This window comes from Mobula birostris, chromosome 6, assembly GCF_030028105.1.
Source record: "Mobula birostris isolate sMobBir1 chromosome 6, sMobBir1.hap1, whole genome shotgun sequence".
Taxonomy (NCBI): Eukaryota; Metazoa; Chordata; class Chondrichthyes; order Myliobatiformes; family Myliobatidae; genus Mobula; species Mobula birostris.
Window position 1 is genome coordinate 41,528,350 of NC_092375.1, and position 72,089 is coordinate 41,600,438.

General features: G+C 41.0%; 1 protein-coding gene across 1 annotated transcript; it reads right to left on the reverse strand.

The window, feature by feature from the left end:
• Nucleotides 1-1,424: 1,424 nt before the first annotated feature.
• On the reverse strand, nt 1,425-58,183 carry LOC140198986 (importin subunit alpha-5). The gene is made up of 14 exons (XM_072260321.1): nt 58,030-58,183; nt 37,090-37,231; nt 34,809-34,916; nt 30,167-30,266; nt 29,738-29,832; nt 28,717-28,848; nt 25,616-25,704; nt 24,943-25,042; nt 14,025-14,188; nt 12,385-12,463; nt 11,631-11,756; nt 11,309-11,436; nt 10,576-10,754; nt 1,425-4,824 (listed from the first exon to the last, which is right to left on the reverse strand). The coding sequence occupies exons 2-14, from the start codon at nt 37,216-37,218 to the stop codon at nt 4,634-4,636; spliced, it is 1,620 nt and encodes a 539-aa protein (XP_072116422.1). The 5' UTR covers nt 37,219-37,231; nt 58,030-58,183; the 3' UTR covers nt 1,425-4,633.
• Between the last annotated feature and the right edge of the window lie 13,906 nt (nt 58,184-72,089).

The following is a 72,089-nucleotide window of genomic DNA, read 5'->3' on the forward strand; positions in this document are numbered from 1 at the left end:
AAACCTTTGCTGACGTTCTTGAAACTGTAAAGATTCTGCTCTTTGGACTGAACAGGAAAAATTTGCAATGACTGATGGCCTCTGATTCTGTAGGTTTGATACTCCTTGTATGTATTATATAAAATATAAATGTAAATTTCATAATAAAGATCAGCACATAATCAAATTTAGATGAGCTAACTCTAAGCTTATTAAAAAGTGTACAGCTGGTTGTGTTTACTGGTTTCATAATTCTCAAGTTCAGTTAATTGGACTGTATCCTCTGGTCTGTATAATCACTAAATCTAATCATGTAATCGTAAACCATTTGGTGGGACTGAATTGTTCTACCACCTTAACTTCAGCACAAAAAAATGCACATTCTCCAGCTATTTTCCCCCATGCATCAGTCACAAAGCACTTAAACTACTTCATTCAAAAGACCCCAGCTAATGTTCATAAATAGGTTTGGAAGTTCCCAACCTGTAATTGGAAATCCTTTACAAGCAGTAAAAGGGTTTATTGAACTTTCTGATCTTGATATTTTTGACACTCATGCTACATATCATGCTAATGTCTTGTTAACCAAATCAATTGGTTATTGTTTTTTTCCTCCTAGCTCCCTACCCACACTTCGGTTATGCACCCTTGGTACAACTAGACAAACATAAATTCCAAATAATATGCACACCATATTGATAAAGAATTAGGAAAAGGGAATACAACAGACAAAAAACATAATAGGAAAATAAGTTTTCAATGCTGTATAGTGCTCTCAAGCAAGAGTTAAGAAAAAATAACATTTCAAAACTTTCAAAGTGGTGGTAAAACAACCTTAAAACACTTCTTGAAATGGCACTGCTAGCACTAAAATTTATACATCAGCCACAGCTACAAGAAGAATGGCATCTTTGAAAATCTTTTAAGGTTATTTCCGACACAGAACCTTTCAAAATGGAACAAAGATGCAAAAAAGTTGCATCTCAAAATGTGTCTCCTATTATTTGTGAAAGGAAAGTTATGAAACAATTTGCTATTGTATAAAAACTGTACAGCAGTTTTGACCAGATATTAAATTTTAAAAAAACTATGTGCTCAAAGGGGAAGATGGGAGGTAGGAATTCACTATATTCTTACTTTACAACCTAGCTATATGGAGTAATTATCAGAAGCTTAGCAACTCACTATGTTAACCTCTACCACAATACCAATGTGAGCACTTAGTAGTACTGCAAGATTTAATGTTAATTTGAAGAAACAAGCTATTTGCTTTGGGTTAGTTAGATGAACTTTTCAGGTGAGAAATGTGTGGATCAAACCTAAATTCATAGATCAAATAAATGTACTGAAATAATAATGATCTGTACTTGTGCCGAAAAAATACAAAAATTCTAAACTTATGCTTTAAAAAGTAACTGATTCAATAACCCACACTTTGCATTTCAAACATCCACCTAGAAATAATATTTATTATTTTGTCCATTGTGCACCACATGGCAGACCTGTGCTATTTTCATGTAATCAGACATTGAAAAGCAAAAGGGCTAAACTCATTTTGATTTAAGCTCACATTTTAACAAGCTATCAGATTCAACAAGTAGACAGCTCAGATGCCCGAGGAATATTAAATTCATAATGCTGAAAACATAACGTGAGAATTCATAACAAGAAAATCATGTCCTCATAGGTACTGCTGAATGCTTGCTTCCGGTTATTAACTTCTTTTTAAACATGATAACCAATCAATCCCTTATTAAAACAATGCACAAAATGTAAACAACTGAATCTTTACCTTAATGTCAAACATATTTTCTGGACCATGGATAAATGAAGAAAGTTGTGTAAAGAACAATGTGAAATTCCATTTATGATATATCTATAGATCAGTTCTTAAAGATAAAACATGCATTATTGTAATCTTAATAAGGGACACACAGCTTGTCAGAATAAAATTATTTACTTGGGTATACCGTTGAACTTCTTGGCATAAAGCTTTTTTGTCAAATATTTCACATTATAAAAATAAAAAAAATAATTACATGGCAAAAAAAAGTTTCTCCCTCAAATTGTCTTCAATTTCCTGTCAATCACAGAAATAGAATAAGACTGGTCCAATAGAGTGCAACATGAATTAAAAAGGATGCGATAGATTTTCAAAACAACATTTACAAAAGAAATACTTTAAGATAAATATATTCTTAGGATACAAATTTAGAGTGTAAAGTTGTTCTTTAAACTAGTGCAGAAATTCCATTTACTCATAATAAACCTTTCTAATGATAGTTTAATCTGTTGAAAATTTTCCCGTACATTCCTCATGCTAACACTTCTGTTAAGGATGCTTTTAAACTGGACAACACTGCAAAAAGCATGTCCAAATATAATAAATAGATATTACAACTGGGAATTTTGCATGGATCTGAATCTGATGTGACATCTTTGTTCAAGGCTGTAATGCACATCCCTAATGTCAAGATGACATTATCAATCCAACAATATCACAAATTGGATTCATTGTAATAACAGCAAAATATTGGTTACATAGTAAATTGTCACCAAATATTTAAAAAAAATAACAACAGCCTAGTGAAATCATTAATACTGAAATTGTGCTGTTAATGGGAAGAAATAAACTACAGCTGCCATTTCATAAGAGGGAAGTTAAACAAGATTAGTCAACTAATGCTTAAAATGGAGTAAAACAGAATGAAGATCCAATCTTTCAATTATTTATTTTGTTCAAATGTTGATTTCAGATCAAATCTTGGCCCAAACAAAACAAGGGGCACAGAAAATACCCTATTCCTTAAGAGTAGTTAATTCGTCCAAGACTAAATTGTCCGTGTGTTTTGTCACACCACTTATGCAGCACAGCACCATCTCTCAGGAGATGCAAATAATTGGTTTCAATCACTGATTGCAGAAATCTTCAAAAAGTAAATGTCTTATTTAAGTTTTCAACCTCTACTCCAGTTGTATCTTGGACCAGTGCAAATTTATATCCTTGGAAGAAATAGTAACAAGTACCGATGGGCAGAAAATTGTACTAACCAACTACATTTCCACAACTATGAAAAAAAAACAGCAAACCAAATACAAAGATCGCGAGTTATCTGCGCTGCAAATACCATTCCTTGACAATTATTTACATGTGCAAGCAATAACATGATGTCTATCTTCAAACTTTGTTCTTAAACCTAAACCTGCAGTGTACATCGTTTGAAATTTAATACTAGCTAAGTGATCAGTGCTGCAGCAAGAAAAATGAATGACAGGGCAAGCTAAATGGGATATCATTTTGTTGCACCAACTAAAGACATCGCCTTCAAAAAAAATATATATAGATCACACTGCCTCCTGCAAGTAATTTTGGTGACAACCAATTCTGGTTCTCATAGCTTTACAGATCTTTGTTGCATGCAAACTGTTTCTTCCCTTCACATTTCAAGTTTGAACTTGCTATATTAGATGAACTCTGCTGCAAGCTAATACCAGAATATAAAAACCTGATGAATGTTTTTTTAAGGGAAAAAGGACTGGTTAGTGGAACCTAGGTAATAATCTTGTTCTGAAAGAATTGCAGTTGTTGCCCAGAACATCGCTCCTAAGTGGTGAATGAATTCTACGTAAACCGAACAAGCAAATAATTTTGGTCCCAATGTATGCAGCACACTATAAACACATTTCTCTAAAATATCTTAAAAGTACAAAGACAATAGAATAGGTTCTATAATAAACCTCTACTCCATGACTCCCCAATGCACTTATTGTAATACCAACTATATAAAGTTCAACTGCTAGAACATTTCCTATTATTGACTTGCTGATTTTTCTTATGGATACAGTATAATTCTATATCAATCACAGCTTTCTCAACATTATAACCCCAGCAGAATATTCAATTTTAAAATACGAAGCCTGAAACCTCTTGTACTTTATGTTAAGGATTATCACAAAATTAACTAGTGGTTCAGAGATCTTAGTCTCTGGTCTCTTTTGTTGTAATGTAAAAGTGAGCAGCAGAAAATTGTGTCCATAATATCAAGGCCAATTATATCTCAACTGAACCACAACAAGGATAGATCACAACAGTGTATAACTGTATCATTAACTAGATTATGTGGAAATGAACATATTATTTGATGGCAATTCTGGGTAGGCAGTCCATCAGTTTACTTCTATTAATGTTCCACTAGTTTGAATTTTAAAAAAAATCAGCAGTATTAAACATCACAATAGAAAGGAGCGTCACAGCAAAGGATGCATTTAAGATGGAAGAGTCCGGTGGTGCAAATTTGCTCAGATTTCCCTAACCCCTATTTGAATGTTTATATACATATCATTATTATACACGCAAGAATATAATCTTCATATTTAACATTTTGTATGGTTCACAACTGCTTTGTAGAAAGTGTACTGTCTGCGAGTACATGCTTCCCTATTCACCAACATACAACCTTTTGCTAATAAGAACTAATCAGCCATCTGAACATGTTCTTACCAGCATACTGTAGGTATGTATTTATTATGTTTAGATGTGGTCCTTTCTCATCCCACCACAAATCCCCCCCTCCCTCCCAATAAGCTCATCAGTCCCAGCAGCCCTGGGAGAAGTGTGTGTGCGTGGGGTTAGTAGTCCTCTCTGTGAACGTGCTTACAGTTGAAAGCCCTCCATTTGAGCTTCATGTGGTTGAAAGATGTATTGCTGTTGATTAAGATCAACTTGTGGGACAATGGTGGTATCTTCCTCCTCTTCTGTACCAAAATAATGCTCTATTAGATCAAATGCTTTTTGATAAACATCCTGGTTTTCATGGCTTTGCAGAAATTCTATCTTGTCCAAACCTGCAAGAATAAAATTAAAGATTTTGTTTAAAAAATAATGGAAGTTGGGTACAATTGGGAAACTGTTCTTTTCAGTAATGGTTTCATTGCAATTTTTTTGCCTTGTCTCCAAATACAGAATCATTAAAAAATTACTGACTGATGTAGAAATAGATGCATGTTCCTTAGTGTGATACAAATGGGTACAGAAATTGAAACCACAAACTAAAAGTAGTTTTATAGTTATTATAACTTTGCTCTCAGTGAGAAGTTCAGTATTAGCCAAATTCATGTGCCCTGACTTCAGGGATGCCTGGTTCACATGGAATTGATTTTAGTAACAAAAGTTGTATTCAGGAAAATGCTAACCTTTCTCTGCAAAATTTAGTAACAAAATATATTTGCATGTTAATCATGAAATTATCTTCTGCAAAGGGAATGAATTAGTATTAAACCATGCAAACACACAAAGTTGTGGACATGTTATGCTGGCGTCAGAAATATGGCAACACTTGTGGGCTAATCCAGCTCATCCTCTCACCATGCGCACTATTGATGCAAACGACGCATTTCACTATGTCTTGATGTACATGTGACAAATAAATCTAATCTTTAATAATTTTATGAGTACCATTTTACCAGTGCTGATAAGATCAGTGAAAATTTGATGAGAGCAACAAAATCAATAAGGGAATGGGGAACTTTAAATGCATTTTATGTTCAGCATAAATAAGCTCGATGTACTTTAATGTTAATGCTATCCCTACCCACATAACTGGCCTTTTTTCCCCAGACCAAAATATTGAGAACAGCAGGTTCACATTCATTGCCCCAATGGCAACCATTTGTGGTCCTGTAGATATATATCATCACTGCAAGTTGCAGTATAGAAGGAGTCCACATCAGTTCTATGCAAGAGCAATGTAGCTACTCCCACTCAATTCCCTTTCCTTAGCCTTGCAAATTCAGAGATGCAAGTCCTATACAGTATACCTAAACATGTTATTAATAGACATCAAGAAAACAGCCTTAAAATCTAATACTTGAGGATTCCCACCATATGCTTCCTTATAATCCAGAAATATATGGTTCAACATTACTACATTTTTGTCTCTAAGCAATTTTTTTCATACTGTTACTAATACAATTATTCCAAAAAGTTCAATCCAATGTCAAGTTAATTGTCACACTTCATCAAGCACCTTTTTAAAGCTCATGCACACCAAATTAAAAGCATTTTCATCTTCAGCCCTTTCAACATCTCAAAAACTCATGTTAACTGACTACTTGCTTTTAACAAGTCTGTCTACACTTGTCTAAAAGGGTGCTAATTTTATATCAGAGTACCTTTTCGGTCAGCTCCTCTATTATCAAGGCTAACCCAGTTGGCTTGTGGTTGCTAGGCCTATGCTTAGACCCATCCTTGAGAAAGCATGTGAAATTAACAATTCTCCAATTCTCAAGCCCCACCTTCATACGTCGACAGACGTTTGAAAGATTACATCCAATGTCTGTGCAATTTCTACCCTATTGTAGATTCTACCTTGACTGGGTGATTTATCCACTTTCAGGTTTTAATACCTCTGTTTATCAATCTTTAATTTACTGAGTATCCAACTTAGATTTTTCTTTACAGAAACACCAGCATCAGTTCTCTTGATAAAAGGAGAACATCTCTGATAAGCATTACCTCTCCTCTTATCACCTGTTTAATATTCACAAAAATATTTCTTGATTCCCTTCCATGCTTACTGTAAGTCTTTTCTCATTCTTTCTTTCCCCTCTTATATGCCCTCAACTTTCCACAATCACATATCAATTACATTTTTCAGACATCTTTTTCTCCTGCTTTACGTTATTCTCTCTTGGTCATCCACAGATGTCAGAGTTAAACTGTCTTACCTTTCTCTCTCATTGGACTGTATCTGGATTCACCTGCACCACCTTCTTCTGAAAGGGTTGTTATTGTTCCATTATAGTCTTATCTTCCAGTTCTTGATTCAAATTCACCTCAGCCAATTTTTTCTCATCCCACTACACCTAGCCCCTTGCCTTAATGTCAACTTTGACCTGAAGAATGGCCCATTTACTTCCCTCCCCAGATATTACAACTAAATCTTACAATATCATAATTGTTTCTTCTTAAAGCACCATTTCTCCAGCCACCCTTCTAAACTCACTATAAGGTGCCATCACATGTTATTTGGAGGCCGTCATCTTTAAGTTCCTATTTCTTGAACTCTTTCCTATTTCCTTAAAATTTGCCTATAAGACTCCTTCATATTTTCCCACCTGTTATTGTACTAAAATGTACCACAATTTCTGACTCACTCCCTTCTCTCAACAAAATAATCCACACCATCAATGCAAAGCTAACAAACTACTGGGAATTATACACTGAAAATTGCAAAAATGCCTTTCTGTTGAACCAATCATGAAACTTAACTATAAAAACTCTGACCATTGTATTTCAAAGTTCAAAGTAAATTTATTACCAAAGTACATACATATTACCTTATACAACCCCGAGATTCTTTTTTTCCAGGCATACTCAATAAATCCATTAGAATAAATTAAATACTGCACCAAACATGAAGATACAAAAAAAAATAATAATGAACAATAAGCAATAAATAGAGAACATGAGAAGAAGAGTCCTTGAAAGTGAGTCCATAGGTTGTGGGAACAGTCAGTGATGGGGCAAGTGAAGTTATCCCCTTTGGTTCAGGAGCCTGAGGGTTAATAACTGTTCCTCAACTGGAGGTGCGAGCCCTGAGGCTCCTGTACCTTCTTCCTAATGGCAGCAGCAAGGGAGCAGCTCCTAATGATAGGATGCTGCTTTCCTCTAACAACATTTCATATAGTTGTTCTCAATGGTGGGGAGGGGTTTTACCCGTGATGGACTAGGCCATATTCAATACTTTTTGTAGGATTTTCCATTCAAGGGAATTGGTGTTCTCACACCAAGCTGTGGTGGAGCCAGTCAATATACTCTCCACTACACATATACAGAAGTTAGTCAATGTATTAGATGTCATGCCGAATCTTCACAAACCCCTAAGTAGAAAATTTCTTCATAATTGCACTTACATGCTAGGTTTAGGACAGGTCCATCGAAATGATAACACCAAGGAATTTAAAGTTGCTGACCCTCTCCATCTCTGATCTTCTGATGAGCACTGGCTCATGGACCTCTGATATCCTCCTCCTGAAGGCAATAATCATCTCCTTGGTCTTGCTGACATTAAGTGGTTGTTGTTGTGCCAACACTCAGCCAGATTGTCAATTTCCCTCCTGTATGCTGATTCGTCACCACCTTTGATTTGGCTTACAACTGTGGTGTTGTCAGCAAACTTGAATATGGCATTGGAGCTATAGTCACACAGTTATAAGTGTAAAGTGAACAGGGGGCAAAGCACACAACCTTGTGGTGCAGTAGTGTTAATGGAGATCATGGAGATGTTGTTGCCAATCTGAACCAATTGTGGCCAACAAATGAGGAAATCGAGGAGCCATTTGCACAAGAACGTATTGAGGCCAAAGTCTTGAAGATTACAGATTAGTCTTGAGAGGGTAATGGTATTGAATGCTGAGCTGTAATTGATAAAGAACATCCTTTTGCATGTACCTTTGCTGCCTAGATGTTCCAGGGTTGAGTGAAAAGCCAATGAAATGGCATCTGCTGTGGACCTGTTGCTCCAGTAGGTAAATTGGCGAGGATCCAAGTGGCTTGTTTCATCAAGTTGACATGTTTCATCACTAATCTCTCAAAACACCTCATCACTGTGGATGCAAGTGCTACCAGACAATAAACATTAAGGCAGGTTACTACCTTCTTCTTAGGCACCAGTATAAGTGAAGTTGGCTTGAAGCAAGTGGGTACCTCAGACTGCCAAAGCTAGAAGGTACAGATCTCAGTGAACACTCCAGTGAGTTGATCAGCACAGGTCTTTAGTCCTTGGCCAGATACCCTGTCTGGGGCAGATGTTTTCTGGTTCACACACCTGAAAGCTGCTCACATGTCAGCCTCAGGGACTGAAATCACAGGATCATCAAGGGGCTGCAAGAGTACATGATGGTATCTCCAAGTTTTGATGGTCAAAGTGAGCATAGAAGGCATTGAACTCATCTGGAAGCGAAGTCCTGTTGTCACTTATGTCACTTGACTTAACTTATAAGAGGTGATAGCATTCTGCTGCAACTGTTTATCATCCTTTGTTTATTCAAGTTTAGTCCAAAATTGCCACTTCACCTGTGAAATTGCTTTCTGGAGATCATACTTGGACCTCTTGTAATTTTCTTGGTCACTAGACTTGACTGCCTCTGACCCAGCCCTCAGCAGATTGCGGATCTCATGGCTCATCCAGCACTTCTGGTTGAGGAAGACTGAATGATTTTGTGGGGATACACTTGTCTACAACTGTTTTAATACAGAACGTGGCAACCATGATGCATTAATTTCAGATCCACAGATGAGTCCTTGAACACAGCCCAGTCCATCGACCTGAAGCAATCCCGTAGCCTCTCCTCTGCCTCCTGCGACCACTTCTTTGTTGCCCTGATCTATGGAGTTTTGCACTTTAGCCTCAGCCTGTATGCAGGTAGGACAGCCAAGTGATCAGTTTACTGAAATGTGGTCTGGGCATGAAACGGTAGGCATTCCTTATCTTAGTGTAACAGCAGATTCTCTTCAATGCCAATGCCTTATAAAGTTTCAGTATTACATCCTTAATCTCACATTCTAGTCTTTTTAAAATTAATGCGAACATTGAATTTGTCTTTCTTACCACTAACTCAGCCTGCAAGTTAACCTTTAAGGAATCCTGCACAAGAAATCCCAAGTTCCTTTGCACCTCGGATTTTAGAATATTTTTCCCCATTTAGAAAATAGTCTACGCCTTCATTCCATCTACTGAAGTGCATGATCACACACTTCCCTATACTATATTCCATCTACTACTTCTTTGCCCATTCTCCAATCTAAGTTCTTCTGTAGAATTTGTGCTTCCTCCTCGCTACCTGCCCCTCCACTCACAACTTCGGAAACTTGGCCACAAAGCCATTAATCTGTCATCCAAATCATTGACATATAACATGAAAGGAAGTGGCCCCAGCACCAACCCCTACGTAATATCACTAGTCACTGGTAGCCAACCAGAAAAGGCCCCCTTTATTCCTACTCATTGTCTCCTGCCAGTCAGCCAATCTTCTATCCATGCTAGTATCTTTCCTGTAATACCATGGGCTCTTAGCTTGTTTATAAATGAAAAGAATAAGACTTTAGTGGTTTACCTTCTGGTCAAGGAAAGATGACTTTGTCATTAAGGGTACTTATACTGTTAAGAACTATCACAACAAGAAATAAAATAACAGGTCAGTTAAAAGCTTGCAAAGTTAACAGTCAAACATCAGAAATCAGCCAGCATCTTGTGGTCTTGTGGTGCTTCCCCAGTTCACATGGTATCTGGTTAAGCTACCACAGGACTGGCTGATTTTATCTTCCATGGCAAGGTCCAGGCCATCAGAAGCATGCTTTAAGCAATGGCTACCAGGCCATCATAAATTTCTTTTGAGAAATATTCACTATATTTCCAGGGAATAATTTCTTACTATCCACTTACAATTAAATTTCAAAGCGTCGATAGGCAGAGAATAAAGATAACGTATGTATTAAAGTAACTCATTTTGTAAAAAAAAAAGTAACCTAGACAATGTTCAAACTATCAATTAAACGTCCAAAAAATATTCTGGATAATTCTGCCACCAACTCACCATAGGCTTCCTCTATTAGCGCACAATAAGGATTTATTCCTGTACCATTCTGTTTGGCTTCCTGTTCCCCAAGTCGAAGGATATTTTCCAAACCATTCAAAGACACTTGAACGATTTTTGCATCCATAACAGTTAGCAGATCACATAATGGTTTAATGCACCCCAACTCCACTATATATCTGAACAAGGTTGAAGAAGAAATACAAATCAAACCCTGTCACCAGTCCAAGGAACTCCAAAAAGAAAACAAAGAACAGGATAATTATTTACAGGTCCAAGTTAAAACATTTAATTCTATCAAAAGAAATATGCTGATTTTGGAACGTCAATTTCTATGAAGTGCAGTTCCCTGACAGCTATTTACAGTGATTGTATAAGGACCTCCAGGAAATGCACTCTTCTCATTGCTCCCATCAAGGTGGAGGAACCTGAAGACAACCTGGAACCGCTTCTTCCCCTCCACCATCAGATTTCTGAATGGACAATGAACCCATGAACACTAACTCATTATTTTTTCCTTCTCTTTTTGCATTACTTATTTAATTCAATTTTATATGTACATATTTATTGTAATTCATTATTCTATTATACAGAATATTGCAATGTACTACTGCTACAAAACAACAAATTTCATGACATTTTCTCCAAATTAAATCTTACTTTGGTTCTGATTTTAAATATCAGACTGCATTTCTGTAGAAAACCAAAAAGTTGGTGCGGAGGAAAATCTTACTTGATCTGTTCAGGAGTTCCACCAGATGTTGCATTAGTAATAGCCCATGCAGCTTCTTTCCTTGTACGAAATTCTGCTGTCTGTAGAATGTTTATTAGGACTGGAAAGATGTTGGCGTCTATTACCGCCTATAAATGTTGGAGATAATACACAAAACGTTTACAAGATACCATACAACTAGGAATTAGTAAAATTATACATATAATCTTCGGGAATTTTCAACTTTCTAAAATCCAGAGACACCACTGTAAATATTGTAACGAAATTCAGCTAAACTCCTATCAAAGCATTCAGTTGTTACAGACACAAAGCTGAAGCATACCTGTATCTGTGCTCTGTTGCCGGCTGTAATATTTGAGATAGTCCAGCATGCTTCCTTTTTGATTGATTCTTTTGGACTGCTCAGTAAGTGCAATAAACTCTGCAAAGCTGAACAATTTAAAATTACCTGGAGAAAATATAAATAAATCAAATAAACCATGTCAAGGCAAGTTTAAAATGTGTTAATATTAAAAGCAATAATGAATTTAGGACACCAATCCTAATCCAAAATGTACCAGGCACATGTGATGGAAGAACTCACTTGAGGAAGTCATATTTTGCAAAAAAATAAAATAAAATAAATAAATTGAGATACAACTTCAGCCTGGTACTGTAAAACTGGGCTTGACTGTTCATGTGGTCCATAGAAGCTTCTGGATGTTTGATTTTCTTGGGAATTTACCAGCTGCTCCTCCTTTCCCATTCTCTTACCATTTTCAGTTGTTGCTCTTTAAACCATTATCCCCTTCAGCTTCTATAACGTCCTTTAACCCCCAAAATATAAATGTCTTCAATCCTAACGTGCTTTGGTCCATTTCCAAAATAGTCTACCTCTATACACATACTAGTTACATCTGTCTGCACAAGGAATGGTATTGAGAAAAGTTTCCTGCTAGATTAACAATATTTTATTGATATGTTCATACACTCTTGCTTCATATTCCACCATTCCACTTTGGTCCCCTTCCATATTTCCCAGTAATCCATGACACCATTTCCTTTAAATCTTCTGCTTTTCACCTTCCACCACTTACCTGAGTCTGTACATCATCACCTGTAACAATGTTTCCTACGGCACGCAAAGCTGGTGATATCACCTTATAGTCGCAATGCCTGTCAGAAAAGCATTAGAGAAAATGCATTTAAAAATCACAGATGAAGGTCAAGAGCTAAGGTACTGATTATTTTAAAATATTTCCTAAAGCACTACAAATGCGTTTCTACATATATCTGTAGCTTTCCTAAGACAATATTTTAGTATTAAAATACTAAATACTGGTTATAGAAGTTAGAAAGGATATAAGCCCGCAAGTAACTGCTGGATTTACTCAGCTGAAATATTGGAAAGCACTGGGATTCTCAGTGCTCCAACAGATCTACCTGAGATTCACCTGCATTTACATATTGGTGCATGATTCTTAAGTCTACTCAGGATTGTATGGCTGCAGGAAACAATGCAACAAACTCTTTAAAACAGAACTTTAAAATGATAGGGAAAAAAAACTCAAGTATAATAAATGTATAGTTTCTTTCTGAATGTCAGAGACATGAACTAAAAGCATGCTAGTTTAATTCGCTACATGTTGCATCTTTTATACGTGGATGGTAGAAGAATCAGGGTGGAATTGATAGGCATTGAGTGATTCAGTTACACGGAAACATAATAGGAAATGGATTGTTCTGAGAGCTGGCGTGGATTCACTGGGCCAAATAGGCCCCTTCAATGCCATAAGAAAATATGAAATCATTATAAAAGGATTTACGAAGGTGAAAAGCAGCTAATTCATTTACTCTTCATAAAAGTGGCTGCTATTCGAAAAACGAATTAATTGAATGTAAAGCACCTCTAGGAAGAGGTACAGTTGACGTATCAGGCCGAGACATCGACTGTATCTCTTCCTAGAGATGCTGCCTGGCCTGCTGCGTTCACCAGTAACTTTGATGTGTGTTGCTTGAATTTCCAGCATCTGCAGAATTCCTCGTAATTGAATGTAAAGTTTGCTTGGGACAACTTGCAAGGAGCACCAAGACACTTTGTTAATGGAAGTCTTTTCCCCACCCTTAATTACAAAGTTCATCTACCTCCATCAGCAAGTATACAATTAAAATGGCCCTGGAACTGCCATTTTGATATGCATCTATAAGTAATATATTTATTTTCAAGCATAAAACAAACTGCTAGAGGAATTCAGCAGGTCAAGCAGTATCAGTGGAGGTAGAGGGATGGTAAAAATTTCAAGTCAGCACAATGCAGCCTGCATTAGAAACTCCACCTCTAGATCTGCAGCCTAAACCACTAGGTATTTGAGCACTTTTTTTTTTGCTCTGATCTACTGCATCCACAGCTGCAAGTACTGGTTTGAGAATTTAAACAACCTCAACACAATTTTGTTTGATTCTTTTCCACTCTGCAATTGAACACTTGCCAAACTTTACCGTATTCAGATTCTGGCATGAAAAGCAGCGATCTATGAGTATGTCTGCTGTAATTCAACACACAACCACTATAAATGTAAAATGGAGAATCAGAAGGAAGCAGGTTTCTACAATGTCTATTTAGTTCTCAAATAGAGTTCAAAATATTCACAACATATGAAAGCTATACACATACACAATATAAGTTTATAGTCTTACACCAAATAATCCAAATTAAGATACTTGTGAAGATACTCACATTAGTAGTTCGACTAATCTTCTGCAAACCCCCGAGTCTATTACTGCTTGAATTTTATCATTGGGCCCATCAGATAAATACGACAAAGCCCAGCAGGCATCAGCCAATACATCTATATCATTGAGAAACAGCAGCCAGGATACAACACTGAGACATGGGGACACCTGGATTTAAAAAAATGAAAAACAATTTATGACCTAGGAATGTATGAATGAACCAAATGGACAGGTGATGGTTAGGGACCCGAGTCCCCCCAATCACAAACTGTTCCAGCTGCTATCATCTGGGAAACGGTACCGCAGCATAAAAGCCAGGGACAACAGGCTCTGGGACAGCTTCTTCCACCAGGCTGTCTGACTGATTAATTCATGCTGATACAATTGTCCTTCTTTTTGTACATACTATTTATTATAAATTACTATAAACTGCACATTTAGACGGAGACATAATGTAATGATTTTTACCCCTCATGTATGTGAAAGATGTAAGTAATAGTCAATTCAATGGCTGACAATTCATTTCAGCGACTTCAGCAAAGCATACTTAAGTGGTTACTTTTGCATTGAACATTTAGGTACTACTCCAGTGCCAACAATCTATGCACATAAATCTCTCAGATACTTAGCTGGTTTCAAAAATAATGTATCTATTCTAATATAGTACACATACTCTGTTAATAGGTATCCGTTAGTCTTGTGAGACCATGGATTTGCGTCTTGGAAGGTTTCCAGGGCGTAGGCCTGGGCAAGGTTGTATGGAAACCAGCAGTTGCCCATGCTGTAAGTCTCCCCTCTCCACGCCACTGATGTTGTCCAAGGGAAGGGCATTAGGACCCATACAGCTTGGCAACAGTGTCGTCGCAGAGGAATGTGTGGTTAAATGCCTTGCTCAAGGACACATACTCTGTTAAAGCGCAAACAATTTTGGTGATTTGTCAAGGGTATTCAGTGGTCACTTCATTAGGTACACCTGTTTGTTAATGCAGAGATCTGATCAGCCAATCACGTGGCAACCTCAAAAATTCATAAAAGCATGCAGTCATAATCAAGAGCTTCAGATCAAGCAAGAAAATGGGGAAGAAATGCACCAAGCAGCAAGGCTGCTCAACATCTCTACCCACTAACTCTATAATTATTTCCCATCAGTCACCTTATGAACAGCCTAGCGTCATATTATAGACATACAATCAATCAAAAGTTATCTTGTGTACACAGTGCCTATAAAAAGTATTCACCCCACCTCCCTTGGAAGTTTTCATGTTTTTTTAATATTACAACATTGAATCACAGTGGATTTTATTTGGCTTTTTTTGACACTGATCAACAGAAAAAGACTTTTGTGTCTTAGTGAAAACTACAAAGTGATCTAAATTAATTACAAATATAAAACAAAATAATTGATTGTATTAAGTATTCACCCCCTTTAATATGACACACCAAATTATCACCAGTGCAGCCAACTGGCTTTAGGAGACACATAATTAAGTTAAATTAGTTGAATGTGTGCATTCAAGATTGTAGTAAAAATACACCTGTACCTGGAAGGTCCAACTTGTCAGTCAGTATCCTGACAAAAACTACACCATGAAGACAAAATAACACTCCAAGCAACCCAGCAAAAAGGTTATTGAAAAGCACGTGAGGAGATGGATACAGAAAATTTCCAAGTCACTGAATATACACTGGAGTACAGTTAAGTCAATCATCAAGAAATGGAAAGAATATGGCACAGCTGTAAATCTGCCTAGAGCAGGCTGTCCTCAAAAATTGAATGATCATGCACGAAGGTGACTAATGAGGGAGGCCGCCAAGAGACAACATAACTCTGGAGGAGTTACAAGTTCAGTGGCTAAGATGGGAGATTGCACATGCAACAACTGCTGCCCAGGTGCTTTTCAAATTGCAGTTTTATGAGAGAGTGGCAAAGAGAAAGCCACTGTGGAAAAAAAATCTCACATGAAATCTTGGCTGAAGTTTGCCAAAAGGCATGTGACAGACTCTGAAGTCAGGTGGAAGAAAGTTCTATTATCTGACGAAACCAAAATTGAGCATTTTGGCCATCAATCTAAAATCAGACTTTGGCACAAGTCAAACACCACACATCAAAAACACACCATCCTTACTGTGAAGCATGCTGTGGGACTTGTGAAGGCAGAGGGTAAAATGAATGCAAAAACGTACAGGGAAATCCTGGAGGAAAACCTGTGCAGTCTTGTAAGAGAACTGTGACTTGGGAGATTGTTTTTTCCACCAAGACAATGACCCCAAGCATGAAACCAAAGCCATACAGGAATGGCTTAAAAACAACAAAGTTAATGTCCTAGAGTGGCCAAGACAGAGTCCAGACCTCAATCCAATTGAGAATGTGTGGCTGGACTGAAAAAGGCAGTTCATACGTGATCCCCATGCAATCTGACAGAGTTTGAGCAGTTTTGTAAAGAACAATGGGGAAAAATTGCAGTGTCCAGATGTGCAAAGTTGATACAGACCTATCCACACAGACTCAAGGCTGTAATTGCTGGCAAAGGTGCATCTACTAAATACTGATTTGAAGGGGTGAATACTTGAGTTTAATAATTGTAATAAATTTAGAACAATTTGTAGAAATTTGTTTTCACTTTGACATGAAAGAGGCTTTTCTGTAATTCAGTGTCAAAAAAGCCAAATTAAATCCACTGTGATTTAATTTTGTTAAAACAATAAAACATGAAAACTTCTGGGGGGGGGGGAGACATACTTTTTATAGGCACTGCATTTACATATACTGTGTATTTTTTTTATTACTATTGTAATCAAGTATTGTTTTTTGTGCTGAACAGGATCTGAAGTAACTGTATTGTTCTCCTTACACTTGTGTATAGGAAATGACATTAAATAATCTTGAAATGTGATCTTTGTGTCTCTATTTCCTGAGGAGACCGAGGTCCTTCAACATCTGTCAGACGGTTGCTGAGGATGTTCTATGAGTCTGTGGTGGCCAGTGCTATCATGTTTGCTGTTGTGTGCTGGGGCAGCAGGCTGAAGGTAGCAGACACCAACAGAATCAACAAACACATTCGTAAGGCCAGTGATGTTGTGGGGATGGAACTGGACTCTCTGACGGTGGTGTCTGAAAAGAGGATGCTGTCCAAGTTGCATGCCATCTTGGACAATGTCTCCCATCCACTACATAATGTACTGGTTGGGCACAGGAGTACATTCAGCCAGAGACTCATTCCACCGAGATGCAACACAGAGCTTCATAGGAAGTCATTCCTGCCTGTGGCCATCAAACTTTACAACTCCTCCCTTGGAGGGTCAGACACCCTGAGCCAATAGGCTGGTCCTGGACTTATTTCCTGGCATAATTTACATTTTATTATTTAATTATTTATGGTTTTATATTGCTATATTTATACTCTATTCTAGGTTGGTGCAACTGTAACGAAACCAAATTTCCCTCGGGATCAATAAAGTATGACTATGACTATTAACTGTGGAATGATTGTTGATGCCAGAAGGGATGGTTTGAGTATCTTAGAAACTTCTGATCTCCTGGGATTTTCACACACAACAGTCTCAGAGAATGGTGCAAAAAACAAAAAAAAACTCCAGTGAGCTACACTTCTGTAGGCAAAATCTCCTTGTTAATGAGGAGTCAGGAGAAAATGGCCAGACTGATTCAAGCTGACAGGAAAATGACAGTAACTCAAATAAACATGCACTACAACAGTGGTGTGCAGAAGAGGATGACTGAACGCACAACACATTGAATCTTGAAGTGGACGGGCTACAATAGCAGAAGACCACAAACGTACAGAAGGTACCTAATAAAGCGGTCACAAACAACAGGAATTCTGCAGATGCTGGAAATTCAAGCAACACACATCAAAGTTGCTGGTGAACGCAGCAGGCCAGGCAGCATCTGTAGGAAGAGGTGTAGTCGACGTTTCAGGCCGAGACCCTTCGTCAGGACTAACTGAAGGAAGAGTGAGTAAGGGATTTGAAAGTTGGAGGGGGAGGGGGAGATCCAAAATGATAGGAGAAGACAGGAGGGGGAAGGATAGAGCCAAGAGCTGGACAGGTGATAGGCAAAAGGGGATACGAGAGGATCATGGGACAGGAGGTCCGGGAAGAAAGACTGGGGGGGGGGGGACCCAGAGGATGGGCAAGAGGTATATTCAGAGGGAGAAAAAGGAGAGTGAGAGAAAGAATGTGTGCATAAAAATGAGTAGCAGATGGGGTACGAGGGGGAGGTGGGGCCTTAGCGGAAGTTAGAGAAGTCGATGTTCATGCCATCCGGTTGGAGGCTACCCAGACGGAATATAAGGTGTTGTTCCTCCAACCTGAGTGTGGCTTCATCTTTACAGTAGAGGAGGCTGTGGATGGACATGTCAGAATGGGAATGGGATGTGGAATTAAAATGTGTGGCCACTGGGAGATCCTGCTTTCTCTGGCGGACAGAGCGTAGATGTTCAGCAAAGCGGTCTCCCAGTCTGCGTCGGGTCTCGCCAATATATAAAAGGCCACATCGGGAGCACCGGACGCAGTATATCACCCCAGTCGACTCACAGGTGAAGTGTTGCCTCACCTGGAAGGACTGTTTGGGGCCCTGAATGGTGGTAAGGGAGGAAGTGTAAGGGCATGTGTAGCACTTGTTCCGCTTACACGGATAAGTGCCAGGAGGGAGACCAGTGGGGAGGGATGGGGGGGACGGATGGACAAGGGAGTTGTGTAGGGAGCGATCCCTGCGGAATGCAGAGAGAAGGGGGGGAGGGAAAGATGTGCTTAGTGGTGGGATCCCGTTGGAGGTGGCGGAAGTTACGGAGAATAATATGTTGGACCCGGAGGCTGGTGGGGTGGTAGGTGAGGACCAGGGGAACCCTATTCCTAGTGGGGTGGCGAGAGGATGGAGTGAGAGCAGATGTACGTGAAATGGGGGAGATGCGTTTAAGAGCAGAGTTGATAGTGGAGGAAGGGAAGCCCCTTTCTTTAAAAAAGGAAGACATATCCCTCGTCCTAGAATGAAAAGCCTCATCCTGAGAGCAGATGCGGTGGAGACGGAGGAATTGCGAGAAGGGGATGGCATTTTTGCAAGAGACAGGGTGAGAAGAGGAATAGTCCAGGTAGCTGTGAGAGTCAGTAGGCTTACAGTAGACATCAGTGGATAAGCGGTCACTGAGTTTAGTTTGTTACTTGGCAATGGTGATGGCATCCATTGGTCTCAACGAGACCATGGATCTGCGCCTGGAAGGTTTCCAGGGCACAGGCCTGGGCAAGGTTTTATGGAAGACCAGCAGTTGCCCATGCAGCAAGTCTCCCCTCTCCACACCACCAATGTTACTTGGCAATAATTTTTCTATAAAAATAGTTGATAAGTATTTGTCAAAAAAGCTTCATTGCTCGGTAATAAAATGTTTATTCATTATCACAAAAAGCACTCACATTTTCTTTCCTCTTCATTTAACTATATAAATTATACTTTAAAATTGGCCAAAAAAATCTCATTCTTGATACTGGGTTATTGTTTGAAATTTGAGTATTAGTTTTGAACTTTATTCTTAGTGGTTTCTCTGACTTCCTTCAGTAGAATAGCAATTTGGTTCCCAAATCACCACTTTTCCCCACCCTCACTCTTTGCTGACTCATCTAAATGTTTTACTTTCCATTCCCCATTGTGAACTTCTGGATTCCACTCAGTGATGAAATCAGAGTTTAGGAGTATGGAAAAACAGAATCTATTTACATTACCTGCCTACTGGATATCAGCAACATCAACCCATCCAAAAACCCTTGCTTTTAAAATATTTCAAATTTCATCTCAGAATTCTACTTTCCCATTTGTCTGTCTGTCCAGGTACCATATCCGATGCGGACTTTGGTGACCATGGTTTTCCATACAGATCTATCTTGCGTTTTTTGGATGACTTCCATTTGCTCGATGTGTAGCCACCTGGCTATGCTTTTGATGTACATAAGCCGAGGTCTTCCTCTAGGTTTACTCCCCTCAATCTTTCTAGAGAGTATGAGTTTTTCTAGTTCATCTTTCCACTTTCCCATTTAGCAACATTAAAAATTATAGCTATCAATCATTGGCTGCACTGAATCCCAAACTGTTGTTGCATTAATCATTTAAAGTACAGAGTATACTATTTAAACAATACTGAGTATACTGTTTAAACAATCTCAATCTCGGATCAAAAAGGTATCTGAACCTCTGCAGTAATGCCTTCTACAAAAGCTATTTGGAGTCAGTTGTTCCAATAAAAGAGATGAGATTGGAGGTGTGCGTTGGAGAGATGCCCTGCCCTATAAGCAAGACAGACAGTTAGGTTACTGACAGGGCCTACTCTTCATTTTTTTTTTATTTGCACCATGCCTTAATCAAAACAATTTTCAGAGGAGCTTAGAAGAAGAATTGTAGAGATGCATGAAGCTGGAAAAGGCTACAAAAGCATTTCTTAAGACCTGGGTGTTCATCAGTCCACAACTGTGTACAAATGAAGGCAATTCAGTACTGTTGTTACTCTCCCTAGGAGTGGGTATCCTGCAAAGATCATCCAAGAGCACAATGTACATTACTGAAGGGGATGAAAAAGAACTCAAAAGAACAGCAAAAGACCTGCAGAAATCTCTAGGACATGATAAAGTCTCCGTTCACATGTCCACTAGAAGAAAACACTGAACAAGAATGGTGCTCATGGAAAGACACCATGGAGGAAAGTATTGCTCTCCAAAAAAAACAAACTAGCATTGTTGTGCAGCTCAAGTTTTCAAAAAACCACCTGGATATTCTACAACGCTTCTGGCACAATGTTCTGAGGCAAGATGAGACAGAAGTTGAACATTTTGGCAGAAATGCATACCACGTCTGGAGGAAAAAGGGCACTGTACACTAACTCTTCATCCCAACTGTGAAGCATGGTGGGAGGAGCATCAAGGTTTGGGGTTTTTCTGCCTCAGGGCCCAGACAGCTTGCAATTGTTGAGGGACCACTGAATTCAAAATTGTATCAAGATGTTTTACAGGAGACTGTCAGGAGAGCAGCCCAGCGCCAGAAGTTTAATAGGAGTTAGATGATGCAACAAGACAATGATCCGAAACAAGAGTAAATCAACAACAGAATGGTTTAAAAACAAGAAAGTTCATGTATTGGAATGGCCAAGTCAGATTCAGATCTTAACTCAATTGAGATACTGTGGCATGATCTGAAGAAGGCTGTTCACGTGAGGTATCCCAGAAGTATTGATGAACTGATACAGTTTTATATGGAGGAATGGTCTAAAATTCCTCCTCGCCATTGTGCAGGTCTGATCAGCAGCTACAGGAAACAGTTGGTGAAGGTTATTGCTGCTAAAGGAGGTTCTACTAGTTATTAAATACAAGGGCTCACATATGTTTTCCAGCCTGGAGTGTGAATGATTAAACAATGTGTTCAATAAAGATATGAAAAGCACAACTGTTTGTGTGTTACTAGCCTAGACAGATTGTGTTCGTCTACTGTGACACAGCTGAAGATCAGACCACATTTTAAGGGTCACTACTGCAGAAACTCAGATAATTGTAAAGGGTTCACCAACTTTTTCTTGCAACTGTATTTCTAAGTTCATGGTTCATATGAACTATGGTTTTATATGGTTCAACAATTCATCACATAGACAAATGTCAGAATGAACCAGTATACATTACCCTGTAACATAGGCAACATTATACAGTGGTATGCAAAAGTTTGGGCACCCCGGTCAAAGTTTCTGTTACTGTGAATAGCTAAGCGAGTAAAAGATGACCTGATTTCCAAAAGGCATAAAGTTAAAGATGACACATTCCTTTAATATTTTAAGCAAGATTACTTTAATTCCATCTTTTACAGTTTCAAAATAACAAAAAAGGAAAAGGGCCCAAAGCAGAAGTTTGGGCACCCTGCATCGTCAGTACTTAGTGTGACCAAGTTATCAGAAGATGCCGATAAGAGAGATAAGTGAGAGACAAATGGGGGAAACATTCAAAATACTAATAAGAGAAAGACGAGAGGGATTAACGAAAAGGAGACACAGTTCCGAGTATTGTCAGAGACCGGTTGCTTTGAAGCTGAACTGTTTGAAGTTTGATGGACAGGCGATACCCCAGCAGGGGGATAAAAGGAACAGGTTCGCTAAGGCAAGGGACACACACGACACCACAAGACAACGAGACCCTGGAAGTGCGGTGTGCCCCCACAAGTTGGTAGGACTTTTGGAGGTCTGGTCGCAGAACCAACCATAGACGCACAGGGTGAGAAGGTACGATCGGCGGGAACCTGGTGTGTGTGTCCACCCTTGCCTGGGTGCCGGGTTCACCATAGAAGAACGATTGTATTCGGAACGGAGGGGTCACAGTCGGTGACCTCAGAAGACACTAACAAGGGCTCACGCTGAAAGCTAACTGCGAGGAATATAAAAGGTCTGTTGAATCCGATTTGAATATCAGCATTTGCTCTCTCTCATTCCCCAACGGCACGACGGCGATTACTGCGAACTGAAACTGAACTCTGTGTCACTTGAGACTGATCATTTTACTCCTAGACTGCGATAGAGCTTGATTGATCCTATTATCCTAGTTCTGTGTACATGTGTGTTTATTCATTGCTAACCTGTTGCATTTATATCCTTACTATTAGAGTACTGTGTTACTTATTTCTTTAATAAAACTTTCTTAGTTCCAGTAATCCAGACTCCAACTAAGATAAAATTGATATAATTTACAATAATATATAACAACATAAAGTGCAAAAAGAGAGCAAAATAATGAGTTAGTGTTCGTTGACCATTCAGAAATCCAATGGCACAAGGGAAGAAGCTGTTCCTAAAGTGTTGATTGTGAGCATTCAGGCTCCTGTACCTCCTCCATGATGGTAGTGATGAGAAGAGATCATGTCCTCGATGGAGAGGGTCCAAGGTGATGTTTGCTGCTCTCTTGGAGAACCGTCTTTTGAAGATGTCCTCAAAGGTGGGGAGGCTAATGTCCTTGATCGAGCTGACTGAATGTACGGCCCCCTGCGGCTATCTTCAATCCCGTGCATTGAACAAGCCATAGCCCTGACAACCACTCAGAAGGTTCTCCACAGCACATCTATAGAAATTTGCTAAGGTCTCCGTTGACCATGCTAAATCTATTCAAACTCCTAATGAAATATAGCTGCTGGCATGCTTTCTTTGTGATTGCATCAATATATATGAGAGGCCCAGGACAGATCTTCTGAGATGCTGATGCCCAGAATCTTAAGCTGCTCACCTTGTTCACTGTTGACCCCTTGATGAGGACTAGTGCATGTTCTCCCAATGTTCCCTTCATGGAGTTCTCAATCAGTCACTTGGTCTTTCTGATGTTACTGCAGGTTATTGTTGCAACACCACTCAACCAGCCAATCTCTTCAACATCAGAAATTCTCTGAAGAGTTGTGTAATCAGCAGATTTATAGGTGTGCATGAGCTCTGCCTAGCCACACAACTATATGTAGAAAGAATAGAACAGCGGGCTAAGTATGCATCCTTGAGGTGCTCCCGTATTAATTGTCAATGAGGACGTCATTTTGAATCCACACTGAATGTAGTCGCCCAATAAGGAAGTCAACGATCCTGTTGCAGAGGGCGGTATACAGGCTCAGGTACTAAAGTTTGTGGATTAGTGTTGATGGGATGATAGTATTGAACACTGAGCTGTAATCAATAAATGGCAGCCTGGCTTAGGTATTGTTGTTATCCAGGCACTCCAAGGCTGACTGGTGAGCCAATGAGATTGCATCCACTGTAGACCTATCATGGCCGTAGGCAAATTGCAGTGGGTCAAGTCCTTGCTCAGACAGAAGTTAATGCTAAACACATGAGATTCTGCAGATGCTGGAAATCCAGAGTAACACATGCAAAATGCTGGAGGAACTCAGTTGGTCAGGCAACGTCCTCGAAATGAATGAACAGTAGACGTCTTGGACCGAGACTCTGAAGTATTTTGTAAGAATTAATTCTAGCCATGACCAACCTCTCAAAGCAGTTAACTTCAGTAGATATGAGTGCTGCCAAGCGATTGTCATTGAGGCAGTTCACCCTGCTCTTCTTGGCACTGGTATCATTGATGCCTTTTTGAAGAAGATAGGAACCTTCAACTGCAGCAGTGATAGGTTGAAGATGTCCTTGAACATTCCAGCCAGTTTTCAGTGCTCTGCCACATACATCAGAGCCTGATGCCTTGCGCGGGTTCACCCTATTGAAATATGTCCTGCCATCAGCCTGAGACAGATATCACAGGGTCACCAGATGCTGCAGGGATTTGCTCTTAAAGTAGCCTTCTATAGATTGTACCTGGACTTCTTGTAGGGTTCTGGATTAGCAGTCTTGAACACCAGAGATCTAGTCCTCAGTGGACTGTGAATCTCCTGATTCATGCAGGGCTTCGGGTTTGGGTATGTCCAGTATGTTCTTGAAGCCACACACCTTGATGAAGACGGTGATAGATAACTGAGGCATTTTCATTCATATCCAAAGATGAATCCCTGAATATCATCTAATCCACAGATTCAAAGCAACCTTGTAAGCACTCCTCCACGTCCCTTGATCATATCTTTTTATTCTCACCAATGGTGCTGTGGCCCTCTGCATCTGCCTCTAGAGCCTGATGATCCAACTTGCAAAAGTGTGGCATGGGATGGCATGGCAAGCCTTCTTGATGGTGGTGTAAAGTGGTCAAGTGACTTGACTCTGGATAGGTACATGGATGGGAGGGCTATGGTCTGGGTGCTGGTACTTTCAGAAATATTTCCTAAGCTAGTTTCAAAAAGTTACTCAGGATAAAATAGTGACAATTTCAAACATCACAATTTATGAAATGAAAACATTTTCTGCTGCATATTCTACATACTTAAAAAAAGATTTTAAGAAATAGTTTTGATACAATACAGGAGACACTACCTTTGAAAAATCTGGAGGAGGGTTCTTCCCCCTGCACAAGTTTGATAGTGCCCAGACAGCATTTCTTGTCATTGTCAATCGGTTGGGTTTTGATAGCAACCTGAATGTTGAAGAACAAAGATAAATTAGATTAACAGATTGAAATACCTCAAAGAAACCTACATTCATAAACATGAATTGCCAAGTATTTGAGCATTTTATTCAATACACCCGAGCAACCTGCTTGCTTTGTTAAACTGATTTTTTTGTTTCCCCCTCTGCTTGGGTAGACGATGGGAGTGGGGGTGGCGGAGTAGGTGAGGACAGACAAGAAGACTCAGCCTAGTTGCAGTTGCAGCATCTCAGTGACAAAAAAAAAGCATCAACATTCTCTGGCTTGGTTGGCAACCAAAATGCTTAAAACTAAAATTCATCAAATAATTACTGGTCAAAAAGGCACCTGTAAAACATTTAACAGATACTTAAGTCACTTAAAAAGAGAAGGTGAAGCCAGAAAAGCACAAAAAAGTCCTAATTACATCACACATGCAAACTGAAGTTTTATTAAAACTGAAAGGAGAAATATTCAACAAGTTTAATACAAAGAAGTTTCTCTCAAAGCTTGAAAAATGTTTGATATCTCTTTGCAATAAATTCGGCTGTAAATTTTCACATAAAAACTCAAATTACTTACTGAATGAGAGGAGGAAGTATATTGCAATCTAACACATAATCTCTACACATGGTGCTATCCCCTGCAATGTTCCCTAGGGCCCAGATAGCCTGCAATTGAAAACATAAAGAGCTATTAGACATCTTGGTGTGCAGTCCGATTCCTTCACACAGCATATAGAATAAGTCTGAATAACAAGTATTCAATCATTATTCATCGATGCCTGCACAAGTACCCTTATAATATTGAATAATCATGACTGGTAATTGACTAGATTATATCGCTATTCACGAGAATTAATTTTTAGACCATATAATTATATTGAAGCCTCACAGCAATCACCAAAATAATCCCACTGTCACCATTCACTCCTCAGAGGTCATTCAACAATTTATATATACTTCCACGCCTAGGCGTCCCAGAAGTATATTTTTATATACTTCCAGGTTGCCATGGCGCGACTCAAATAGCAGCTGTACTCTCAATGGATACAATTAAATAGTCCCATTTCAGTCTGATACAGCTAAACAGCACAACTGCTTCCAAAGTCAGTACAGTCAACAGACGTCTTAATGCGTTTAAACTATCGCTGCTTAAAACCGGCGGAAACGACACCAATTAAGTGCCCACGGAGAACGCCTCAGAGGAAATTCGGGTGTTACAAGTGCGTTTAAGGAAATAGGGTTTTAAACCCCCCTATACCGACTATCTTGCTGACGAACGTGTAGTGTCTGGTGAATAAAATCTATGATCTCAGATCCAGGGTGCTGAATCAGAGGGATATTAAGACCGTGTGTGTCCTGGATTGTACTGGATACAGCGATCCAGATCGACGAGTTTACCATACGCCGTCAGGATAGATTTATAGAGTCTCTCAAAAGCAGAGGTGGAGGAGAATGCCTCATGATCAACTCTTCTTAGTGCACAAATATATCAGTGCTGTCCCAATTCTGCTCACCAGACCTGGAATATCTAGCAGTAAAGTGCTGTCCATTTTATCTACCATGAGAGTTCTCTGGGGTCATTTTGGCAGCAGTTTACATTCCACCTCAGGCTAATGTCAAGCAGGATTTAGATGATCTGAGTAATGGGATCAACATGCATGAAACAGCGCACAACAACGCCTTCAACTTCGTTTTGGGAGATTTTAACAAGGCCAGTCTGAAAAAGATCACTAAGCAACTACCATCAACAGATCACTTTCAGTATCAGAGGAAACAACACACTAGACCATTGCTACACCACCATCAAGAATGCCTACTGTGCTACTCCACGCCCTCACTTTGGGAAGTCTGATCACCTGGCTGTACTTCTACTCCCTGAGCATCGGCAGAGACTGAAAACTGCAGCACCAGCAGTGAGGACCAAGAAGGTATGGACAAGGGAAGCACAGGAGCGCCTACAGGACTGTTTTGAATCAGTGGACTGGACTGTATTCAGGGATTCATCTTCGAACCTGGATGAGTATGCTGCAGTTGTTACCGACTTCATTAAAACCTGTGTGGATGAGTGTGTGCCCACAAAGACTTACTGTATATTCCCAAACCAAAAGCCATGAATGAACCAGGAGATACATCATCTGAAGGCTAGATCAGTGCCATTCGAGTCTGGCAACCCAGGCCTGTACCAGAAAACCAGGTATGATTTGCAGAGAGCTATTTCAAGGGCGAAGAGACACTTTCGAATGAGGTTGGAGGCAACATCGATATACGGCAACTCTGGCAGGGTCTGCAAGACATTACTTTCCACAAAGAGAAACCCAATAGCGTGAATGGCAGTGACGCTTCACTACCAGATGAACTCAACGCCTCCTATGCATGCTTTGAAAGGGAGAACGTAACTACAGCTGTGAAGATCCCTGCTGCGCCTGATGACACTGTGATCTCCATCTCAGAGGCCGATGTTAGGGTGTCTTTAAAGACGGTGTCTTTAAAAACCCTCGCAAGGCGGAAGGTCCCGATGGAGTACCTGGTAAGGCTCTGAAAACCTGTGCCAACCAACTACTGGGAATATTCAAGGACATTTTCAACCTCTCACTGCTACCAGCGTAAGTTCCCACTTGCTTCAAAAAGGCAACAACCATACCAGTGCCTAAGAAGAATAACGTGGGCTGCCTTAATGCTATTGCCCGGTAGCACTCACATCAACAGTGATGAAATGCTTTGAGCGGTTGGTCATGACTAGACTGAACTCCTGCCTCAGCAAGGACCTGGACCCATTGCAATTTGCCTATCGCCACAATAGGTCAACAGCAGTCACAATTTCAATGGCTCTCCACACGGCTTTTCCTCTGCTAGATTATGTATTGCAGGTTTCACGTCACATGCCAGTGATAATAAACCTGATTCTGATATATCTCAATGCTACGCAGACTACCTTTGAAAATTTGCGTCTGCAATCTGGCAGCTGTAAAACTGCATTTGTGAAACTTTTTCTGAAAAAGAAAGTTTGGCTTCATAGTTATGATAGACCAATAAAGAAATTATTATAATAGTGATTGTCCTTTAAAAGTCCTGCAGCACACCCACATATCAATCTAATCTTCATTAATCCTATTCTGTTCTTCCAGCTCTTACAATATTTTTCCAAAAGTAGAAAATCAGTGTTGAAGACAATTAAGCTAAAAAAATGTTCTCAGAAATGGTATGAACAGAAACAGGTATTAAATTTTTCCCACATAATTAGAGAAGCTTGATTGGCATGGTGCAAAGTTTGCAAAATACCACTGATCACATTGTTTGGAGAAATAAACAGGATTTCTCTTCTTTCCTTTATCTATAATTCACACATGTTTATCTTGTAGAAGAACAACTAATCTTCTGAATTCTAAGTTCCTATGTTGCATTTAAGCAGAGGATGGACCAGCAATCCATATTAATAAAATCAAGAAAAGAATGTATTTGTAGAATAATTTTCCACCTTGTTACAAAAACACTTGTTCTTTAACTCAGTAGCTTACTTCTGAAATTACTAGCAATTGAAAAATACTGACAATTATTCCCAAGCTAACTCTAACAATAATTCCCAGGATGCAACTTAAAGTACTGACTCCTATTGTTTTTTTTTAAAATGGACAAATTCATTTAAAAAATTAAGCGAAAGCAGCAAAATTAACATGTTACCTGCTCCTGCACATCTTCAAAATCTGATGTTAACAACTCAATAAAGACAGGCACAGCACCAGCCTTAATAACTTCACGGGTCTGTAATGAGCTTCCTGATGCAATGTTTGTAAGCACCCATGCCGCTTCAAACTGCATTAAAGGAAACATTTACACGCTTATAGACGTCAACATAATTTTGCCATTTGTTATAGTTAACTCAAATGAAATTAATCTTCAAAACTAAAATATAATTAATTAAATCCTATAAGCACACAGTAAAACAATAAATATGTGTGGTATTCTTTTAAGTGCTCTACAGAAAAAGCATTACTAGCAGTTATTTTTCACATTAGAAAGAAAGCAAAAACAAAACTTTAAAAATCCAAAGTCTAATTTTTTATTAAAATAATTATTTTTATATTTAACTATAAACATATTTTGCTGTTTTAAACCTGACTACAGAAGTAATTTGCGAGAAATAGGGTACAGGCCATTCCCAGGATACAAACACTTGGATTGTAAACACCTTTGGATACGAACCACCCCCATAATATTAAATTCAAAATTCCAACATAGATATACACACATGGTCATTCCTATGACCATTTCATTACACCAGTGTATTGAGGTAGTAAAAGGTAAAACAATAATAGAAAACAGAATAAAGTGCTACATTTACAAAGAAAACACAGTGCAGGTAGACAATAAGCTGCAAGGCTAATACAAGGTAGATTGTGAGGTCAAGAGCCCATTTTGTTGTACTAGGGGAACATTCAATAGTCTCAAAATGGAAAAGCATCCTTGAGCATGACTGTAAATCCTTTCAGGTTTTTATAGCTTCATCTAATAGAAGGAGGGAGTATTTCTGGGGTGGGTGGGGTCTTTGATTGTGTAGGCAGTGTTACAGAGCAAGAGAAGTGTGGGCAGATTCCATGGATGGGAAGCTGGATTCCACGCTCAACACATAACAATTTCATACTTAATAAGGCTATAAAGATGTAGATTATATTCAGCATTTCACAGTACACCCCAAAGTTACCTGCAATGTGCAATTTTCTTTCCTTTTCAGGAATTCTACAAATCTTTCAACCACTCCATGTGTGTTGATGACTTCATCAATAGGAGGATTCGGCTCTATATTTTTAAAAAAAAAAGAGATATTACATTCAGGTTTTGTGCTGGATTGTATTTGTCTTTTGATGAAATTTTCAGACTATGCAGTTGACATGCAAAAAAAAAAATCAACACCTTTGTATAGTAAACTTTCCCTCAATGATAACTGGATTTAGTAACCTAACTTTATATTTTTTTACCACACCGAATTCCTAAGCTGAGCTAGGCTGCATTACTTAAACACATACATTGGAGATTGATATTTCACATCAGATCATGAAGTGATTGTGTTCTAAATTATCTGAAAAGTATCAAAAAGAAATACATAATCATGTTGCACAAAATACATCTTTACCTTTGGAAAGGAGCTTTCGAAATTTCTGAGTAGCAGCCAGCTGCTGTTCAGAATTATTAGAGAAAATCATCTGCACCATATCAGAGGTGATCACTCCAGTCTGAACATCAACATAGGAAAACAGAAAATTAGAATGCAACCACAGAACTGAGTTCAAATTACTGCATTACCTACAACAAATCATCATGTTAAGTTTCAAATTATTTAATTTCCAGATAAGGATAGCTCTGATACTAATTTTAAAGTACATTTATTATCAATGTATACTATTATACAATCTTGAGAACCTCTCTTTACAGGCAGAAACAAAACAAAGAAACCCAAGAGAACCCAGTAATACTATCAAACACCCAACATGCACAAATCGCGCAAACAAAAGCATGCAAGTGACATTCAGAACTGAAGTTCATGAAAATGAGACCACAGCCATGAAGTCAGTCACAGCCGATCCAGGAGCCCATTAGTTGCAGGCCACAGCCTCAGTTCAGCGCAGAGATGAGTAAACCTCACCTAGCAGGAAGTTTGAACATCAGCCCATCCCTCTCATCCAGCCCCAACATTCTGACTTTTTCAATCTGGCCCACCTCTTAAACTGGCCAAACCTCAGCTTCCTCACTCTCAGACCTGGGCTCTGCAGCTTTGATATGTTCTCAGGCCCAGGACCTGCCACCTCGACTCAGTCCGTACCTGACCTTTCCCAGCACTAAATCAGTCAAACACTGGTTTATCCCCCACACTTGGGTTCAGGTCCCGCCTCAGTTCTGCCACTTTGAATCACCTCCAAGTGGGCTCCAGCAGTAGCCAAACATTGGCTTGCCCCGCTTTTGGGCCTGGGTCCTGCCTCCTTGCTTTGGCTTGCACACGCCACAACTGTCCTGCACCTTTGAGACTTCAGTTCACATCACAAAAGTGCCAGGTCATACAGATAGTTTAAAAACTCTACTCCAAAAGGGAAGTTACAAGCTATTGATTGAAGTGATCACTTTCAAGAAACAGTCATTAATATAGTTGTTTTGTTTGCTACCAGCAAGTGTTGTTGCTGTGCTTCACCAGCGCCATTGATATTATGTCCTTATTATCCACCATCAACGTGAGCATAAACCTCGTTTGAAAAAAATGAAAAATTCAGAAACATCTAATATATCCTAAAAAAACAGAAATGCCCGGTAATGTTCTTGTGACAGCGCCGAGCACACTGATGATGGTGTGTTAGGCTGAGTCGTCGGAGGTTGGGGTGGTGCAGTGGTCCCCACCCTCCGGGCAGCGAACCGCTACCAATCCGCGAAGAATGCAGGGGTACAGCGGCAGCCGGTACTCACCCACACATCTTTAAGAAAAAAGCCAAAATAAACAAGCTAATTAATTAGGTGCCGCCCGGCACGTAAATGCCGGCCCAGATCAGAGGCGACGCAATTGGCAATTGCCTCTGATCTGGGCCGACATTTACGTGCCAAGTGGCACCTAATTAATTAGCTCGTTTATTTCGGCTTTTTTCTTAAAGATGTGCTGGGTGCCTCCCGGCTACCGCTGCATTCTCCGCAAATCGGTATCTGTCCAACGCCCGGGGGTTGGGACCACTGGGGTGGTGGGACATGGGGGTGTCATCTCATCGTCTATCAGGGCAGGCAGGTCATCTTCTATGTCTGCCTGCCTCGATGTCGAAGGTCGAGGTTCGCCGTCTGCTGTGGAAGGCTTGAAAACGACAGTAGGCTTGACTGCTTAGCCTCGTGCATTTTTCTATCATACAGTTCTTTCATACAGCACTCACACCATCCTGCAAATATGCCCTAAACCAACGTACCCTTTCAAAATTAAAGTCGTACTTTATCATTGCAGCGAAAATCTCACGCAGTTGCTTCACGTTCAGTTCCTGGAAGACTTCACTTTCGGTCCGTTCGTTACTGCATTCAGTTTTGATTGTTATCCTTTCCTCTTCCAATTGCATCAGCTCTTCATCTATCAGTTCTTGGTCACAGAATGCCAAAACCTCTTCAACATCATCTTCGTCAACTTCCTCAAGCCAAACTCACTTTGTCCTTACTTCGTTCACCACTATCGATACACTTAATTATGTCTAGTTTTACACTAAGTGTAACACCCTTACGAGCTCCTTTAGGCTTTTCCAATACCTTAAAAACTCATCTTGCAAACGGCTGCTCACAGGCACGTGTTTAAGCAATGCTGGCAAGAATGCCGTTCTGAATCCGGGGGAGAGTGGCTGCTCGCGGCGCACGCTGCCTTTTTTCGTGACAGTGAAAACACCTTCCATTAGCGAAAACAGGGGACTAATGTAGGTCTTTCATAACAGTGAGGTTTCGTAAAGTGAACGTTCGAAAAGCAGGGGACACCTGTATATGCATATTACATGAATTCAGTGCACTGGAAATTCTTAATTTGCTTATTCTTGGTATCTCCATTTCAAACTTTACTATAAAACTGCTTTAAATTCTCAAACTTCTATCACATACCTCAATAAATTTCCGAGATACAATCACATACTATATAAATAAAAGTAGAAGACAATTGCATAGGTAATTTACAAAATGAGCACTGTGTGAATAATGACTGATACTCTTGTGATGATATCATTTCAGGTGGTTTGTTCGCTATATTAATACAAAGGATTGTTAATATCCCAAGGATATTATTTTACTCAACAGATTATCAAAATAATCTACACCTGCTCCTTACTGACCCAAGGAATTTGCCGATATTACATGTTCACACCTTGAGAAGAACCTGAACTAGGAACCCTTTGGCTCAAAGACAACAGCATAACCACCTGAATTAACCAGAGGTTTCAGCATTCTGAATTTGTTAGCTTTTTTTTTCATTAGTAGAGCAAAAGATGCACAGTTAACAGGAGCTTTTAAAGGACAGCTTCCTTCAGTATCAAATAAAACAGTACAGGTGTCCCCCGCTTTTTGAATGCTCGCTTTACAAAACCTCGCTGTTACGAAAGACCTACATTAGTTACCTGTTTTCGCTAACAGAAGGTGTTTTCACTGTTACGAAAAAAGGCAGTGCGCAAAAAAAGCAGTGCGTGCCCCGAGCAGTCAAGCTCCTCCCCCGGAACTGCATTCTAGCTGGCATTGCTTAAACACGTGCCTGTGAGCAGCCGTTAGCAAGATGAGTTCTAAGGTATCGGAAAAAGCCTAAAAGAGCTCGTAAGGGTGTTACACTTAGCGTAAAACTAGACATAATTAAGCGTTTCAATCGTGGTGAACAAAGTAAGGACAAAGTGAGTTTGGCTTGTGGAAGTTGACGAAGGTGATGTCGAAGAGGTTTTGGCATCCCATGACCAAGAACTGATAGATGAAGAGCTGATGCAATTGGAAGAGGAAAGGATAACAATCGAAACCGAATGCAGTAGCGAAGACTGTCCATTGCATCACCTCTGATCTGGGCCGACACTTACGTGCCGGGCGGCACCTAATTAATTAGCTTGTTTATTTCGGCTTTTTTCATAAAGATGTGCTGGGTGCATCCCGGCTACCGATGCACCACTGCATGATTCGCGGATCGGTATCGGTCAGCGGCCTGGAAGCTGGGATCCACTGCACCACCACAAACTCTGATGACTCAGCCTAACACACCATCATTAGTGTGCTCGGCGCTGTCTTCCCGATTCCGGTAAGTGATACTACACTGTACATACATTATTTCCACTTTACATAGGCTGTGTATTTTTATGTGTTATTTGGTATGATTTGGCAGCTTCATAGCTTAAAGGTTACTGGAGAGAGTGTTTTGCCAAGAGTGCTTGCGTGAGATTTTCTGCCGAGAGCGCTTACGCCGTGTTTCTGCCAACAGCGCTTGCGTGAGATTTTCACTACGGCGAACAGTGCGGCAATGATTGTAGAGAAGTATTTCTACTTTATATAGGGTGTGCATTTATCATATCATTCCTGCTTTTACCATGTGTTACTGTTATTTTAGGTTTTGTGTGTTACTTGGCATGATTTGGTAGGTTATTTTTTGGGTCTGCGAACGCTCACAAATTTTTCCCATATAAATAAATGGCAATTGCTTCTTCACTTTATGACATTCCAGCTTACGAATCGTTTCATAGGAATGCTCTACCTTCGGATGGCAGGGTAACCTGTATATAGCAATGTAACACATGGAGAACAATCTTTGACATCCACATTTGAAAACAGTCAGTCACTTTGACCAATGAGGCTATTACCCCATATGCTTATAAGCATGTAAACCTTTAGATATTTAGAGTAGCTCACAAGATGATGTTGGTTGGAAACCAATATGTATTAAGTAAATACCAAGGAAATAAGAATTAATACACAAATTCTATTTGTTCCTCATATAGAAATTTCAAAGATTAACAGTAAAGCAAATTATTCAACTATCAAAATATACAAACAGCTTGATAGGAATTTAAGGAAGTTTCATTTTCCTTCAAATGTTTAAGCAAACTTTTATTGCCCTTCCAATTATGGCTCTCGTAGCATTTATAGTCCAAATGTACTTTTTTGACAAACTTAGTGAATCCAGTGGCTTACAAATTAGTGTTCAAGAATATCTCAGATTTCCACAAAGGTTCTCTAAAGTCATTATTAGACAAGCATGAAGCTGTGCCAAACCAAACAAAGCACGGTACTGTGGTAGATGCAACATTGCTTACCAAAGCCATATCCATATTTATTTGTGATTCATGGAATCCACTGTCACTCATTACCTCTTCCTCTTCATCATCTTGTTCTGTATGTGTGACATTTCTACGTTTGAACAACTAAAAGAAAGCAAATAAAGTACATAATATAGAATAGAAAGAGAACACCTGAAACATTTAGCAAGTCAGGCTCTTAGATTAATCTAACAATTGAATAGAGACAAGCAAATAAGTTAATTTCCTTGTTGAGCAAGTCAAGATAGCATCTGCTGTTTTTCTGTGTTTGCAAACACGTGCCACGCTGCCTTTATATTGCAATCAGTTCAATGTGCAGGACAAAAACCAATAAGGAATAATTGTAGATTGCAATTATTTTAAGATATGAGCAATATCACTTTAAGAAAACTATGCATGATGAATAAACTCCTCTTGGGCTTCAAACAAGGCCTAGGTTTCAATGAGAAACTTTGCCATCATCTTCAGGGATAATGCCTGGGCATGTCTAGTTAGGTGGTATTTATACCCATGGATTCCGTTACTACTGATTGGTTCGTCCTCATCCAATCAGGTTTCTTCTCTGCTACTTTGTTCACAATCGAATTCCAGTTCTTACTTACAGTGAGACTTTGGTCTTAGTTAAAATCTTTTCCTCTAGTTTTATTTTAAAATATACATGGTTTACTCACAATGCATGATCTACAATGATTTGGAAGTTATCCAAAAGGGCCCTTCTATTTTTGCAAAAAATTCAAGTTAACCAGATTTAAGTAGTTAAGGCAGTTGAGTGCTCCGTTTGCAGGATGTGGGAAGTCAGAGCGAGCACAATTGTCCCTGATAACTACACCTGCGAAAGGTGCATCCAGCTGCAGCTCCTGACAAACCCAGTTAGGGAACTGGAGCCGGATGAACTTCGGATCATTCAGGAGGCAGAGGCAGAAATAGAGAGGAGTTACAGGGAGATAGTTACCCCCTAGATGAGAGTAAGAGTTTGGCACAGACTAGAAAGGCCGAGATGGCCTGTTTCCATGCTGTAATTGTTATATGGTTAAGTATATACTTGTGCAAGTTCAGAGAGTTGTGTATACTAACACATGAAAGGGACTGGGACAATGTCTGAGAAAAGGAAATTTCATTATAATGTGGGCAATCAAATTTGGAATATTGCATTCAGTTTTGGTCACCCTACTATGGAAAAGATACTATTAAACTGGACAGAGTGCAGAGGAGATGTTGCTGTAATTTAAGGGACTAAGGAGGCTGGCACTTTATTCATTGGAGTGTAGGAGAATAAGGGTGATCTTATAGAAGTATAAATATCGCAAGATGTGTCAACAGGGTGAAGGCATGACTTCCATGGATGGGGAATCAAAAAATAGAGTACTTAGGTTTAGGGTGAGGGGGGAGAGATTTAATAGGAAACTGAGATGCAACACTTTCTCCTAGAGGACAACCAGAATATGGAATGAGCTGCCAAAGGAACTGGGTAAAGCAGATACAGTACATTTAAAAGGCATTTGTCAACTACATAGATAGGAAAGGTTTTGAGGGAATATGGGCGAAATGCAGTCAAATAGGAGTCTTGATTGACATGAACCAGTTGGGCTAAAGGGCCTGTTTCTGTGCTGTATGACTCTATGGCTCGCTGACTCTCATCATGAACCCTAAAATGGGAAACTAAGTGAAAAGGAAATAATGGCATAGGATCAAATGAAAAGAAGGTGGTACCGTGGATGAGACCATCTCATCACAAAACATGAGAGGACATGGAAAACTAAGGGCAAGCATGTGTCATTCCACATTTCCTATCAATTTTCAACAAGATGCCACATACTTTAATATAGGTACAAGAGCCCTGCGTGATACAGTAAATTTTTTAAAAAAATTACTAAATTAATAGATCGTGCCAAAATCAATTCAAAAGACATACACATTTCATTTTACTTGCCTTTCTGGAGAATTTAAATTTATCAAATTTTGTTTGGTGGCGGTAGTACAGTGAAATACATAAAAAAAGTATTATTAGTCCAATAGGTACTATAAAAAATCACTGTCCACAATGAGAACAAAAGAGTGAGGTAGTGTTCATGGATCATTCAGAAATCTGATGGTGGAGGGTAAGAAGCTGTTCTTAAAACACTGAGTACGTGTCTTCAGGCTTCTGTACCTCCTCTCTGATGGTAGTAATGGGGAGAGGGATGTCCTATGTGGTAGGGGTGCTTAATGAGAGATGCCTTTTTTTTTGAGGCATTACAAGATGTCATGGCATGAAAGCAATTTCCTGAACAGCAGATACCTGTTCTTCACGTTTCTGTTTCCTTAGTTGCAGCCCTTCTTCCTCCCTTCGTCTTCTCATCTCATCAGGATTGAGAGAGTTATTTTTGTAACTTTTCAGTCGAAAATTTTCCTTTCCTGTGCTTAACATGGCCTCAGGCAAGCTGAAAAGACAAATGCAGAAAGATTAACTTAAATTCCAACTAAATTCATGGCTGGACTCCTTGCCGCTCAAAATGGAGAGCTCAATGGAAGCCTTTTACTCACTGGAGGAAACAATGCTCGATAGCTACAAATTATAAAACATTTTGTGTTAGCGCGTGGACAAGTGGCTAAGGCGTTTGCCTAGTGATCTGAAGGTCGTTAGTTCAAGACCTGGCTGAGGCAGCGTGTGCGTCCTTGAGCAAGGCACTTAACCACACATTGCTCTGCGGTGACACCGTTGCCAAGCTGTATAGGTCCTAATGCCCTTCCCTTGGACGACATCAGTGGCGTGGAGAGGGGAGACTTGCAGCATGGGCAACTGCTGGTCTTCCGTACAACCTTGCCCAGGCCTGCGCCCTGGAAACCTTCCAAGGCGCAAATCCATGGTCTCATGAGACTAACGGATGCCTAAAATAAAACATTTTAAAAACAAATTTGAAAAATATAAATTAAGAAAAATCCAAAATTGTAAATTCTTAAAGTAACTGAACTCTGCAAGCATTATCAAGTATAGATATATCAATCTAAACTATACTGGTAAAGATTGCTATTTGCACACAAACAGTGCACAAAATGGCTGCCTGGATTGCTGATTATAACCACATAATTAAATGTACAAGACAATAATATCAAGAAACAAATTATAATTTTCACAAGAGAACTGGAACAAAAAGCCAAATTTGTACAAAATGATCAAAGTGGCCATAGTACTGCTAAACTGCAGTAATCAGGTTTTGCCAGTTGGTTCAAGAAACAAATGGTTGAAGGGAAGTAGCTGTTTTTAAATCTGGTGGTGTGCAACTTCTGTACCTCCTGCTCAATGCTAAATGTGAAAAGATGGCGTAGCCAGGATGGTGGTGATCTTTGATGATAGATGTTACCATCTTGAGACAGCACTTCCTGTAAATAGTACCAATGGGGAGAGATGTGCAGAGCCTACTACTCCTTACAGCCTCTTACATTCCCGTCCATTAGAATTAGCATGCCAGACCACGATGCAACCATTCAGGATACTTACAAGGTTGTTACAGTATTCGATGACGAGCCAAACATCCTTAACCCTTCTAGGTAAAGATGTTGATGCACTAGCCTTAAGACTGCATCTATGTGCTGGGCCCAGGTCCCAGATCATCTGAATTCATATCTAGATTTTCTGCCCAAGGTAAAAAATGTATTTGCATAAATCATTGACAGATCAAGACACAAATAAGTATTTGCATTGTCTTGACTTTCATTTTCAAAACATATAAAATAAAATTTATAATTGACCAAACATATATTCAATTTCCTAGGAAATTTTAAGCACAATCATATACCAAACCTCTTCAAACTCCTAACAATGTAGATCCAATGATGTTCCTTCTTCATGACAGCATCAATGTTGAGTCAGGACAGATTGTTTGAAATGCTGATACTCAGGAACTAAAGTTGCTTAGCCTTGTGCTGCTGACCCCTCAATAAGGACTGGTGCATACATCCCAACTTCCAAGTTTCCATCACAAAGTCTTTTGAAATTTGAGAAGGAGAAACTAAATTCCAAAGTGTCAGTATTTCAGTGGAATAAAGGAAATTACAATAGTATGAGAGGGGAACTGGCCAAGGTTGACTGGAAAGGGACACTAGCAGGAAGGACAACAGAGCAATGGCTGGTGTTCCTGTGAGAAATGAGGGAAGTGCAAGACAGATATATTCCAAATAAGAAGAAATTTTCAAATGGAAGGAGGACACTACCATGGCTGACAAAGTAAAAGCAAAAGAAAGGGCATACAAGGAAGACAAAGCTAGTGGGAAAACACAGGATTGAGAAGTTTTTAAAAACTTGCAGACGGGAGCTAAGGTGGTCATTAGGAAGGAAAAGATGAATTATGAAAGGAAGCTGGTGACTAATATCAAAGAATATACTAAAAGCTTTTAAGTATATAAAGGGTAAAAGAGAGTTGAGGGTAGATAGATATAGGACCAATAGAAAATGATGTTGGAGATATTGTAACGAGAGACGCAGAGATGGCAATGGAACTGAATGCATATTTTGCATCAGTCTTCACAGTGGAAGACATCTGCAGTATACCAGGCATTCAAGAGTATCAGGGAAGTGAAGTATGTGCAGTGAAAAATATGACTAAGAAGGTGCTCAGGAAGCTTAATGGTATGAGGGTGGATAAATCTCCTTGACCTGATGGAATGCACCGTCGGGTCTGAAGGAAATAGCTGGAGAGATTGCGGAGGCATTAACAATGATCTTTCAAGAATCAATAGACTCTGGCATTGTACCAGGTGACTGGAAAATTGCAAATATTACTCCGCTATATGGGCAAAGAAGTGGCAAACAAGATACAATGTTGCAAAATGTATGGTCGTGCACTTTGGTGGAAGAAATTAATCCACAGACTATTATTTAGATGGGGAGAAAATTCAAAATGCAGACATGCAAAGGGATTTGGGAGTCCATGTGCAGGATACTCTAAAGGTTAACCTCCAGGTTGATTCGATGGTGAAGGCGGCGAATGCAATGTTGGCATTCATTTCTAGAGGTATAGAATATAACAGCAGGGATGTGATGTTGAGGCTTTATAAGGCACTAATGAAACCACACTTGGAGTATTGTGTGCAGTTCTGGGCTCCTTATTTTAGAAAGGATATACTGACATTGGAGAGAGTTCAGAGAAGATTCACAAGAATGATTCCAGGAATGAAATGGTTACCATATGAGGAATGTCTGGCAGCTCTTGGGCTGTATTCCCTGGAGTTCAGGAGAATAAGAGGGGATCTCATAGAAACATTCCAAATATAAAAAGGCCTGAACAGGTTAGATATGGCAAAGTTATTTCCCATGGTAGGGGAGTCTAGGACAAGAGGGCACAACTTCAGGATTGAACAGAGATGCGGAGAAATTACTTTAGTCAGAGGGTGGTAAGTCTGTAGAATGTGTTTCCATGAGCAGCTGTGGAAACCAAGTCATTGGGTGCATTTAAAGCAGAGATAGATAGGTTCTTGATGAGCCATAGCATCAAAGGGTATGGGGAGAAGGCAGGGGAATGGGGATGACTGAAAGAATTGGACCAGCCCATGATTGAATGGCAGAGCAGACTCGATGGGCCCAATGGTCTACTTCTGCTCCTATATCTTATGGTCTTGGTTTTGCTGCCGTTGAGTCCAAGAGTCATAAGTGTAGAGAGAGCAGTGCGGTAGGCTAAGCAAGCATCCTTAAGATGCAATTGTGCTGATTTTCAATGAGGGGATCCATACTGACTATGGTTTCCCAATGAGGAAATCAACAATCTAGTGGCAAAGCAAGATACAGAGTTCCAGGTTTAGAAGTTTGGTGATTAATACTGAGCAGATGATGGTGTTCAACACTAAGCTCTAAAACAAGAAACAGTAACCTGACCAATATTTTGCTGTTGTCTGGGTGCTCCAGAGTGGTGAGCCAGTGAGAGTATGTCTGCAGAAGACTTGTTGTGACAGTAGGTGAATTGTAACAGATCCAGTCTTTGAGAGTTAATCCTAACCATGACCAACCTCTTGAAATACTTCATCACAGAGATGTAAGTGCTAACAGTCAATAGTCATTCAGGCAGCTCACCCCGGCTTCTCTTGGGCATCGGTATGGTTGTTATCTTTTTGAAGCAGGTAGGAATCTCAGACCACAGCAGCGAGAGGTTGAAGATGTCCTCAAACACTCCAGCCAGTTGGGTTGGAACATTTGCAATGCCTGGTCAGGTACACCTTTGAGGCCTGTCGCATTGCAAGGTTCATCCTCTTTGATTGAGATGGCACTAGCATATAACACTCCCCAGTCGACATCTTCCAAATAGCAAACAAAAATATCTTCTTTACTTCTTTTTAACGCCTATTTTTCACTTTAGATGTGTTTCTGGGACAGTTAGAGCCTACGATTGTTTGAGTGATCCAGTGCTTTGCTGTCTGTTAGTTTTTTTGCAGGGGAGGGGTTGTTTGGGGGGGGGGTCTGATGTTCCTGTTCCCTTTTGTGTCGGGGGGGGGGGGGAATGATCAGGATGCAGTTCTTCTTTGTACCGGGGGGGGGGGGGGTTGAGTTTGATGTTTCTCTCTGAACGACTTTCGTATTCTTTGTTTCGTGGCTATCTGGAGAATACAAATGAGCCTTTGAACATTGGCCTGAGACAGATCACAGGGTCACCAGATGCTGTAGCTTTGCACAGGTGTAGTGTTAATCTTGCTTTTAAAGTGTGCATAAAAGACATTGAGGTCACTGGGGAGTGCCTCTCAACTTCAGCTTCATACCATCATAATTCCTTCATCAAAGCTGAAGACAATGGGGTTTTTTTCCTGTGGTATTCACCTTTAAATTAGATCTAAATCTCTACCATATTATGTCATTATTACCTGGATGAATCTTTAATCACAGGATTTCTTATTAATCCAATCTGAAATCATTCTTTGCTGGGAAGATTCCATTCCAAGAACCATCCTTGCTGCACTCCACAAATTCTTCTTCAACAATAGTTTGGTTTGGTTTAATTTAGTTTGGTTAGCTCAGTTTGATTTGTCAAATTTTTTTTAAGAAGTTTATACCCATTCCCACCAGACTTCTTTGATCTGCTGTGATTTTAATCCAAATTGATTCTAATTTACCACCCACTATCTCTATATGATGACTCAGCACCTTTTCAACACCTTCTCCATCTTCATTTTTGGAACTTTGTATAACATGGAAGACTGGGAATCCAATCCTGGCAGCCTGCAACAACATCATACAATAAAATTCACATCTTGCAGTTTAAGGGAGAAGCTAAAATTGAATGTATCGGAATTACAGTTAAGTAAAAGGTGGCAAGAGAAAGGAACTGGCAAAAGTTGATTGATAGGGATCCCTAACAGGGATGACGGTAAGACAGTAATGGTAGGAGCGATGAGGAGCAATTTGGAAGATGTGGAACAATTTCACCACCAAGAAGTAAGATTCCAAAAGGAGGAAGATGCAACTGTGGCTGACAAAGTCAAAGTCAGTATAAAAGCTAAAAAAAAGGCATACAACATTGCAAAAAATTAGCAGGAAGCTGAAGGCTTGGGAAGCTTTTTAAAACCAACAGAAGGCAACTACAAACATCGTTTGCAGAAAAGACAATAAGGGGAGAAAAGATAAAATATACATGTAAGCTAGCCAACAATTTGAAAGAGGATAGCAGAAGTTTTTCTCAGGTACATAAAGTGTAGAAAAGCCAAGAGTGGACATTGAACTGCTGGAGAGTAATGCTGTAATATTAGTAAAGGGGAAAAAAGAAATGACAGACGAACTGACAAAATCAATCCTCACTGTGGAAGACAGCAGTAACATGCCAGTAATTCAAGGGAGTCGGGTGCAGGTATCGTACAGAAGTGAGTGTAGTCAGTGTTACTAAGGAGAAGGTGCATGGGAAGCTGAAAGATATGGAAGTGGATAAGTCACCTGCACCAAATGAATTACACTCCAAGATTGTTAACAGGGCTGTTATCATGGGTGACTTTAACTTCCCTAATATTGATTGGCACCTGATTAGTTCCAAGGGTTTAGATGGGGCAGAGTTTAAGTGTGTCCAGGACGGATTCCTGTCACAGTATGTGGACAGGCCGACCAGGGGGAGTGCCATACTAGATCTAGTACTAGGTAATGAACCAGGTCAGGTCACAGATCTCTCAGTGGGTGAGCATCTGGGGGACAGTGACCACCACTCCCTGGCCTTTAGCATTATCATGGAAAAGGACGTTATCAGAGAGGACAGGAAAATTTTTAATTGGGGAAAGGCAAATTATGAGGCTATAAGGCTAGAACTTGCGGGTGTGAATCAGGATGATGTTTTTGCAGGGAAATGTACTATGGACATGTGGTCGATGTTTAGAGATCTCTTGCGGGATGTTAGGGATAAACTTGTCCCGGTGAGGGAGATAAAGAATGGTAGGGTGAAGGAACCATGGGTGACAAGTGAGGTGGAAGATCTAGTCAGGTGGAAGAAAGCAGCACACATGAGGTTTAGGAAGCAAGGATCAGATGGGTCTATAGAGAAATATAGGGAAGCAAGAAAGGAGCTTAAGAAGGGGCTGAGAAGAGCAAGACGGGGGCATGAGAAGACCTTGGCGAGTAGGGTAAAGGAAAACCCCAAGGCATTCTTCAATTACGTGAAGAAAAAAAGGATGACAGGAGTGAAGGTAGGACCGATTAGAGATAAAGGTGGGAAGATGTGCCTGGAGGCTGTGGAAGTGAGTGAGGTCCTCAATGAATACTTCTCTTTGGTATTCACCAATGAGAGGGAACTTGATGATGGTGAGGACAATATGAGTGAGGTTGATGTTCTGGGGCATGTTGATATTAAGGGAGAGGAGGTGTTGGAGTTGTTAAAATACATTAGGACGGATAAGTCCCCGGGGCCTGACGGAATATTCCCCAGGCTGCTCCACGAGGCAAGGGAAGAGATTGCTGAGCCTCTGGCTAGGATCTTTATGTCCTCGTTGTCCAAGGGAATGGTACCGGAGGATTGGAGGGAGGCGAATGTTGTCCCCTTGTTCAAAACAGGTAGTAGGGATAGTCCGGGTAATTATAGGCCAGTGAGCCTTACGTCTGTGGTGGGAAAGCTGTTGGAAAAGATTCTTAGAGATAGGATCTATAGGCATTTAGAGAATCATGGTCTGATCAAGGACAGTCAGCATGGCTTTGTGAAGGGCAGATCATGTCTAACAAGACTGACAGAGTTCTTTGAGGAGGTGACCAGGCATATAGATGAAGGTAGTGCAGTGGATGTGATCTATATGGATTTTAGTAAGGCATTTGACAGGGTTCCACACGGTAGGCTTATTCAGAAAGTTAGAAGGCATGGGATCCAGGGAAGTTTGGCCAGGTGGATTCAGAATTGGCTTGCTTGCAGAAGGCAGAGGATGGTGGTGGAGAGAGTACATTCAGATTGGAGGATTGTGACTAGTGGTGTCCCACAAGGATCTGTTCTGGGACCTCTACTTTTCGTGCTTTTTATTAATGACCTGGATGTGGGGGTAGAAGGGTGGGTTGGCAAGTTTGCGGACGACACAAAGGTTGGTGGTGTTGTAGATAGTGTAGAGGATTGTCAAAGATTGCAGAGAGACATTGATAGGATGCAGAATTGGGCTGAGAAGTGGCAGATGGAGTTCAACCTGGAGAAGTGTGAGGTGGTACACTTTGGAAGGACAAACTCCAAGGCAGAGTACAAAGTAAATGGCAGGATACTTGGTAGTGTGGAGGAGCAGAAGGATCTCGGGGTACATGTCCACAGATCCCTGAAAGTTGCCTCACAGGTGGATAGGGTAGTTAAGAAAGCTTATGGGGTGTTAGCTTTCATAAGTCGAGGGATAGAGTTTAAGAGTCGCGATGTAATGATGCAGCTCTATAAAACTCTGGTTAGGCCACACTTGGAGTACTGCGTCCAGTTCTGGTCACCTCACTATAGGAAGGATGTGGAAGCATTGGAAAGAGTACAGAGGAGACTTACCAGGATGCTGCCTGGTTTAGAAAGTATGCATTATGATCAGAGATTAAGGGAGCTAGGGCTTTACTCTTTGGAGAGAAGGAGGATGAGAGGAGACATGATAGAGGTGTACAAGATAATAAGAGGAATAGATAGAGTGGATAGCCAGCGCCTCTTCCCCAGGGCACCACTGCTCAATACAAGAGGACATGGCTTTAAGGTAAGGGGTGGGAAGTTCAAGGGGGATATTAGAGGAAGGTTTTTTACTCAGAGAGTGGTTGGTGCGTGGAATGCACTGCCTGAGTCAGTGGTGGAGGCAGATACACTCGTGAAGTTCAAGAGACTACTAGACAGGTATATGGAGGAATTTAAGGTGGGGGGGTTATATGGGAGGCAGGGTTTGAGGATCGGCACAACATTGTGGGCCGAAGGGCCTGTACTGTGCTGTACTATTCTATGTTCTATGTTTTCAGGAATTACTAGTCAGGGATAGTTCCAGAGGACTGAAAAATTGCTCATGTCAGTCCTCTAAGGGAAAGAACAAAAGGCAGGAAATGATAGGTCAGTTAGAACGATTTCAGTGTTAGGGATCATTCTGGAGTTGCTGTATGTTAACTAAAATGAGAACCAGTCTTCAGGAAATAAAACCTATGCACAATTTAACTTCCAATTGATACTTTGTGACTAGTGAAACCAGTCACTGGGTGTGGGACATTCTGATTCTGTTCCATTGAAACAATGCACAGGTCAAGCCAGATGTTTTGTTGCTTAACCTTCTGGTTACTAATATATTGAAGGAGACATCTTTCAACACTAATAAAATGGATATATCTTGGGTGTCTGGAGTTTGTATTCACAGGCTTTTGGAACAGACACCAGTACTGAATATTCAAACTGGTTCTGCTAGATGGGACATACTACCATTATATATATGTAATTTTGTAAATTTACCTATGTTCAAAATGTTAAAGTAGGTGATTATAGCAATTGAAACTGTAGTTAGTTGAAGCATAAAACAATGTCAGGGCAGTGAGATTCTTTTGGATTCCTTTGGCCCTCTCCTGAAAGTTTGCTATGTGAATAAAGACTTTTATACAGGTGTCCCCCACTTTTCGAACGTTCACTTTACAAAACCTCACTGTTACGAAAGACCTACATTAGTACCCTGTTTTCGCTAACAGAAGGTTTTTTCACTGTTATGAAAAAAGCAGCGCACGAAAAATGGCGGCGTGCGCCCCGAGCAGCCAAGCGCCTCCCCCGGAACAGCATTCTAGCCACTATTGCTTAAACACGTGCTTTATCTCGATTTATTTTGTGCATCCATTAGCAAGTTGAGTTCTAAGGTATCGGAAAAGCCTAAGAGAGCTTGTAAGGGTGTTACGCTCAGCGTAAAACTAGACATAATTAAGCATTCGATCGTGGTGAACGAAGTAAGGACATTGGCCGCGCGTTGAACTTTTCTGCATCCACCATTCACACTATTTACACGCAGAGAGAAAAAAATCTTGAAAGCTGCCAATGTTACTGTTGGTTCTGCTCGTAGCAAAGTGGTCTCTCTTAGTCGGCATCCAGTAATGGATAAAATGGAAAGTCTAATGCTTGAGTGGATTGATGGGCGTACAAAATGTGGTGTTCCTTTAAGTTATCTTATACTTAAGGAGAAATTAGTCAGTCTTTTTAATACGCTGAAACAGAAAGCACTGGCTGATGGTGATGAAAGTATTGCGAAAGTGGAATTTAAAGGTAGTCATGGGTGGTTTGATCAGTTTCTGAGGCGAGGGCAGCTTCACAGTTTAACGTTTACTGGAGAGAGTGCTTCGGCTGATAACTGAAGCTGCTGAAAGGTTCCCAGCAGAACTGAAGAAAATAATTACAGAAGGTGGTTATTCGTATAAGCAAGTGTTTAACTGTGACAAAACTGCAAATTTATTGGAAAAAATTGACGAGTAAGACATTTATTTCGAAAGAAGAAAAGCAGGCTAAGGGACACAAGGCATCGAAGGACAGGTTTACTCTAATGCCCATTATTAACGCCACTGAGCCTCTACTAGTGTACCATTCAGAAAATCCGAGGGCACTTAAAGGCGTTGATAAGAAAACACTTCCCGTTGTGTTCCGTTCACATCCAAGCAGTTGGAACACCCAAGTGCTTTCTTCTGAGTACATGAGCAGATACGTTAGTCATTTTGTTGAAAAATACTGTAGAGAAAATAATCTCGCTAATAGGTGTCTTGTGATTGTCGATAATTGTGCTGCTCATCCACCTGGCATTACCGAGTATGGCAGTAACATTCGTGTTGCGTTCTTAGCGCCGAATACAACATCGTTGCTGCAGCCCTGTGACCAAGGCCTAATAGCCACAATTAAGGCTTACTATACGCAAAATCTGATGCGTTTTATTGTAAGTGCTATTGACAGAGAGGGCAACTACGAAGCATCTTTGCGAGAGATCTGGAAAGACTACAATATAAAACTGGCAATCGCCAACATTGGAGATGTTCTCCATAGGCTAACAGTCTCGATGAGAAATGGCGTTTGGAGGAAACTATGTCCCGAAGCAGTGAACGATTTTAAAGGCTTTGAACCATCAACAATAAGTACGACAATAGTGAGCTTGGCTAAGGAGGCTGGGCTTGTGGAACTTGACGAAGATGATGTTGAAGAGGTTTTGGCATCCCATGACCAAGAATTGACAGATGAAGAGCTGATGCAATTGCAAGAGGAAAGGATAACAATCGAAACCGAACGCAGTAGCGAAAATGAAGTCGTCCAGGGACTGAACATGAAGCAGTTGCGTGAGATTTTCGCTGCGACTGACAGCGCTGCAATGATTGCAGAAAAGTATGTCTTTAATTTTGAAAGAGCACGTAGGTTTAGGGCAGGTTTGCAGGATGTTTTGAGTGCTTACAAAGAACTCTATGATCTAAAAATGCGCGAGGCTCAGCAGGCAAGTATATGTCGTTTTTTAAGCCTTGCACATCAGCCACAGCAGGCGACGAACCTCGACATCGAGGCAGGCAGACATGGAAGATGACCTGGCTGCCCTATTGGAAATAGACTACGATGAGACGACACCCTAGTCTCCTCTACCTCCCACCACCCCAATTTCCGACGACTCAACCTAACACACCATCCCGATTCCTGTAAGTGAAACTACACTGTACATACATTATTTCTACTTTATATAGGTTGTGTATTTTTGTGTTATTTAGTATGATTTGTTATTTGGTATGATTTGGCAGCCTCATAGCTTAAAGGTTACTGGAGAGAGTGCTTCCGCCAACAGCGCCTGTGCCGACAATGCTTCCGCTGAGAGTGCATGCGTGAGATTTTCGCTGCACTAGACTGTGCTTCAATGATTGCAAAAAGTATTTCTACTTTATATGGGCTGTGTATTTTTGTGTTATTTAGTATGATTTGTTATTTGGTACGGTTTGGCAGCCTCATAGCTTAAAGGTTACTGGAGAGAGTGCTTCTGCCGAGAGCGCATGCATGAGATTTTCACTGCGCTAGACAGTACTTCAATGATTGCAAAAAGTCTTTCTACTTTATATCAGCTGTGTATTTATCATATCATTCCTGCTTTTACTATATGTTACTGTTATTTTAGGTTTTGTGTGTTACTTGGCATGATTTGGTAGGTTATTTTTTGGGTCTGGAAACGCTCAAAAATTTTTCCCATATTAATAAATGGTAATTGCTTCTTCACTTTATGACATTTCGGCTTACGAACCGTTTCAATGGAACGCTCTACCCCCGGAAGGCGGGGGAAATCTGTATTCCTCAGTTACAGCTTCCATGTGGCTCAGTTTAAGTCAGTCACATCAGTAAGAGTTGAGTCCATTATTAAGGATGAGGTTTCTTTTTAGGATATGATAAAATAAGCTGAAGCCAGCATTGTTTTCTTAAGGGGAGATGTTGCCTGATAAATCTGTTGGAATTCTTTGAGGAAGTAACAAGGATAGACAAAGCAGTTAGTGGATATTGTTTACTTGAATTTTCAAAAGGCCTTTCACAAGATGCCACTCATGAAGCTGCAGAACAAGATAGTAGCTATTAGTATTAGAAGAAAGGTACCAGCAAAGATAGAAGATTGGTTGACTGGCAGAGAGCAAAGAGTGGGTATGAAAACTGCATTTCTGGGTGGCTACTGATGACTAGTGGATACCCAGAGGCCATAGGACCAGGGAATAAAGGAACAGAATTGGGCCATTTGGCCCATCAACTCCTCCACCATTTCATTGCGGCTGGTCTAATTTCCCTCTCAGCTCCAATGTCCTGCCTTCTCCTGCGCAAATGAAGAATCTCTTCAGGCCCTGACAAATGAAGAACGTATCGACCTCTACCTTAAATATACCCAATAACTTGGCCTCCACAGCAGTCTATGGCAACAAATTCCACAGACTCACCACTCTTTGGTAAAGAGATTCCTCCTTGTCTCCATTCTAAAATGACACCCCTCAATTCTGAGACTGTATCCTCTGATCTTAAGACTTCCCCACTATAGGAAACATCCTCTCCACATCTACTATAGAGGCCTTTCAACATCCAATAGATTTCAATGAGGTTACGGTCATTCTTCTGAATTCCAGTGAGTTAAAGGCCCAGAACCATCAAATGCTCTTCATATGACAAACCTTTCAAACCAGAATAACTTTCGTGAATCCCTGGAACTCTCTCCAATGTCAGCACATCCTTTCTTAGATAAGGAGCCCAAAACTGCTCACGAGATTCCAAGTGAAGCTTTATCAGTGTTTTATAAAGCATCAGCATTACATTCTTATTTTTATATTCTAGACCTCTCGAAATGAATGCTAACATTGCATTTGCCTTCCTCACTACCGACTCAATCTGCAAATTAACCTTTAGGGAATCCTGCACGAGGACTCCCAAGTCCTTTTGCATCTCAGTTTTTTATAATTTCTCTCCATTTAGAAAATAGTCAACCTTTTCTATTTCTTCTACCAAAGTGTATGACCATAAACTTCCTGACTCTGCATGTCATCTACCACTTCTATGCCCCTTCTCCTAATCTGTCCTTCTGTAGCTTCTCTACTTCCTCAGAATTACCTGCCCCTCCCCCATCGTCATATCACCCGTAAACTTTGCCACAAAGCCATCGATTCTGTCATCCAAGTCACTGATGTGTAATGTAAAAAGAAGTGGTTCTAACAGACCCTGTGCAACACCACTAGTCACCAGCAGCCAGTCAGAAAAGGCTCCCTTTATTCCCACTCTTTGCCCCCTGTCAATCAGCCACTGCTTTGTCCATGTTAGTATCTTTCCTGTAATACCTTGGGCTCTTAACTTGCTAAGCAACCTCATGTGGGACATTGCTAAAGGCATTCTGAAAATCCAAGAACGCAACATCCACCAATTCTTCTTTGTCTATCCTGTTTGTTATTTCTTCAAAGAATTCCAACAGATTTGCCAGGTAAGAGTTTCCCTTAAGGAAACCATGCTGCTTCCAAGTACTCCAAAACTGCATCCCTAACAATTTACTCCAACATCTTCCCAACCAGTGAGGTTAGACTAATTGGCCTATAATTTCCTTTCTTCTGCCTCTCTCCCTTCTTCAAGATTGGGGTGACATTTGCACTTTTCCATTCTGCCGGAACCATACCAGAACCAACTGATTCTTGTAAGATCATTAATAATTCCTCCACAATCTCTTCAGCCACCTCTTTTGAAATCCTAGAGTGTACACCATCTGGTCCAGGTGACTGATCTAACTTCAGGTCTTTGAGCTTCCCAAGAACCTTCTCCCTAGTAATGGCAACTTCACACACTTCTGTCCCCTGACACTATTGAGTCTGTCCTCCATTTCCTTGCCCCCATTACTACCTCTCCAGCATCATTTTACAGTGATCCAATATCTACTCTCACCTTTCTTTTACACTTCATGTACCTGAAGAAACTTTTTGTATCCTCTATTATTGGCTAGCTTACCTTTGTATTCCATTTTGACTTTAAGTTGTCTTCTTTCTGCTGGCTTTTAAAAACTTCCCAATCATCTAACTTTCCACTAATTTTTACTCTATTATATGCCCTCTCTGACTTCTATGTTGGCTTTGACTTCTCTTGATAGCCATGGTTGTGTCATCTGGCCTTTAGAATACTTCCTCTTTGGATGTATATATCGTGCACCTTCTGAATTGTTTCCAGAAACTCTAGCTTTTCCTGCTCTACTATCATCCCTGCGAGTGTCTTTTTCCCCCCTCCCCATTTTGCCTACCTCCTCTCTCATGCCTCTGTAATCCCCTTCACTCCAGAGGTCAGTGATGGGGCCACTACTTTCATGTTACATGTTAATGATCTAGTTGATGGAACTGACGGCTTTGTGGATGATACAAAGATAAGTGAAGGGGGCAGGTAGTGTTGAGGAAGCAGAGAGTCTGCAGAAGGACTTGGACAGCTTGGGGAAATGGGTGAAGAAGTGACAGACAGAAAACAGCATGATGAAATGTATATTTTCTAAATGGGTGGAGAATTCAGAAACTGGAGGTCCAAAGGGACTTGGGACTTATAGTCCAGCATTCCATAAAGGTCAACTTGCAGGTGAGTCAGTCATAAGGAATGTAAATGCAATACTAACATTCATTTCAAGAGGACTAGAATATAAAAGCAAGAATGCAATGCTCAGTTTAATAAGGCATCAGATTTCACTTGGAATGCTGTGAGCAGTGCTGGAATGGATATGCTGGATTTGAAGAGGGTCCAAAGAAAGCCTGCAAAAAAAATCCCAGGGATAAAGGGTTAATGTATTTCATAGCTCTTGGCCTGTTTAGGAGGATGGGGAGAAATCTCACTGAAACCTGCCAAATAGATAGAGTGACCATGGAGATGATGTTCCCAATAGTGGGAAAATCTAGGACCAGAAGGCACAGACACAAAATAGAGGGAAATCTCTTAAGGACTGATAATGAATTCCTTTAGTCAGAGGGTGATGAATTTGTGGAATTCATCGCCACAGACGGCTGTGGAGCACAAGTCATTGAGTTCACTTGGTGGAGGTTGATATTTTCTTGACTAGTAAGGGTGTCAAAGGCTACAGGGAGAAGGCAGGAGAATGTGGTTGAGGGAATAATAAATCAGGCATGATTGAACAGCAGAGCAGAGTTAATGGGCTGAATGGCCCATTAAGTCTTGGCTGCTGCAAGTAAGTTTTCCATTGCACCTGTGCATATATGTACTTGTGCATATGACAAGGAACTTAATAAAACTGAACTTACTCAGACGATGACCATGGAACTCAGACTCTCTTACATTTACATTGCTAGTCTAAGTAAGACAGAATGGGCAGATGATTTCCGGTTCTAAGAACTTTTTTGCAAGTACACACAAAAGGAACACTATTTCTGACAACAAAACACACTCCCTGAAGACAGTCAAGTTAGTCTGGTGTCTCAGTGAATCTCCCTATGGAATAAGTGAATATTTCAAGATTCTCTGGCTAATTCTAAACAGAATCACATAATTGTAACGTATAGTTACAGCGCAGTGCAAAGCAATACCATAATTTGATGAAGAACAAACCATGGGCAGGGTAAAAAATAGTCTCAAAGTCCCCGATAGTAGGCGGCAAAAGGGAGAAACTCCCTGCCATAAACCTCCAGGCACCGTCAACTTGTCGATGCCTTGGAAGCAGCCGACACTGAGTCCATCCATCCTAAAACTTCGAACCTCGGACCAGCCCCTCCGATACAGCCTCCCGAGCACCTACGACCTAGCCCCGGCCACTGAAACAAGCAAAGCCGAGGATTTGGGGCCTTCTGCTCCGGAGATTCCGGTTACCACACAGTAGCAGCGGCAGCGAAGCGGGCATTTCAGAAGTTTTCCAGATGTTCCTCCGTACTCTCATGTCCATCTCCATCAAATCAGAATTGTGCACGGTCCCCTACTTGACAGATTACAGATATTCATCACTGGAGAGGCCACGCGCGTTGCCGTCGCGTCGCCATCTTCTCCTCCTTATTCTTCTTAGGCACTGGTATAATTGTTGCCTTTTTGAAGCAAGTGGGAAGTTCCGCCTGTAGCAGTTAAAGGTTGAAAATGTCCTTGAATACTCCCGCTAGTTGGTTGGCACAGGTTTTCAGAGCCTTACCATATACTCCATCAGGACCTTCTGCCTTGAGAGGGTTCCCTCTCTTTAAAGACAGTCTAACATTGGCCTCTGAGACGGAGATCACAGGGTCATCAAGTGCAGCAAGGATCTTCACAGCTGCAGTTGTGTTCTCCCTTTCAAAGCGTGCATAGAAGGCATTGAGTGAAACATCGCTGCCATTCATGCTGTTGGGTTTTGCTTTGTAGGAAGTAATGTCTTGCAGACTCTGCCAGAGTTGCTGTGCACCTGACGTCATCTCCAATCTCGTTCGAAATTGTCTCTTCGCCCTTGAAATAGCCCTCTGCAAATCATACCTGGTTTTCTGGTACAGGTTTATCTGAAGTTTTAATCTGAAGTTCCCACCTGCATTAAGACCACTATCATCCTTAAAGTAATGTGCCTTAATGTCAATGCCCCAGTGGCTCCCATATCCACCATCAGGAATTGCTTCGAGAGGGTGGCCATACCATGCATTAATTCCAGCCTCCCAGCCAAAAAAACAGGCCCACAGAAAATACCACACACTCATCTCTGGAGCAACTGGACAGTGAAGTCACATATTTTAAACTATTGTTTACTGACTGCAGCTCCACCTTTAACATCATAATTCCCTGCCAATTCATCTCCAAATTCCTAGCCTTGGAACTCAACACATCCTTTTCAACTGGATCCTTGACTTCCTGACCAACAGACTGCAATAATGAGAATAGACAGCAACACCTCTGCCATAATTATGCTTAACGCTGGTGCCCACAAGTCTGCTTCCTCAGCTCCCTACCTTACTCCTTAAATACTCTGGCAGATTCTGCACTAACATCATGTCTACGTTTGCAGATAACACCACTGAAGTGGGCCAAATCTCAAAAGTTCAAAGTAACTTACAGAATACATAATACAGAACACATACACATTCACATATACATTCCTGAGATACGTTTCTTGTGGGCAGGGTAAATGCAAGAATCCTTATGTAATCAATGAAAGACCACACCCAACAGCTCAAACCAATGACAAAATAAAATAAATATTGAGAATATGAGATAGAGTCCTTGAAACATTTTTTTTAGATTATGAGGACACGCAGTAAGAAACACGCATGCATTAAGAAATGATACAATGTTTCTCCAGAATATCACGAAAACACATGACAAACCGACTTAAAAACAAAAACCACATAATTATAACATATAGTTACAACAGTGCAAAGCAATACCATAATTTGATAAGAAGACCATGTAAAAGTCTCAAAGTCTCTCGAAAGTTCCACCATCTCACGCAGATGGTAAACCTCCAGCGCTGCCAACTTGCCGATGCAGCATACTGGAAGCATCCGACCACAGTCCGACTCAGAGTTCATCCCAAAACTCGGAGCCTCCGACCAGCTCTCCGACACTGAGCACCATCTCTGCCGAGCGCTTCGACCCCGGCCCCGGCAACAGGCAATAGGCAAAGCCGAGGATTTGGGGCCTTCCCCTCCGGAGATTCTTGATCACACAGCAGCAGCGGCAGCGAAGCGGGCATTTCAGAAGTCTCTCCAGGTGTTCCTCCGCACTCCTCACGGCTGTCTCCATCAAATCTGGATTATGCACGGCATCCTAGTTACACATACGATATTCATTCAGAACGGCCGCACGCGCTGCGTCACGCCGCCATCTTCTCCCTCCTCCTTATAGATGCTTAAAATGAACAAAAGCACAGGTTCCAGGGTACAGCAAAAGTAATGATCTGAATGGCAGGTTGGAAAACGCATAGGTAGGAAGCAATGTTTGTACCAGAGTGCAATATGATACATCTTAACAGATTTAAACTACATGCATAGCTTAGGCCTAACCACACAAAATATAGAGAACGCGACACGAGTTCTTGAAAGCGAGTTCATATATTGTGGGAACAGTTCAGTAATGGGGTAGTATCCAAACTGTTTTGTAGGATTGTCCATTCTAGGTCTTTGGCGTTTCCATAGCAGGCCATGATGCAACTAGTCAATAAATGCTACCCCATACATCGATAGTCTCCTAGCAGATGCCTTGCTCACCAGCCTTTTACTTTTCAATCCACCTGGCTTCATCTATCACCTTCTTCCCCCACCCGCCCCCCGCCGCACCTTCCTTTCCACTCCTTAAGAAGGGTCTTATCCCAAAACATCAACCAGTTATTCACTTTCATAGATACTGCCTGACCAGCTGAGTTCTAACAGCATTTTGTATCTGTTGCTACACACCTATAGAAGTTTGTCAAAGTATTATCTGTCATTCTGATTCTTCGTAAACTTCTATGGAAATAGAGGCGCTATCATGCTTTCTTCATAATTGCACTTATGCACAATTCTCATACGAGCATCTCAAGTAACAGTGAGCCAGAATATAGGAAATAGAGAGAATCTAGCAACATGGTTTTACAACCACAACCAAAGTTAACAAAAAAACTAGCACTGGTCATTGACTGCAGGAGCAAGTGGGGGGGGGCACATGCTCCTGCATACATGAAGTTCCTAAGAATGAACATCAACAATGTCTATCCTGGTTTAAACACAGATACCCTGGCCAAGAAACCACACCTGTGCCTCTTCTTGCACAAGAGACTAAAGAAATTTGGCATGTCCCTTTGATCCTCAGCAATACTCATCAATGCACCATAGAAAACATACATCAGTTATGTCAACTGATATGCCCAAGACTGCAAGGAACTGCAGAGAGCTGTGGACACAGTTAAGCACATCACAGGAACCAGCCTCCCTCCCATGAACCCTGTGTGCAGTTTTCAGTAAAGCAGCCAACATAATCAAAGACTGTGATAAGACGGACTCAATCTCACAATTCACCTCATTATGCCCTTGCACCGTATCATTTGTGTGCACTGCCACTTCTCTGTAACTGCAACACCTGTTATTGTTTTTTTCTTCTATCTCAATGGAGCTAAACGATGAAATTATCTTTCTCGAAAGACGTAAACCTGAAGCAGGAGGAGGCCACTTGACTCGTCAATCAATGAGATCAAAACTGATCCAATCTTGGTAACAAAAACCACTTTCCCATAAACTTCCATTCCAGCAGAACTTCACCACCTTGAATATATGGGGTAGAGAGCTCTAAAGATTCGTGATCCTCACATGAAAGTCTTCGTCATCGCCCCCTCCTCTGAAACAATGCAGCTACACTTGAGACAATAGCTCCTCAGCATCCACACAATACCCCTCAGAAACTTCACAAGGATCAGTTCCCAGTCTTCTATACTCTTATGTAGAGATGGCACAGCTAGTAAAGCAGCTGTCTCGAAGCACCAGCAACAATTCAGTACAGATTTTTGCTGTTGTTTGTGCAGAGTTTGCACATTTTCCTGTGGCTACATAGGTTTCCACCAGGTGTTCTAATTTCTTCACACATACCAAAGACTTGCCTGTTCTTAGCTTAACTGGCTGCTGTCAATTGCACCTAGTTTTTGTGTCTGTTGGGAGAACTGGCTCGACGTTAGTGGGCACATGCAGAATAGATTATAGGGAAGTAAGTGAGGAAAAAAGAATGAATGGGATTGCTCCAACAGCCATCAGTGGCAAATCATTTCCTTCTATGTCAATAAGAAATATGACCAATATTTCTTCATTCTTCAATTCCAGGAATCAACCAAATGAACCTTCTCAGTACAGCCTCATTGCTCCTTAAACATAGAGACCAAAACTGTAATCCAATACTTCTGCCATGGTCCCAGCAGCATTCTAAAGTTGCATCAAGATTTCCTTAGTTTTATACCCCATACTCACTGTAATAAAAAAAAACTACAATTTTATTAACCTTTCTATTTGCTGTATCTGTACAAGCTTTTTGTGTTAAGAACCTTTCATCCACTTGAGACAGATTTCTGTAGTTTCACTCCCTTTAAATCATAATTTGGTTTCTCATTGTTCTTTCCAACGTGAATGACTGTATTTTCCATCATATTGCATCTGCCATTTTCTTGCTAGTCCCAGGGACAGTACTGTGATAGAGCTCATAGAGATGCTTGTCTCATAGCACCAAAGACCTGGGTTTAATCTCAACCTTGGGTGCTGTGCGATGTTTGCATGACCATCAGATTCTCCAATTTTCTTCCATTTCCCAAAGGCATGTGGGTTGGTAGGTTAATTGGCTACTGTAAATTGCCTCTAGTGTGTGGGAGTGTGGTACAATCTGGGGGTGAGGGATGGAATTGATGGGATTCATTTATGTAAAATGTAAACAGGTGGGTAATGGCCAGTGCAGATTCTTGTTTTGGTGCTGTTTTTATGACTCAGTTAACCTCTCTGTATCCCTTTCAGGGCTCATTGTGCCATCCTCACAACACACTAAATCTCTCTCTCTTTGCATCAGCATAAACTTCTATTATAGTACTGTTGCTCCCTTCATGCACACTTCAAATAGATGATATGTAGCACTCCACTAGTTACAGATGACCAATTCAAAAATGATCCGTCTATTTTAATTCTCTTTTCTGTTGGCTAGCCACTACTCTGACATGGCACATACTTACACTTTATTGTCGCCAAACAATTGATACTAGAACGTACAATCATCACAGAGCTGGGAATCATAACGATAACGAGCAACTCCCCTATTTTTCTCAATCCTCTCTTACCTTTTGTAATAACTTTTTGTGTACCTGTCACAGTCATTGTTGTAATATGTGACACAGAAACTATTTTCCAGTGGATCTACTTCCTCTACACCTCCTTCGATGGAATCTTACAATACTGCATGACCTTTGTATAATAGTATAGTGATACCTGTCTGGACGGTAGCTCACTCAAAATAATAATTAGTAAAACCGATTAGATCAGTATTAAATTGCTAACGATTGAATTAGTCATCTCAGAAAGCACATCCTTCTGTGCAAGCCTGCAAATAAAATTTAGAATATGCACTATTTATCTGCTTGACTATAATTTTACAATTCGCCAACGTTACTGAAGCCCAAATTAGCACTACTCAACAATTTAGAAAATTATAGACGCCGGAAGCCTGGGATCAAGACGTTCTCAGAAACACATTCGCTACAGTTTATATATCTGACAAGTCCTCGGTTTCCATTAACTTTAGGCCTCATTGGAAGTGATAACACCCCACACCATTCAAAAACAGCAGGACTTAGGATATCTGGACTTCCACTATCAAACCGATTACTTTTACTCTTAATTAACACATTAAAACAAAGCAAAACAGTTTCAACTTACCTGTTACCGTGTCCTCCTTTAATTTCAATATACGGTCAATATTTCTGCCGACAGCCGCCCTCACCGCCCGGCGCTTTCAGAATCTCAGGGCCGGCCACCCACCCGCGCATGCCCACACGCCACCGCCGAGCTTGCTGGGTAATTGGGTCCCGGGAGCAGCGGACGACGTTCTGCGGCTCCTGCGTTCATTCGCGTCTCTGACGCATGCTCCGCTGACGTTCCGCAGCTCGGAGCCGGCCTTTCGCTCTCTGACGCATGCTCCGCTGACGTTCCGCAGCTCGGGGCCGGCCTTTCGCTCTCTGACGCATGCTCCGCTGACGTTCCGCAGCTCGGGGCCGGCCTTTCGCTCTCTGACGCATGCTCCGCTGACGTTCCGCAGCTCGGGGCCGGCCTTTCGTTGTCTGACGCATGCTCCGCTGACGTTCCGCAGCTCGGGGCCGGCCTTTCGCTGTCTGACGCATGCTCCGCTGACGTTCCGCAGCTCGGGGCCGGCCTTTCGCTCTCTGACGCATGCTCCGCTGACGTTCCGCAGCTCGGGGCCGGCCTTTCGTTGTCTGACGCATGCTCCGCTGACGTTCCCGACGCGGTGACGGCTCTTCGCTTTCTGACTGGCGCCTCTCCGTGCTCGTTCCTGCTTTTTACACTCTCACTTCAATGGCTCATGCTTCTCTTGCTTTGCTCAACGTGGACTCGTCTTAATGGCTCATGTTTTAAAAAACCTGCAGAAAAAAATTAGCAGTCTGAGAAAAAAATACAAAAATGCTGGAAACACTCAACAACTCAAGCAGCACCAGATTTTATGTATTTTAGTTTTATTTAGCATAAAATGGGATCTTCGAGCCGCGTTGCCCAGCAACCCCCACTTTAACCCTAGCCTAATCGCAGGACAATTTACAATGACCAAATGACTTACTAACGGATACATCGTTAGACTGTGGTAGAAACCGGAGGAAACCCACCTATTCTACAGGGAGGACATACAAAGTCCTTACAGTGGACGCTGGGATTAAATTGGAGCTCCACCGCCCTGAGCTGTAATGGCATTGCACTAACCAATACGCTATCATGGTGCCAAACCAGAAAGTAGAATGCAGAACCTATGGTCAGAGACACTGAATTGTATTATGCCTATTTACTGGCACTTGTCCATAAACTTTCTAATACTAAATGATTCAATTGCTCATCATGAAACTTCCTAATTGCTGACACAAGTGACTACAGATACTGGAATCTGGAGAAACAACCTATCCATTCGTCCCTCCCCACTGATCTCCCTCCAGACACTTATCCCTGCAAGTGGAAGAAGTGCTACACTTGCCCATTCAACTCTTCCCTCACTTCCATTCAGGGCCCTCAACCATCCTTCCAGTTGAGGCAACACTTCACCTGTGAATCTGCTGGGGTAGTCTGCTGTATCCCTTGCACCCAATGCAGCCTCCTATGCTTTGGCGAGACCCCTCACAGGTTAGGGCGACTGCTTTATCGAGCACCTTCGTCCCACCTGCAAAAAGCAGGAGTTCCTGATAGCCAGTCCCCATTCCCATTCTAACATGAACTCCTCTACTACCATGATGAGGCAACACCGCATATTCCATCTGGGTAGACTCCAAACTGATGGCACAAACATCTAACATTGGGTAATTTCTCCCCATCTTCTTTCCCTCTTCTTCCATTCCCCACTCTTACTCCCCCCTCACCTCTCCTCTTCTCTTCCAGCCTATCACCCTCCCCCCCCTTCCCTTTTTACCAGGGTCCACTCTCCTCTCTTATCAGATTCCATCTTCTCCGGCCCTTTACTTTTGCCACCCATCACTTCCCCTGCCCACTTGGCTTCTCCCATGACCTCCTAGCTTGTACTCCTTCCCCACCCGTAGGTTGACACCCAGGATTGTTTCATAAGTTTGGAACAAGTTATTGTCTAGATCTGTTTCTTCCTTCATTAACCAAGATAAATTTTTTTTCCAGATATTATAAAGTACAGTAGATTCCAGTTCGTTGGGCCATCAGTTAATTGGGCAGGGGGTGCGCAAACACAAGGAAATCTGCAGATGCTGGAAATTCAAGCAACACAGAGAGAGAAAAAAAAGGAAAAAATAATAGATAAATAAATAAGGAATGGGGTAAGAAGGGGAGGAGGGGCATTAACAGAGTGTTAGAGAAGTCAATATTCATGCCATCAGGCATGCCCCTCCTCCCCTTCTTACCCCATCCCTTATTTATTTACTTATTTATTATTTTTTCCTTTTTTTCTCTCTTTCTGTTTTCTCTCTGTCCCTCTCAAAATAACTCCTTGCCTGCTCTCCATCTTCCTCTGGTGCTCCCCTCCCCCTTTCTTTCTCCCTAGGCCTCCCATCCCATGATTCTCTCCCTTTTCTAACCTTGTATCCCTTTTGCCAATCATCTTTCCAGCTCTTGGCTCCATCCCTCCCCCTCCTGTCTTCTCCTATCATTTCGGATCTCCCCCTCCCCTCCCACTTTCAAATCTCTTACTAGCTCTTCTTTCAGTTAGCCCTGACGAAGGGTCTCTGCCCGAAACATTGACCGTACCTCTTCCTAGAGATGCTGCCTGGCCTGCTGCGTTCACCAGCATTTTGTGTGTGTTGGTTAATTGGGGGAGCAGCTTATTTGGGACAACTCTTAAAGAACAAAACTTATCAAGAAAATTACAGGGATTCCCTTCATTTATTTGGGACCTGATGCCACTTAATTGGGGCAAGAGACTGTTGCAGAACAGGTTCTAACTAGTGTCGGTCACGCACTCTTGAGAGGCTAGATGCTACAATGTGCTTAGGGTGAACAGTTTTTAAATAGTGTCAGTTGTGTTCATACACATTTAGTGTTAAAGCAGTGATTTTTGTCACTGATAGTTGGCAAAAAATAAGCAGAAAGACATTTCCAAACTGTTTTGCTCACTGTGGTTGCAAGCATTCAGACTTGGAGATGCCAGAGACAGCTGGGAGTGAAAATGAATTATTTCACTAATTCAAAAAGTTAAGGACTACAGAGAACTTGAAGGTATCATCAATCGTCTTGAATGTTACAAGGAAAATGAAGACTTAGAGGATGCAATCATTGAAAGCATTGTATGGAGGCAGTCCATTATCTGCAGTAGGTGTCTACACTGATTTTGTTCACCCAGGATGGTGTGTTGCCTCCAGGGTGCTAGGGTTGAGGATGTCTCAGAGCTCCAGAAAATTTTCAAGCAGGAGGGTGAGGCTGTGGTACACTAATGACGAGGTAGAAAGAGAGAAAAGGTCTTATACAACAAATATAGGGAGTTAGGAAAGAGGCTGAAAAGAAGGACCTCAAAAGTGTTCATCTCTGGATTATTCATGGTGTCACATGCCAGTCAGAAAAGGTAGGACAGATAAATGAGTGGCAGCTGTAGGGTTTCAGATTCTTGGATCGTTGGAAACTTTACTGGGGCAGGGGTGACACGTGGGGTGACAAATGACAATAAACAATCTTGAATATTGAATAAAAGAGACAGTTTGCACCATAACTGGAGGGGAACCAATATCTTAACTGGGAAGCTAACTACTGCTACCCAGGAGGGTTAACATTAGTTTGGCAGAAGGATGGGAACCAGGAAGTGGAGGGATTGAGAGGAAGGTCGATGCCATGACCAGTAAGAACAAGCAGGGCAATGTAGTAGATACAACGGGATGGACAGGATGAAATGTGTCTATTTTAATACTAGGCATTTTAAGGGTAAGGTGATGAACTTAGAGCATAGATACATAACAGCATACAGCTATGACACTGTGCCCATAACAGAGACTTGGTTGCAAGAAGAACAGGAATGGATTCTCAATGTTCCGTGGTTTTGATGTTTTAGAAAAAATGGAGCAGGAAGTAAAAGTGGGAAAGGGGTGGGTGTGGGGGAGTTATGCAGTTAATCAGGGACGATAACACAGTTGCACTCAGAGTGAACTTGATAGAGGGCTCATGTGTCAGGTCTTAATAAACTGAGGTTTTTGAGGAAGTGAAGAAGGTGAAGGTAGAGCTGTGGATGTTGTCTACATGGATTTTAGTGAGATGGTTGACAAGGTCCCTTATGGGAGGCTCATCCAGAAGATTAAGATGCATGGTGACATGTATGTTTAGATTTAGAACTGGCTTACCCATAGAAGGCGGAGGGTAATGGTCAAAGGAACATATTCTGGCTGGTGGTTTTACAGGGATCTATACCGGGACTGCTGCTGGTTGTGAATATAAATGTCCTGGATGAGAAACATACTGTAGCTGGGTTGGTTAGTAAATTTAAAAATGCTACAAAGGTTGGTGATATTGTAGATCATGTAGAAAACTGGCAAAGGATGCAGTGGGATATAGATCAGTTGCAGATATGAGCTTAAAAATGGCAGATGAAGTTTAACCCAGACAAATATGAGAAGCTGCACTTCAGGAGAGCAAATGTAAACAGACAGTACACTGTTAATAGCAAGACCTTTAACAGTGTTGATGTGCAGAGGGATCTTGTGGTCCAAGTCCTTAACTCCCTGAAAGAGGCTGCACAGATTGATAGGATGGGAAAGAAGGCATATCACATGCTTGCTTTTATTTGTCAAGGAATTGAATTCAAGAGTTGGGAAGTTACTTGATGCTTTATAAAACTCCACCTGGAATATTATCTTTGGTTCTGGTCACCCCATTATGGGAAGGATGTCAAGGCTTTGAAGAGAGTACAGAGAGGTTTGCAGGTAGCTCTCTGGATTAGAAAGCAGATGCTATAGGGACAAGTTGGACAAATTTTGATTATTTTTTTTCTGGAGCGGCAGAAGCTGGTAGGAGGTCATAAGATTATGGGAGGCATAGAGTAGGCAGCCAATATGTATACATATTTGCCTAGGTTTGAAATATCTAATACCAGAAGGCATGCATTTACTGTGAGAGGGATACATTCAAATGAGTATTGTGGGCTTTTTGTTTTTAACTTAGAGAGTGATGCTATGTATTGTCTGGAGTGGTGGTGGAGGCCAATATGATTAGAGGTGTTCTAGAATATGTTACATAGGTACATGATAGTGCAGGAATAATAAGGCTGTTGAGAGATACAGACATTGGTTTATTATTGTTGTATGTGCTGAGGTACAGTGCTGGGCCCGCATCTGTTCACGATATACACTAACGATCTGGAAGAGGGGACCAAGTGTAGTGTATCTAAGTTTGCTGATGATACTAAATTGAGTGGAAAAGCAAATTGTGCAGAAGATACAGAGAGTCTGCAGAGAGATATAGATAGGTTAGGTGAGTGGGCAAGGGTCTGGCAGATGGAGTACAACGTTGGTAAATATGAAGTCATCCACTTTGGAAGGAATAATGAAAGAGCAGATTATTATGTAAGGTGTCTCTTTTATGTTACTGCGTAGGCTAATTAAAATGGCTTCTTTGTTATGTTATAAGTAAAATGGCTTCTTTGTTATGTTAACTGCTGAGAAAGTTCTCTTGCTAGCATCTTGTTTGGGTTATATTATTGAAAAGAGAACAAACGAACCAATTGGGATAGATTTTATTCTTTCTTGTGTGTCTGTAAGCTATTGTTATGTGCGGGTTTTTGGGGCAGAAGGCACGATGGGGAGAGAGAGAGTGAACGGGGTGCTGTGAGCTGGCTAACGGGGTCAGACCCTGGGCAGGAGTCCGAGGTCCAGGGTCTTTGGTGAGGAGAGGAGACAGAGACAGACTCGTGTGGAGTGTCTGGTCGATCACCGTCATTGGTCCCAGGCGGCGGGTCGAAGTGGTCAGAGGGGAGCAAATGGTGAAGAGAGGATCGTTACTAGAGCTCCAACTATTTATGCATGAAGAGATTGAACTTTGATAAGTTTGGCGCCTTTTATCTTCCTTTTATATTTTATCTCCATTAATTACATAGTTCCAGTAATATCTATAAATTGTAATTCATTTAATCGTATATGGTGCATTGTCTGTTATTTGGCGGGGTGGGGTTCATCACACAGCATCCAGAGAAACATGATTACCAAGTTTGGCGGGGCTGAAGGCTACTTCCCCTAGACGACAGCGAGTTGAGCGAGCCTGAGGCTTACCAGGGGGGCTACAATTATTTCAATGGTAAAAAAATTTGCAGTGTGCTGTTGTGCAGGAGACTTGTGAGTGCTTGTGCATGAATCACAAAAGGTGGGTTTGCAGGTGCAGCAGGCTGTCAAGAAGGCAAATGGACTGTTGGCCTTCATTGCTAGGGGGATTGAATTTAAGAACAGGGAGGTTATACTGCAACTGTACAGGAGTACTGCGTGCAGTTCTGATCTCCTTATTTGAGGAAGGATATACTGGCTTTCAAGGAGGTTCACCAGGTTGATTCCAGGGGTGAGGGATTAGACAATGAGGAGAGATTGAGTCACCTGGGACTGTACTTGCTGGAATTCAGAAGAATGAGAAGAGATCTTATAGAAACATAAAATTATGAAAGGGATAGATAAGATAGAGGCAGGAAAGTTGTTTCCATTGGTAGGCGAGGTGAGAACTAGGGGACATAGCCTCAAGTCCGGGCAAGTAGGTTTAGGATGGAGATGAAGAGGAACTGTTTTTCCCAGAGTGGTGAATCTGTGGAATTCTCTGCCCAATGAAGGAGTGGAGGCTACATCAGTAAATATATTGAAGACAAGGTTGGATAGATTTTGCATAGCAGGGGAATTAAGGATTATGGGAAAAGGCAGGTAGGTGGAGATGAGTCCGTGGCCAGATCAGCCATGATCTTATTGAATGGCAGAGCAGGCTTGATGGGCCAGATGGCCAACTCCTGCTCCTATTTCTTATGTTCTTATGTTTTACACAGTACTGTAGATGATTAGCATTTTAATAAATTTCAGAGATTTCCTGCACACTATTTAAATCTCTTGGTTATGTTGTAGATAATGTTATGACTGACGGTTATTGAGAGCTATGTTCTGATAAGCAATACAACATAATATTCCAATTGCAAATTTTCTGCACTATTTCAGTTTGCAGGCATTGACCATATTGGTGTTCAATGATGAGTCATTTCTCCTATGTGTGGGAAAAATAACTTAATATGCAGTTAGTTGAAGGGCTACAATAGCATGAATTTAAAGGTTGACCAGTCAATCACAATGGTGTGGATTTTTCTGGGCTTTCCAGTAGTTCCAGCATTTATTCAGTATATAACTACATGTTCTACAGGCACACACATGCAGTCAGCGGTCAATTTATTAGATACATTTTTACACCTGCTCATTAACGCAAATATCTAATGAGCCAATCATGTGGCAGCAACTCAACGCATAAACACATCCATACATGGTCAAGAGGTTCTGTTGCTGTTCAGACCAAACATCAGAATGTGGAAGAAATGTGATCTAAGTGTCTTTGACCTTGGAATGGTTATTGGTGCCAGATGGGTGGTTTAGGTATCTCAGAGACTCCTGGAGCTTTCAGGCACAACAGTATCAAGAACTGACAGTGAATGGTGTGAAAAACCATCCAATGAGCAGCAGCTCTACAGGCAAAAATGCCTTGTTAATGTGAGAGGTCAGCGGAGAATGGCCAGACTAGTTCAAGCTGACAGGAAGGCAGCAATAACTCAAATACCACACATTACAATTAGATTAGATACCTCAAATTGATCCTGTGGTTGGGGCAACAGGGAGGGACTGCAAGGGAGGCAGGTCGTGGGATCCAAGAGACAGTGCAGGAGGATCCTCAGCCTTTGAGCTTGTCCAACAGGTCTGAGATTCTTCTTCCCTATGTGGATGAGAGTGGGGGCTGTAGGAAGGATGAGCAGCCTAACTGTGGCACTGTGGTCCAGGGACTTATTCAAGGAGGGGAGAGAAGAGATATGTTACGGTAATTGGGGATAGCATAGTCAGGGGAACAGACAGTTCTCTGTCGCGAGAATAGAGTGTCCTGAAGACTGTGTTGCCTCCTTGACGCCGGGGTTTGGGACATCATATCTGACCTGCGGAGGAATTTGCAGTTGGAGAGAAAAGATCCAGTTGTCATGGTCCATGTGGGTACCAACAACATAGGTAGAACGAGGAAAGAGGTACCGTTAAGGGAATTTGAGCGGCTAGTGACTAAATTAAAAAGCAGAACCAAAAGGGTGGTGATCTCAGGATTACTACCTGAGCCACGTGCATATTGGCATACGGTCAAGGAGATTAGAGAGATAAATGTGTGGCTCAAGGATTGGTGTGTGAGAAGTGGGTTTGAATTAATGGGAAATTGGCATCAGTATTGGGGAAGGAGGGAGCTGTACCAATGGGACGGACCCACCTGAATCGTGATGGGACCCGGATCCTAGCGAATCACATAACTAGGACTATGGATAGGGCTCAAAACGAAGTAGTAGGGGGGTAGGTTAAAAAGATTGGAGAAGTAGGGATAAGTGTGGATAAAGGTAAAGAAAAAAACAAAAGATAAAAAAGAGAAAAGAGTGGGGTGAAGAAAAGTCAAGTGCAAAAGAGTAAAAGATTACAAAATTTTAAAGGCACACTGTGTGTAAGGGCACTTTATGTGAATGCCTGAAGTATTCGAAACAAGGTCAGTGAACTTGTGGTACAAATCAGTATAAAGGGGTATGATTTAGTGGCCATTACAGAGACGTGGTTGCAGGCTGGAGAGGATTGGGAATTAAATATCCAAGGATATCAGGTAATACAGAAGGATAGTCAGGAAGGTAAGGGAGGTGGGGCAGCGCTTCTAATTAAGGAGAAGATCAGGGTGATAGTGAGAGACAATATAAGATCTAAGGAGTAGAATGTTGAATCCATCTGGGTAGAGATTAGGAATAGTAAAGGGAAAAACACTGGTGGGAGTTGTCTATTGGCCACCAGATAATAACATTACAGAGGCACAGGCAATAAAGAGAGGAATATCTGAAGCATGTAAGAATGGAAAAGCAGTTATCATGGGGGACATTAACTTGCACATAGATTGGGTGAATCAAGTTGGTTGAGACAGTCTTGAGAAGGACTTCATAGAATGCATCCATGATGGCTTTCTTGAACAGCATGTTACTGAACCTACAAGGGAACGTGCTCTCTTAGATCTGGTCCTGTGCAATGAGATTGGTAAAATTAGTGATCTTGTAGTTAGGGATTCTCTTGGAAAGAGTGATCACAGTATGACTGAGTTTCTCATACAAATGGAAGGTGCAATAGTTTCGATCTAAAATTATGCCTGAACAATGGAGACTACAATGGAATGTGGGAAAAGTTGGATAGGGTAGACTGGGAACACAGGTTATATGGCGGGACAGTTAAGGAACAGTGGAAGACCTTCAAAGAGATTTTTCACGGTGCTCAACAAAAGTATATTCTAATTAAAAGCAAAGACAGTAAGGGTGGGGAGAGCCAGCCTTGGATAACTAAGGAAATAAAAGAAGGCATCAAACTAAAAATGTGCATACAAAGTTGGCAAGAGTAGTGGGAAACAGGAAGATTGGTAAAACTTTCGAAAGCAGCAAAGAACCACTAAGCAAGCAATAAAGAAAGAGAAGCTCGATTGTGAAAATAAACTAGCACAAAATCCAAAAACAGATAGTAACATTTTTTTTATAATTATATGAAGCGGAAAGGGTGGCTAAGGTGAACATAGGTCCCTTGGAAGATGAGAAGGGGAATTGTTATTGGGTAATGAGGAAATGGCAGAAGCTTTGAATGACTATTTTGTGCTGGTCTTCACAGTGGAGGACACGTCAAACACGTTAGAGATGTATGGATGTGATGAGAGCAGAGGACCTTGATACAATAGCTGTCACCAAAGATATAGTGCTGAGCAAACTTGTGGGCCCGAAGATAGACAAGTCCTCTGGTCCTGATGGAATGCATCCCAGGGTACTGAAAGAAATGGCAGAAGTTATAGTGGAGGCTTTGGTGACAATTTACCAAAATTCTCTGGACTCTGGGCAGGTCCCAGCAGATTGGAAGACAGTGAATGTCACACCACTGTTCCTAAAAGGATGTAGGCAAAAGGCAGGTGGTTATAGGCCAGTTAGTTTGACATCTGTAGTTGGGAAAATGCTTGAAGCTATCATTAAGGAAGAAATAGCGAGACATCTGGAAGGAAATGGATCCCATCAGTCAGACTCAGCATGGATTCAGCAAAGGCAAGTTTTGTTTGACAAATTTACTGGAGTTCTTTGAGGATATAATGAGCACAGTGGATAGAGGGGAACAGATGGACATTATTTACTTGGTTTTCCAGAAGGCATTCAATAAGGTACCACATAAAAGACTTACCAATAAGGTAAGGATGCATAGAATTGGGGGTGATGTACTAGCATGGATAGAAGATTGATTAACTATTAGAAAGCAGAGAGTTGGGATACATGGGTGTTACTCTGGTTGGCAATCAGTGGTGAATGGTGTGCCACAGGGGTTGGTGCTGGGCCCGCAACTGTTCACAATATACATTAACAATCTGGAAGGGGGGTACTGAGTGTAGTGCATCCAGTTTGTTGATGACACCAGATTGAGTGGAAAAGCAAACTGTCCAAAAGATACGGAGTGTCTGCAGAGAGATATAGATAGGGTAAGTGAGTGGGCAAGGGCCTGGCAGATGGAGTACAATGTTGGTAAATATGAGGTCATCCACTTTGGAAGGAAAAATGAAAGAGCAGATTATTATTTAAATGATGACAGATTGCAGCATGCTGCTGTGCAGAGGGACTTGGGAGTGCTTGTGCATGAATCACAAAATGTTGGTTTGCAGGTACAGTAGGCTATCAAAAAGGAAAATGGAATGTTGGCCTTCATTGCTACAGGGATTGAATTTAAGAGCAGGGATGTTATGCTGCAACTGTATAGGGTACTGGTGAGGTTGCACCTGGAGTACTGCATGCAGTTCTGGTCTCCTTACTTGAAGAAGGATATACTGGCTTTGGAGGTGGTGCAGAGTAGTTTCACCAGGTTGATTCCAGAGATGAGGGGGTTAGACTATGAAAATTGAGTTGCCTGGGACTGTACTCTCTGGAATTCAGAAGGATGAGAGGAGATCTTATAGAAACATATAAAATTATGAAAGGGATAGAAGATAGAGGCAGGAAAGTTGTTTCCTCTGGTAGGTGAGACTAGAACTAGGGGACGTAGCCTCAAGATTCAGGGGAGTAGATTTAGGATGGAGATGAGGAGGAACCGCTTTTCCCAGAGGGTGGTGAACCTGTGGAATTCTCTGCCCAATGAAGCAGTGGAGGCTACATCAGCAAATGTATTTAAGACAAGGTTGTATAGATTTTTGCATAGTAGGGGAATTAAAGGTTATGGGGAAAAGGCAGGTAGTTGGAGATGAGTCCATGGCCAGATGGCCTACTCCTGCTCCTGTTTCTTAGGTCCCTATGTACAACAGGGGTGTGCAGAAGAGCATCTCTGAAAGCACTCAAGTCAACCCTTGAAGAAGGTGGGCTACAGCAGCAAAAGTCCATGAACATACACTCAGTAGCCACATTAAGTACAGGAGGTACCTAATAAAGTAGCCATTGGGTGTATGTCTATATATTCTACAGGCACACACATATGTATGAGCATTGATTCACAATATAATCTTAGATCCTTGCCACTCAGCATTAAGTGAGGAGCAAAGTACAAAATTACTGAGAGAGTGAAGAAAAATTGTTGGTGTAACCTTGCCTTCTGTCAGTCTTTCTGAACTGTTTCATGGTCAAGGCCTGTCCAACATGATATACTTTTGCCACATGAAGGCCTTCACAACACAGAGCCTTATCATAAAGTTCCAAGTGCTTCTGTCAACAAGTTCTTCTTTCTGATATCTAGAGCAATTTTGATTTTTGTGTGGCGACTGTGACTGGCTGTCCACACAAATTTCAGCCATTAGAGGATTCACAAAACAAGAATGAAAATGTAAATTTTGCTAACATTTAAAATATTGTACAGTGCCAAATAAAAAGTGGCAGGCATATGATTGATAAATATCATAAATAAACCTGAGAAAATAATAAAATTCTTTGTACTGTAATTGCAAACATTTCTAAAAGTATGATCCACGTACATAAAATTAGTTTTGAAAAGGACTGGATACTTGCTAAGCAGAGACTATGGCTTGGTAAACCATTGGAATATATTTGAGTTGATTCCTTGGCAAATATTTTCATACCTTATTAGTTCCCTTCTTCAGCAAACCCCTTGTTGAAAAATGTTCCTTTATCTGCCTATGAGTTATATATCATCCCTTTTAGATAAATGTGAATATAATCAATCTTTATCAAGTTTCCCTTCATTTTTACACCCCTTTATATTCTGCTGAATCAACTCCAAAATCACCCATTTCTGGATAATATAACGTTGCTGATCTAGGGTCTTACAGGTTCAGCACACAGTTTACCTGTAATATACTTATTTTACACTCTATACTCGTTGGCAAAGTTGATACTAAAAAGAACTTTCATTCAATTGTTCGATATGCATTATCACAATTGTTTATTCATCAATAGTATGTTTCATTTAGAACAGTACCTTACAGTTTAGTTTTAAATTCAGTATTATTCAGTGAATAATACTGCAAGTTCATATGGAGGTAAGTTAGAGTAAAAGAGCAGAATAGAAACATTGAGACAGCTGATCTTAGAATTAGTGAAAAAATACAACACAGGAGACAATATAGCTTGCAACTGTGCAGGTCAAAAGGAGCAATGCAGTCTCAGCCACTATTCTATCACTTCATCCATGTGTTCTTCAAATACTGCCCTAATCACTCTTTCAGAAAATAAGATCTCGATACCTATCACATTTTGGGTGAAAACATTTTTCACCTTTACAAGTACTTTAAGTCTATGCCTCTTGGCTTTTGACCTCCAAGGGAAATACTGTCATCTTGGTGTCTTTGGCCTTTCTTTTGTCTTTATACTGTATATACCTCAGTTAAACTCAGGCCAAATTTGAAGAAATGAGAAAGGATCTAAAAAGCGTGGATTGGGACAGGTTGTTCTCTGGCAAAGATGTGGTTGGTAGGTGGGAAGCCTTCAAAGGAGAAATTTTGAGAGTGCAGAGTTTGTATGTTCCTGTCAGAATTAAAGGCAAATTGAATAGGAATAAGGAACCTTGGTTCTCAAGGGATATTGCAACTCTGATAAAGAAGAAGAGGGAGTTGTATGACATGTATAGGTAACAGGGAGTAAATAAGGTGCTTGAGGAGTATAAGAAGTGCAAGAAAATACTGAAGAAAGAAATCAGGAGGGCTAAAAGAAGACATGAGGTTGCCTTGGCAATCAAAGTGAAGGATAATCCAAAGAGCTTTTACAGGTATATTAAGAGCAAAAGGATTGTAAGGGATAAAATTGGTCCTCTTGAAGATCAGAGTGGTCAGTTATGTGTGGAACCAAAGGAAATGGGGGAGATCTTAAATAGGTTTTTTGCGTCTGTATTTACTAAGGAAACTGGCATGAAGTCTATGGAATTAAGGGAAACAAGTAGTGAGATCATGGAAACTGTACAGATTGAAAAGGAGGAGGTCCTTGCTGTCTTGAGGAAAATTAAAGTGGATAAATCCCTGGGACCTGACAGGGTGTTCCCTCAGACCTTGAAGGAGACTAGTGTTGAAATTGCAGGGGCCCTGGCAGAAATATTTAAAATGTCGCTGTCTACAGGTGAGGTGCCGTTGGATTGGAGAGTGGCTCATGTTGTTCTGTTGTTTAAAAAAGGATCGAAAAGTAATCTGGGAAATTATAGGCCGGTAAATTTAACGTCAGTAGTGGGTAAATTATTGGAGGGAGTACTAAGAGACAGAATCTACAAGCATTTGGATAGACAGGGACTTATTAGGGAGAGTCAACATGGCTTTGTGCGTGGTAGGTCATGTTTGACCAATCTATTGGAGTTTTTTGAGGACGTTACCAGGAAAGTGGATGAAGGGAAGGCCCTTCATGGTATTGTCTACATGGACTTCAGTAAGGCCTTTGACAAGGTCCCGCATGGGAGGTTAGTTAGGAAAATTCAGTCGCTAGGCATACATGGAGAGGTGGTAAATTGGATTAGACATTGGCTCAATGGAAGAAGCCAAAGAGTGGTGGTAGAGAATTGCTTCTCTGAGTGGAGGCCTGTGACTAGTGGTGTGCCACAGGGATCAGTTAT

What these genes read in the sequence shown, in the direction of transcription:
- LOC140198986 (XM_072260321.1), bottom strand. Translation starts at nt 37,218, where the DNA reads ATGTTAAGCACAGGAAAGGAAAATTTTCGACTGAAAAGTTACAAAAAT. An exon ending in ATACTTCCTCCTCTCATTCA is followed by an intron (nt 25,043 to 25,615) that starts GTAAGTAATTTG and finishes TTCAACATTCAG; the next exon opens with GTTGCTATCAAAACCCAACC. An exon ending in GCAACAGAGCACAGATACAG is followed by an intron (nt 11,437 to 11,630) that starts GTATGCTTCAGC and finishes CAACATTTATAG; the next exon opens with GCGGTAATAGACGCCAACAT.